Genomic DNA, 72,089 nt, shown 5'->3' with positions numbered 1-72,089 from the left:
CTCTTCTTATGACAAACTGCAAATCATATATGGTGCTGAATTACTTCATACAGTGCTGGGATTTATTGCTTTTGCCTAGGCTGTCTAAAGTTAACAAAACCTATACAGAAGATAACTAACTTATCACTTTGGACTTTCTCACATTAGGCATATGAAGCACTCTAGGCACCAAGACATCAACAGGACATGCTTTGACCTATTAGACTATTCTTAAATAGTCTTCCTATTCAAGAAGGACCTTCTTCCTACCCCCCTTTTGTATACCACAAGTTGTACCTTAATTCTAACATCCTTCAGATCTACAAGCTAGAGTTTTTCTTCACCTTTCTTGAAAACACAGCCCACAGCAATCCACTACTCAGCTTTGTTCTGAAGCATTTAAATAGTCAAAGATACAAAAGATCCCCTCCCAATATACAGACCCCACCTTTGAAACAAGAATGATTTTGGAGTTGAGGTAAATTTTAAGTAAATACTATCCTCTCCCCCAGGTACTCAGGGATATATGTTAAACAATTAAACCATAACTATGCAGAAAGTCAACCATAAAGTTTGTATTTCAGTTTACAATCAAGCGTTATCTTTTTCTATGTTCTCAATACTAGATGGTACTTTATTTTAGTGCCTCATCAGTTTAGCTGACCTGCTAACAGGTGTTAAACAACTAATCTGCTACCCCTCACATCAGCCAACCATAAAATACTAAAAAGGGAGTGAAATGGACTGGAAAGTGAAATAAATGACTCCAATCAAGTAAATAGTTTCTCAAATATTACATTCTACTGACTACATTAATGGCCCCTTTTCTACGTCATGTCAGACTGGTTATCTGTTCAGGCCCATCCACTTGTGCTAATTTCAGGGTCAAGCAATTAAGACATGAGAGTCTTCCACTATCTGGGTCACAGTTACTGAGGGCAATGACTGGTATTCAGCGGCCACATATAAAATGAACTGCATCACCTGCCAGACAGAGGCAGGCTCATCACTGAGAATGAAACAATTTGTTTCCAATATACTCACAGTTCATTATAAAAATATATTTAATAAGAGATAGGATTAAAGGTAAAGACATTATACTCTTCAGAGAAAATGATTTCAGTCCTTTAAACCAGTATGTCTTTAATATACATTTAAAATAGAGTTTCAGTCATTAGGAACTGCAGGAATCCAAAAGGGTTATATTGGCAGTACAGATTTACCTGGGATGACTGTCTCCAGTTCCCTATCAATCCCCTGGCACTAATTACATTCCCAGTGCACTGGCAAAGCTTGTCACCATCCACCACTTCCTCTTGCAAAGGGAAATCAGAGGATCTGTGCTGAATATTACAGCAAGATGCTGAATTCCTTACAGCTTTCAGGAGGCTGCCAGTTCCAACCTGGGGTAGCATGTTCACAATGGGGCTTCACCTCCCCTTGTCCAGAAAAGGTTTTCTGACATGCTTCTTATCCACATAGCCAAAGGGAAGGGCTAAAAGATTAAGTGATTAAAAAAAAAAAAAAAGCGCTTTGCTTTCTGTGGTATTTCCCATTGATTTGTTTTAGTATCAGTAACAACATTTCATGTGATGCTCTTACATCTACACCCAAAACATATTAGAAAGTGAGGCAATTTCTCATACCCATTCAAATTGATTCATGTTTTGCTAAGCCTTCATATGTTGTATTAAACAGCTTCCGCTATGGTTTATAAAAATTATAGGTCTGATTAATCCACGTATTTGACATTCTCGATAAGTAATAAATCTGTGTTGCTTCTCCAAGTTTGCTATCTTGATGCTTTTTGCAACTCTTCTCAGAGCTGTCTTTAGAGCATACTTAAAAGTTCTTTTATCCCCTATCCTAAATGAACACGGTACAATAATCTCACCATTGCCAAGTATAAAAATAATGTAACCATTCTTTTCTTACTTTCTACAACTATTAAAAAAATGAGCTATAGTTCTACAGATACTCTGCTCATTATTCTCACCTTTAATGAACATCAAATCATTCTGATGTACTGCACCTTCCTCTTGTCAAATGCATTGCTTTTCTTTCTGTTTTTGGTAGTTATCACTTCACAAAAACACCCTTGATTCTGCCATGCCAGCAGCTATAGAGAGTTATTTGTGCTCTAGAGACAGTCAACAATCCATTTCCACCCACTCAAGGGCTAACAGAACCAGTGTGGTGGCTCACACTTAAAACTTAGAGATCGTCTGAGTTTGAGAAAGAAGCAAATGTTTCTGTAGTCTTATTATTGGAGATGGGGGAGGGTTGTGCATACTGCCTCCCACCACCACCATTAAACTAGCTTACATAGCTCTATAACCAAAGGCAACTTGAAAGTAAAGAGGAGAAATCAGAGAGCATAAATTTAATTGCAATTACATTTTTTATGGAAAATACAGGTGGTCTGCCTTGTTCTAATATTGCAACAAAAAGTTGCTGTAAAAAAAAAAAAAAAAAAGAAAAAAAGGAAGTTAAGAAGACTTTTAATAAGGAAAGAAATCTCACAGTGGTGTAAGATATTGGCCCTGTATATCATTTAAAGATATTAGATGTTCAAGTAACATTAATATTTAATTTATAATTAGGAAGAGAAAATCCCTGTTCCATCAGATACCTGTCTATTACAAAAACTCATTCCAAATTTGTCATGGATTTTTTATTTTTTTTTTAATCTGCTTGAATCTAAAATTATATTGTCATTCTATTAACAAACAAGCAGTTGAAACATTGCCAAATTCACTTCAGGGATTTTTTTCAGGCATTTTTTTATGACTGGTCTATGGTCATCATGAAATGCACAAACTGTCTTCATGTGTTATTTCCTATATAAGTTTTAATCATCTTTTTTTATTCCAGTCTCACAGAACACTGTGACCAGCAAGCTCTGGTAGAACATATAGCTGGGGCAACTGTGGCATAAGTTTCTTGTAGCTTGTGATTAATAGACTGCGTGATAAGCCTTGCTCCTTATCCAGCTCATTGAATTTTGTGTTTTTTCCTTAGAGATGCAAGAAATGGGTGAGAGATCGGGATAGAAAACAGCTTTAAGCAAGCCACTTCTGAAAGGGTCCATCCTCTTAATCCTGTTGACAGCACCAGCAACACCTGGGCCCTCTCTGGCTTCTCCTTGTCAAACCTTTTCTTACCGACATCTCTAATTTGTGCAGGCAATCTGTTTTAGTGCACGATGTCTACATAGCTAAAGTGTTTTTCCAAAGGTCTAACCAAAATCTTGTTGTACTTCAGGACCCTACTGCTGCTGAACAGAACACTTAAACATCTCAGTATGTACCAGTGAATTGTATGTCCTTTGGAGTTGTTCACCTTTTCCACATCAACATAATACTGTTCATTGCCTTTCAGTTTGTGACCCCCCCAGATCATGCTGTGCAGCTGATCATTCCTTTTCCTACAAAGAAATTCCTCTCCTCGGAAAAGCATCTTATTTGTTATAGCCCATTTCTCAATTTTGTGGAGATCATTTTCAATTCTAACCTTGTCTTCTGACATTCTTGCAGTCCATCCAGTTTCAAATCTAATAAGCACACATGCTATTCCATCATCCAGGTCATTAATAAAAATGTTAAGCTATGCTAGAGCCGAGACAGGTCCCTGCAGAATCCCAGGCAGTTCTTTCTTTCATTTTGACAATGGATCACTGATAATGCTCTAAATACAGTTTTCAAAACAGCTTTGCAACCTATTAATTTCTTCCACATTATGTTTCCCCAGCCCGCCTATAAGACTGTCACATAGGACTGTGTAAAGAGCCTTCACAAAGTCAATGTACATTACACCTACCATCTCCTCTAACCACAAGGCCTGTTACCACAGGGAGGATTGGAGAAGGAAATTAGATTGGCTTGACTCCCTTGGTCTCAACAATTCCAAGCTGACTGTTGGTCTTTTTCCTGTATTCTTTTCAGTGCTGTTGAATTTAACACTCATGGCAAAAAATAAATAAATATAGTACAATGATAGTAAAAGTGGGATCCATCTTGCATTTAATAACAAACTTTGTCCTAAATTCCTTTATTAAAATTTTGTAGAATGTGAGACATGACATCACTCAGCTATTCGAGAACATAAACACGTAAATATTTAATTATCTGTAACTTTAAAATTAGACATTTATGAGGGCAATCAAATAATAAATCTCCAACATCTTAAAAGAGACATAATTGAATTATATCAATAATTTCAGCTGTCACAATTATAAAATTAGAGTATTTTAAAAAAAAGACATGGTATAAAAGCAAATTGTTAGTAGTGCTGAGTCACTCGTTGAAATGTGATTATGTGAAAAAGAAGTTTTATAACTGGACTGAACCAAGTGATGTGTGAACTACTTTTACTCACTGTGCACTGTTTAAACTATTACTGACAGCAGGTAGAACCCAGGCTTCAGATCATCAATGAAGCCACCTACAAATGTCTGTATCTATTTTGCTTTATAAGAAACACTCCTCAGAGTGTAGCCAACATATTCCACGCAGAATCCCATTTGGCCACCACAATTTCCTATGTGGCTCTTTGAAGAAGGTCCCCATTTTTTTCTACAGGGTGCATGCTCATGTTTTGGATCCAACCTTCGAAACAATTTTCTCAGATCCCTTCTCTCCTCTGTAGTCCTTGAGTTGTGAACAGTAGTTAGGCTAAATTTTTGCCTGCTGACCTGTTCCCCAAGAACCCTGGTTACCAGACAAAAACAAAGACATCATCTGGCATTGTAAGGATACATCAAGCCAGAATAGAGCAATACATATATATGGCAAGTCAAGTTATAGAATTAAATAGACACTGTCACTTCATGACTCTGCTCTTCAGGTTTCTGACGTTTATTTCAGTCATGGAATAAATCAGTCTCAGTAAAATAAGGTCAGCACCAAAGTACTTACCAAATGTTCTATTGCATTTCTAGCACAAAAAGCTGAGTATGTAAGTGAAAACTGAATGTGCTACTTCCAAAAATGTAATCTCAATGGAATCACCACACTACCAAGACAGCAAGCATTATGCAATAAAAGATTGGATTTAAAAGCCCACTGTCCAGCTCAATCTGATATCCCTCAACAGCTAAAGTTCTCTCCACTGACATTTTTAAACTTCTGCTTTCTCATCCAGAAGGATGCAGAATGACAAAAAACTGTCTCTAAGAACCTTGAAGCCCTAAAATAAAACCACCACTATGTAGAGAGGTAATCTCTGTCCTTGCCAAGAAGAGTTTTGATTGATTTGTATATATAAATAGGGAGACAAAACAGTTAAAAGATGCAATCTTAAAAAACTGACTTGACATAGACATTGTAAAAGAGGGCTGCAGGGCTTTGTTTGCATTCACATTCATAGGCGCTTTCATTCTACTTTTAAGCGTCTTATCAGAACAGTGTGTTCCTTTACCTCTGCAGCTTCAATTGTTTCCTCCAGCTGCTATTCTAAAAAAATCTCTTGTTTGAAATCTAATCAAGCCTGAAAGTATCCAGCACACAGCTTGTGTTTTTATTACTAATTGTCCTAAGAAATCAAACAAAAATAACTACAGCACTCCCTTAAGACAGTCTTCATCTTGGACAGCAATGAAGGATGTTGTAGGAAGAAGGAAGAAACATCACATAAGTCAACAAGGGCAATAAAGGATGTTAAGGATTAAGCTGAAATTAAGAACTGGGCTTTGAATTGCCCTCATTATGGAAGATTTGACTTTCAATAACCCTATGGTTAAGGGACATGACATTAAGCCTGGAAACAGTCTCTCAGACAGTCTTCTTTCAAAAAGAAGGTTGCAGTTGGTGATGGTAGTGTGCAGTGGGCAATGCTCCTTACAGTGACCCTCCATTTCCCACCTATGAAAGAGCCCAGCATGATGAATGCCCTGAATGATCAAACAGAATTTGAATTTAGTCATCATTAACTACTGCTGGCCTGCAAGTTTGTACGCCTAACTGGGCTTTGCAAAACTGTTTATTCCAAAATACGTGATGTCTGCTGAAATTAGTTAGGAAATTATGAGCAGAAAGCAGTCTCTCATAAATACAAATGGGGCAGCACTTGTTTACAAAACACAAGAACCTGCATACAACTCCACAGGATCCCACAGCAGATATTACCAAAGCTTTAAAAGCTTGCATATTGCACTTGGACCCATTGTGCAAAGCAGGTCTCCTTGTAGATCAACATCAGTCATACACAGTAAACACAGGCTTGAAGTGCAAATAGAATATGGGCCTCCTTGAAATATAAATTGAATTAAAAAAATAGTTCCTGTCTCCATCCCTACACATGCAAAATGTCAATATTTATTATAGATCTATAATTTTTAGTGTCGTGTTTCTTGAAAGGCCAACCCAGTCATTCTTAACAATGCTCAAAAGTCTGGAGATTGATACCTCGTTTCACTATTTGATTTTCATCTTTACAGCACCCAGATGCTACTGAATATAATCTGAAAGTTTGCACTAACCTGTGGGAACTGCACAGGTAAGACAGTATAATGCTAAGTACTAGTTTCCAGTGATCAAAGCAATTTTCTTAAATAACTCCATCATGAAAATTGGCAGAATCTCCCCCAGAGGAAAGACAAAAGCAAAGGGATAGGTACTGTTCTAACAGTCTATGATAGGAAAGGTCTTTGGCTGTGTCTTATTAAGTTTCCCAGAAAACTCTTTATTTCACAGCACAGACTTTTAAGGGTGTGTGTTTGTTTGTTTATGTGTGGGCATATTTTATTTTAAAGAAGTCATACATATTTTCTTAAAAAAAATTTTTTCAATATTTATCCCATTAGAGACCACTAATTATATTATAATTATATCAATATAATATACAAGTGTCTATTCAAGTTTCTTAATTCTGTTATTTTGTTCTCTTCATATATTAACAACAGAAAAACAACATCACTACTTACGTTAGTACTGCACCAGTTCAATACCTGGCTGTTTGCATACTCTTTCTTCAGTTTTCTGTCACTTTCAATCCTTCACATTAGTCACTCAGTTCAAAATCTCCCATACCTGAAGGCCACTACATGCAGACTATCTTTTTTGTAGATTTTCTGCCAATATGGTTCGAGCATCTCTGGAAATTAAAAAAAAAAAAAAAAAAAAGATTGGAAAAGGTGGGGTGACATGGGTTTGGGTGGGACAGAGTTATTTTCTTCATAGAGGATCATATATTGCTCTGTTTTGGATTTTTGATTTTTTTAAAAAGTGGTTATAGCACACCGACATTTGTAGCTGTTGCAGAGCAGTGCTTACAAAGAATCAAGAACTTTTCTGCTGCTTATGCAGCCCTGTGAGTGAGGAGGCTGGGGGTGTACAAGGAGCTGGAGGGGACACAGCCAGGACAGTGGAAACAAATGGACCAAAGGGATGTCCCATACCACGTGGCATCATGCTCAGATAAAAGATGGGGTAAAGAAGGAGGAAGGGTGGGATGTTTGGGGTGATGGTGTTTGTCTTCCCAAGAAACCATTATGCATGATGAGCCCTCCTGCCTGGGAGTGGCTGAACACCTGCCTGCTGATGGGAAACAGAGAACAAATTCTTTGTTCTGATTTGCTTGCATGCACAGCTTTTGCTTTACCTAGTGAACTGTCTTTATCTCAACCCACGAGTTTTCTCACTTTCACCTTTCTGATATTTTCCCCCATTGCACCCAGAAAGTGAGAGAACAGCTGTATGGTACTGGCTGTTAAACCACAACATGGGGGTTGTGAATTTTTTAATCCAGTAACACTTTCACTGGGTTGCTCAATGTTTGGAAGAAAAAATTTGAAAATTACTTTATCTGATGGAACAAGACAGTGATGCACATTATGTTTCAAGTGGGAGAAGATGTTATTGGAAGCCTCTAGATGGAAAAAGTATCCTTCATGTTTAACCATGCTTAGCTAATTTTTGCTATCATTTGGAAACTATGTACTTAAGAGGCAACACATTCACTTAAAATGTTTCTGACGAAAGGCCACCATCCAACAAGCTCTGAGCCAGTTATGGTCTACCAAAGAACTACTGTTATTGTACCCCCCAGATGGCCTGAATGCTATCCTTCCTTCCTGAAAAATTTCTGATGGTTGCATATACTTCCAGTCACAGGTTATAAAGGCTGCCTGGGTACCGGTCATGTAATGCATGCATATGAAGTTTTGCAAGAGGATGCATTCACGTGTACAAAATAATGTTGGAGAAAGAAATTTTATTAGGATTTCTTGCATTCTCAACACTTTCTTTTAAACACCAGAATAGAAATGGCAAAGAGGGAAAGAAAAACTTTTTTTTCCTTCTTTTTTTTTTTTCTTTTCCCCCAAGGGAATTAAATTAAGATCAAAGGAAGAATAGGCACAAGAATGCACGTTTGGCCAGGAAAACAATGAAACAGGGAGACTGGGACTGTGTAGTGAGTCAGAATGAAAATAAAGCTCAAAAATAAAGCTCATGGGGGAGGGAGGTTGATGGGAAGATTAGGGAAAGGAGCTGGGAGAATGATGTCCAACATGGGAGTAACAAATCCTGGCACATAAATATAGCTACTGAGTGATAACTCCAACTGCATCAAAAATTGAGCCCCAGGTTTGTCCATCTCAAGATATCTCTGCATGGTGGTCTCTTTTTCCTTGATTCCCTTTTATAGGTTGATCCATATAACAGTAGAAAGTTATCATCAGTGCACGAACTCTCCTAGCACAGTAAGGCTCAGTGATTATCCCAATCCTGCTGTTAATTTCTAAATTTTATAAAAAAGACAGTAACTGTCTTTCCTTTCTTGTAAAGAATTCCTTAGGAAATTGAGCCCTATTCTTTTACAACACATTTTTAAGATATCAAGAAACATAAAACATTACTTGCAAGTCTACAGTTGACCTATATGCATCTTCTTCATCCCTATGCAGTTGTTTATGCATATGTATATACATTTATGACCATCTTTCCACATCCTCATGCTATTCCTGCCTCAATTGCAACAGACTATGCCTTGTATTGCATGGGTATCTTCTCTCGTTCATTTCTTGTAAAATGAAGGGAGAACAAGGAGTGTGAAATGGGGAAAAAGCAGCTTTCAGTAGTGACTACTGAACTGAAAGCTTCTTAGGTTCTTGACAAAAAACTTGACATTCTGTTTTTCAAATTGCATTATGGCCACACACTCACAGCTACCTCTGACTTCACCAGGAGCAGTACTTTGAATCCATCCAAAGTCTTCTTTTCATTTAACAGGAGAACTGTCAGTGTTTAGTCATTAATATTTTAGAGTTCTAAAGGGATGAGAATCTATGAGGAAATGAGTTGCGCCAGTCTTTGGGACTTAAAATACAAGCAGTAAATAAGACAAAAAACATGCACTGATTGAGTGTGTGTGGGGTCTGGAACTTCTGATATTACAAAAGTGTTCCACAGCTGACATTTATATCTGAAAACAACAATACATGACCGGAGTAGCCCATAGCTGTATGCTTAACATGTTTGGCCAAATGGGCAATGGGAAAGAGAAATGAAAATCATAGTTGCAGTCCTACAAAGAAGTGATGAGAACCTGTCTCTTTTTCCTAGGGAGTTGCTCCCTTAGAGTCATGATCAGAGATGGATCTCTACCAGATCCTAGGTAGACACAAACGTCCTTAAATTCAGAACAAAAGTTAATATGATTCTTCCAAAAAGAATTTGGCCAACACAACTCTATACATCTTCATAGCTATGTTCTTGATTGTGTATGTTTTCCACTGAACAAGTTATAATCCCTTAATAATATATATATATTTGTGAAATTAAAGACCATCAAAACTGATTTTTTTTTTCTTATTTATAGAAAACATACCCTCCCGAAGTGCATAAGTATATGCACAAGCAATGCCCACTCATGTTAATTGAATTTGTTTCTACTGATGAGAGTATTAAAAAGATCCTTTTCACTTTTGCTATGATACAACAAAATTTACCCCAATTTCTATCATTACTGAAAATGGGAGGGATCAAAAGGAGTTTCTGAAAAGGTTTTAAAGAAAGTGATTGGAAGGTAGGCATATGGGCCATGTGATAGAAGAATAAGATCACAAGAATCCATTTTGGTAAACACTTGCTGACAGACCAAGGACAGTAAAGGCTAAGTAAATCAGCTTCAGAAATCTGAATGGAAAGATTAGACCTCACTAAAATCAGTTTTATTTGAAAGCAGGGGGGAGAAGAAGAGGTGTAAGAAAAAGTTGGAACTGAGGAGTTCTCTTTTTTCTCTCAAACTGATTAAAACCTTTTGTGATCCATATCACTTTGTGTGTAGTTACACAAACCTACTAATATTTAATATAAATGTTTTATGGTAAGATTAACAACTATGTTTAGAAACTTAAAATCCTGTTCCTGAGGGAAACGAGACCCAGAGGTTTATGCTGGGAAAAGGGAAAGCCCTTGGTGTCACTCACCACCCAGAGGCCCTGTTCCAGAAGACAACTTGCTCTCCGCTCTTTCCTGTCAGGCACTTTATGCCAAACTCTGTTTTCCTTTCCCAGACGCAAGGGACTTCTCGTAACCCTCCCTCCATATGTGCGGTCAGGAATGGCACAATGAGCCTGGCAAGCCTGATGGCATTTGCTTGCATGTAGGCAGTCATTACCACTCTCAGGCCTGCTTTGCTACCAGCGCTGTGCATGACGTGATGGATGCCTACCCACAGCCTTCCTGGGCCTACCACCCTGCAATGCAAGGAGGCTTCTCCCTCTGACAGCCATTGCCCCTGACCTCTTCTTCCCCAACTAGCTCCTGCCCAGGCTCAGCCTGAGCTTCTGGGTTTCTCTTCTCTTTAGTGGCTGAGAGTTTGGGGCAGGCCTCAGGAGACTACCAAGGCAAAATGACGGAGATGTCCCAGGGGAGGTCGGTCAGGGAAAATAAGGCCTGTGAGTGCCTCTGGGCCCAGCACATGCATCCAGTGTCAGTCTGGAAGGACAGTGCATCAAATGCAGTTCTTAATAAAGAGCCATAAGTTTAAAGATGTTTCACTTGCTGACTGAAGATAAAATAAATAAATAAATTAAAGCAAACACACTTGTAGCTTAAGTGCAATTAGGAACAGGATTACTACTACCATTCTGTAACAGGCTATATACATTTTTTCCTAAATTGACATTTCCACACAAATATAAGCAATTACATCATCATTATTCTACTAGACCTTAATTAGCTGCTCACATTAAAAACACCCTGAGAGTTCTCTCATTGTAAAGGTCTGTAATTAGTGCAATTAAGATAATATTTTGATTACACAGTTTCAATCTTTTAGGCCACATAATGGGAAAGTGAGCATATTTTCAAGCGACTGTCCTTTGGAAAGAAAAAAAATACACATACACAAAAATACAGTTTGATGGATTCGTTTATTCTGGATTATCACACTGGGCCCCCACACACCATATCACCATTGCCTGGCAGGCAGCCTCTGACTGCTACAGGAGAACAAAATTTGGGCCTTGCAGAAACTCCCATCTCTTGTGTGGAACAGTTGGCTTACAGCCAAAGCCTATTAGATCAGGAAAGTGAAGGTTTAGTTGATTTAGGGCCTTACCCTGCTAGTTAAAACTATTTTTATCATTAGCTTGCTGAAGATACTCTAGTGGGTGAAATAGACTCTAGCTACCTATGTTTTCATTCTCAACTATGCTATCACCTCCAAGTTTGATCCTTAACATAAAATGCTCACCATCAATCTTCTACTTTTATCTTTGGCTTTTATCCCCAGTTTTACTAAAAAACGCAGCCCACTTACAAAAACTGAAAGCCAAAGGAACCTCAGAGAAAGAGCATGTAACAAAAGGTGATATGTGGCATTCTGTACTTGAATCAATGTGCTTTTCCCTGACATAGTTTGAACAGCCCTTGTGGGAGTCATCAAAGCAAAAGTTTGAATTGCCATCTTTCTGTTTTACATTGCTGTCCATGTTTCTGGGTAAGCTGCAAAACTCTGAAACATGTATTGAGAGTGAGGCACTTTTCTCCTTCTGATCTGAGAAGTGTTCTCTTTTCCATAACTTCTTATTTTAAGACTGAATATTCAGCCTATTATATAAAATAGAATGCTTGACTAAAACACAAAGGCAAAGTGTAGTCAGTTCATTCTCAAGACTCAGACTGATAGCAATATGCATGTGGAGTTCAGCTGATGTCTTCCATACACTGAATGATAAGTCATCACTGCATTTGAAGACACAGGTCTTCGAAAGTTTACTTAGAGTTTTTAGTAGCACCAATAACAAATTTAAAAAAGTAATCCTCAAATCCCTCAATCTCTTAAAACTCAAATATTGCTCAAAAATGAAGGAATATTAGTGAGGAAGAAATGGTCTTTAATTCAAATGCTTGGAGACCTAAAGCTGGGGAAAGACAAATTTATCCCAAACTCTCTAAGAAAGCAGACAGCAGGACCTACTCTCTTGCCTGGTACAAACCTTAATATCACAAAAACGTTTCTGATGACTGGTTTCAACAACCCAGAGGATCAACAGTGCCCTAATATCCTCCTGCTGAATGAACTGGCTTGGGGGGTTTCTCTCTCATCTTCAGGTAAAAATGTCACAATTAAAACCAGAACAGCCAGAAAACTAATTCCCACTGCAAAGTTTCAGATGCATTTCACCTCCAGGTATATTTCTGTAACTATGTTTTCCTCTCCAGCCCATCGAGCTGGAGAAGTGACTACCAGAGTGGCTCTGGTCTGTAGAAAACTTTCTCTCATCTTACCATACTAAGGTCTAAACTAATAAGCATTTCTAGGCCTGAAACCTGCCTAAGAAGTTTAAACTTCAGATCCCATTCTCCTAATTTTCTCTATCCTGGTTCTCAGTACAGTTCTCCCAGCTCTCATCTCTAGCTTCATAAAGCTGCAAAATACCATTATGAGAAAATCAGCATAGAATTGTCAAGCACTCTTAAAGTTATTGATACATTAAAGCTATTTCTTCTTCAGAATTTATTTCTTTTAATACAGGAGAATTTGAAAGAGTTTTTATAACTCTAGAGCACAGCAGCAAAAAATGCCTCTGTCAAACTCCTATGCTTTAAATCACTTTCAAAAACAATTAATCGCATCAGGCACTCCTGTACTTGCTGGGTACCCCACAGTTCTAATTATATTCTCTTGTCAAATAAATACACTTCACACTCTTTTTATGTTCCTGGAGTGATTAATTAAATGCTATCACTACATACACAAAAAAAAAAAAAAAAAAAATCTGAATTATAATCCTGGATATCCCAATATGGAGAAAGGTGGGCAGGCTGAGGCTAGTTTGGTCCTTTGCAGAAACAAAGGCGAGCTTAATACTACGCTTTAACTCATCTACCATTCTGAAAAAAAAGAGAAAAAAAAAAAAAAAGAAAGGATGATTTGTGTTCCATTACCTCATCACATGATTAGTACCTGAATGAATTAGAGGCTTCCCAAAAAGCTCTCTCTCATAAGCTTAATAGGAAATGGTGATACATAATTCCTGAAGGGAGATCTGCTTCCTTTCTCAGCTCCTTTAATTAAGGGCAGGTTACCTGTAGGCATTTGAGTCTGCTTCTCCCACAGATCTGACATTTTTCCTAGCCAAGGATAATACATTCATCATAACATTGAATAGGAAAAAAAAAAAAAGAAAAAAAAGAGATCATTGTAGGTATCTGCCTTGAGCAACTTAGTATTGGCAGTCTGTCCAGCATTTCACAGGCAACTATTTAGTTCAGCTCTCCTTCCAGAAGTTGGCACAGAAATACTAAAAGGTGTCATATACTGGTGGCAAGTTCCCAGGCCTAAGCAAATCCTTCAAAATGAGTGCCAGTTAAACACCTAGAAACTCTGCAACACATATTTTCTCAGAAAAGCCTTCTGAAGAGACATATCTAACACAGATGACTCCCTCCTCATGAAGGCATTTATTATATATTATTCTACAACTGGGTTTCCTCAAGCCTCTGAAAACTCAGGAGGTTAGCACAAAAGTTAGAAAAGCAAATCAACCTGACACAATGTCAGAGAAGAAAGGTGTGATCACAAGGCAAACAAAAGGAATCCTAAATTCACCTGGATTTACCAACAACCCAGATTCTTCATACAGCTGTTACTTGGGAATCAGCTCTCAGATCCCAGAAGCAGCCTATTTGTGCATCACAGTTGAGCTGAAGTTGGCCAGCATCCTGGATAGCTCTCTTCCAGGTACTTTGACCATGTGTTTTTTACATAGAAAGAAAAGAAAAGCAAGGCTTTTCTTTCTTAGAAATGAGACACCACATGTTCTTTTCTGCAAGCATCAGACACTGATCTTTTTATGCCTGACTAGCGCATTTGCTGTAGTTCACTGATCTTTCCCAGACCATGCAGTGCTGTTCACTCCCTGACAGTCTGCAAAACATTTGGCTACATGAACAACCCATATACACCAGGTTAATAAGGATTCTCATTTATCTGTCAAGTATCCATTTACATATATACTTATATGTCCATATAGCAAGTCACTATATTCAGTCTACTTCCTTGTTTTCAGCCTAGCCTGTCATTAGCATTTCTCTTCAATACTGTGATCATGAACAGTAGGAGTTATTGCTTGACAGGTATTTAACACCTTCTCTGAATACAAAAGCACTTAATTACTGTTTCTCTAAGACTTCTAGTTCATACCATGCCTAAATACAGGCTAAAGCTTTCCTAAATATCTCCTAAACAGATAAATATTCGCCAGATGTATGAGAAGAACATCAAGAGAATTTTAATTTTCAGGAATTGTTGTGCCTAAATGGAGTTTTTTATAAGATGAGACGATTTTAAGTACTACTTAGATACAAACCATAATGTACAAGCAATATTACTGCTCTTATCACCTTCAATGTAATAGTAAGCTACAGTTAGCCATCAAGTAGTGCAAGTACCACCTTCCCTATACATATCTTCACAAAGCTTCTCTATCTTGTTATATGTCAAAGGTAAGAACACCAAGTTTGTTGTTTACTCCTACATTACTAGGAGTAGTAATGACACGTTAGAAGCCCCCATTATTATAAGGGTGCAGGTGTGCTGAGATGCTGCAAAGTGCACATGATGCATTTGCTCGGCAAAGCTAACCTTTTCGATAATAATAATAATAACAATAATAATAGAAACCTGCAGTTGGAGAAAAGTGAAATTGTCCTCATTTTATAAATGATGTAAGCATACACATAGCATTAGGTTGCCAGTTTGGATCCGTTTGTAACATCACGTGCAGAGGATAAAAATGCCCAGTTTCATTCACTTATGCATAGTATAGGTACTGACTCTGATTTATTAGCAAAATAGATCATAAGAATTGCAAAGAATATTTCCATGGGGGAATTTGCCTTTTAAGATCTCTCTCAAAGCATAATATTTTTAACAAAGCAATAGCACTTTCTTATATACATTCAGAAATAAAGAAGCAATGATTCATCTTCTTTTACCTTCCTTAAAACATGAACAATGCCTTAAAAAAATCAACAACAACAACAAAAAGATGAAGGTTTAATATCAAATGACATGATATTGTTCTCTATGTTATGACCTATGCAGTCTGTCTTAGCAAACAATATTTCAGGTTTAATGACATTGTACAGACCCAACAGAAATCAAATGTCTGTTCTGTCATCATTCACGAGGTGCCAATAGCTGTTGCAAGAGTAATAAAATGAAGCACAAAGACTGCCCAAGTCTACACAACCTCCAAAAGTCTTGTGTACTTTTTTTTATTATTATTATTGATAGATGAGTTATCAGGCATTGCCTCTTCATATAGAAACAAAAACAGCCAAGACATTTTTTCTCTTCTCTAAAGCATTTTAAAATAACCAAGACAAACACTTGTTTCTGGTCCACTCTTGACCCTATCACTCCTGCCAGAAATAAAAAGAAGGTAAGCTACCAGGTCAACTCTATTCACCCAAATTTCCAGCCGGGAAGTGGGCCTTTTTATTCTATGCCAGAAAAGAAACTTAATCAATTGATACTGTGCTATAGAAGATCAACACCTTTGGATTTACTATATGGATTGAGATGCACATCAGAAAACATTCCTATCGTTCCACCTCCTGGAAGTGGGCTAACAAATAACAACACCTAACTCATGTGTTGCAAATAGATTGTGGGTGGATGGACAGATATGAAGTGCTTCAGTACTGAATTATAGCACTGGAGACAAATTGATATAAAATGACCAACTTTCTATTTTACTTTCAAAACCATTTCAAAACTGAAAGGAATCCTTTCCCAGTGAGCATTTGTCATCCTATTATATTCACCTGGGACATGTTAATGAGTTTGGACTACTGCCTGTAGCCCTTACCTCACCTCCAAGTGGGTATTATGTGATGGCATGGCACATTTCATAAAGATGTATTGCTGATTATATTTTCATTAAAGACTCTAGCCAAGTCTGACTTCTAATTTTCCCCAGACTAATTTGCCACTAAGAGCTTTCCTGCACTGGTGAGTTCATTGCAGAGGAAGGATTCCTTTCCCCTCCTCTTGGAATTTGCCCAGAACATGAGAATAAGATAATTATGTTTGTTCACAATAATTAGAATAATGACATGACCTCTTCACTTTTGCAAAGTCCACTTCATTCAATTACTCTTCTTACTTCATAGAAGCTTACACACACACACACTCCCACTCCCCACGCATACACACCCCTTAGTAAAACATCTCAAAATAGGTGAAATTCTAGACCACGGGCTTGCATTTAAACAAGCCTATAAAAGACATCTAAGCATTACTACACAGACATTGCTGAAAAACTATGGGCTTCCACCTAGTCAAAAATTATGATCTGTATTGTAGATCCTTTCTATCAGTACTGAAATTATCACATAGAAAATATGCTAGGGAATGATTCCATTTTGAATGCACAAGCACTTCTCAATCAGACACTGAATTCAACCATGCAGACAGTGGCATTTGCACAAGGAACAAATTTCTGTATCCAAATGGTGTCTAGAAAGAGAAATGCACCTGCCTTTCAAAGCTGCTTCTCTATAAAATTGCCTCCAGTTTGGCTTTGAGGATGTTGGTTTGCTCTTCTTCATATTTATGCTCTTCCCTGATCTGAAATAATATTATTTGACTATTGACATTTATGAAGGGAAATCCACGTGTCCTATGTTTATTCCAAAAAATTAGTGGTATTCCTGTTGTTGGACTTGAATAGAAATAGCTAGGACATACTGGGATGTACAAGAGAGGGTATGCTTGAAACAGCAGACAATTCTGAACCACTCAGAACAAGCAAAACAAGGGGTGCTTCTTTCATGAGTCACACTGTCTACATATGGTGATACCTCCTGAGTTATATGCTAGTATTTGTTTTTAATTATTAATGTGCTTTGCCTTGTCTAGATTTATTTATTTATTTTCACAGATCCATAAAGCTCGTTTTACATTAGTGGCACAGGTTTCTTGTCAAAGCTGTTCTGCAACCCCTACTGTTTGGAACATTAACATTCAGGTAAAATATGTTTGTCCAATCCACTTTTATAGTTCTCTGAAAATGTAAATACATTACTGTGATTGCCTTCACCAAGTATCATTAAACTGAGTTACAGCAAAAAATAACATTTACATCATGAAATACAAAGCCAAAAGTATACAGTCCAAGAACAGCAGCATGGATAACATACCAATTTCCACAGGGAAAGATATGTTAAACATCACCTTGCAGTTTTTTTTTCCCCCTGCTTTTCTCAAATGCATTTGCATGCATTAATATTTGTCCAAAACTAGCAGAAAAAAATTAAAATCTCAATATACCCTAGCAAGTCCTAAAACGCGTTTTCTTCTAAACAAAGACAGTATGCAGCTTTCACACATAAACTATGCTTTAAGAGACCAGCTGAAGCCTAGCACAAACATATAGTTAAGTAAGTTAGCTAACCTGCTATGTTCTTCCTCAGCAGAGTTCCCAGACTGATCCACTACAGAGATCACTCACACGGGACTCTGGAAAAGTTGATTCTCTTTGTAGCTGTGCAAGTAGCCTGTTAACTGTTACTGGTCACTGCCATGCTTTATGCTTTAGTTTCATCATATGTAAGATGCTGCTCTTCTGTATACAGTGCTTTTAGTGTATTCCTCAACAAAAACAAACAAACGAACAAACAAAAACCTATATGAGAAGAATCTGCATGAAGTACAGAAACAGGGGAACTTTTCTTTTTTGTCTATAAAGCCATGAAAAGCAGTGCACTACCCTTTGCAGATTAAGTCTGACGCTTCAGCTGGAATTGTATCTTTGACTGGAGCCAAAGTAAAATATATAACAGATGTGCTCTTCATTTTCCAAGTTATGCATCATTACTAGGTGATTAAGTATGATTTTACTTTTCATTCCTATTAACATTGCAGGGCTATGTAAAAGAATCTCAGCTCTCCAATCGGTCAACAAAACTGTCCATCAAAAAAGACAAGAAACTGGAAGGTGTAAAGACTGAACATCCATCACAGCATCTAATAAATGGTACCAAGGAATAATAGCTGGTAAAAAGGGGTTTAGTGCTGGACTTGGCTATATCCCATTATTGCAGTTTTGAAGGAAGGAAGCAGGGGAAATGGTCTGGAACAGAGATACATCAATCCCATTAAAAAACACTCAGCTTTGTAAATAATTAAAAACTACCACATTAGGAACCAACCTTCCATTTCATTCTTCCTGGAATCATAGCATATACAATAAAGTCCATGGTCAAACTGAGCAGTGAAAGTTCTCTGCATGGTCCTATCTGTTTAAAAACTCTCCTTTAAAAGAAAACATCACATATTGCAGTGCTGAATTTAGTCTCAGGAAGGAGATTATTTGCCCTTTAGAGATTAAAGAATTTCTCAGCTACAGGAAAGACTAGACAGCGCAGTGAACCAAAAACCAGCATGGACTCACAAGTATCCAGTATAAGGGAATCAAGTTTTAAATTTTTTTTTTTTTTTAAATCTTCCTGATCAGGAGAGATCAGAAAGGAAGAGAGAGGAAAATCACATGACTACAAGTCAATATTAAAGAGAGGGCCATAAAATAGACTTTCCATAGATTGGATAATAAATTGAGTTTTAAGAACTGATTCTATTCTTTACAGAATGAAAACAGGTATAATAAACTAAAGGAATAATAATTTAAGGAGATTTTGTTAAAGGTTTCTGTAATAAAGCAAATCATGAAGTAGGATTTGTCCAAATATTTATAAGGAAACACACTGTAACACAACAGCTCCTGTAGCTTCTATTGACTACTCAAGTTTTTCCTAGGGTTCTCAAGTACGTAATGGTTATAATGGTTGCTTTATTTATTTATTTGCATTTAAGTCTAGATTTGGGAAAACACTAGCAACATGCTTAACTGAATATGATCTAGATTTTCCCCCATACAGAAACATGGCTGATAAAAAGGCAACTCATCCCTTTCAATGTTTAGACTGCAAAGCTAAAACCAGTTTGCTTAAGAACAGAACAGCATCTAGCATAACCAGGTCATTCTCTTTACATAAGCAGCTGCTTAACTTTAACGTTCATATTTCACTCATCCATCTAAATCTTGGGATTCACTTTAACTTCAGCAGGTTAGTAGTATGGACTGATTACAACATTTTCCTAGGACTACAATGCCAACAAAATATGACTTCACTAGTTACACAATGCATTAAAAGGATTAATCACTTTTTCTAGGCCTGTTTTTACAGACTGAAATACACAGTAGATCTCAGACAGACTTCTTGTATATATCATCATGAAACTCATGTTTAATCTGGTTATTTAAAATGTGTCCATCCATTTGTAAATAGAAGATACTTGAAAAGTGTTATTGAAATTTGAAAAGTTACAGTTTGCAGATCCTTAAATAAGGTTCACTCCTTTTAAGAACACACACACATATATATATTTTAAGTTTAAAAAAATCTTGCAAGTATCTCAGCGCTTTTTCATAATGGCTTAATGAAGAATTTATCAATAAATGAGAAGTTTGAGTATTTTATTTTTGGGGGAGAGAAGGAATGTAAAATGAAACACTATCGACAATTCACAGGAGCACCCTCTTTCAGCCAGGAGAAAGCCTGAACTTCCTGGAACTCTACAAGAAATAACCAGTAATTCAGATCTCAGCAGGCCCTTTAAAATTAGTATGTAATTCATTATTATTCAACACTAATGAATCATAACCCAAAAGCTAGCAAGTAAGACCTACCGGACAGCCTTTCCCTTTCCTACAATCATTAATGGCTGCATGCCTGAAGTTAGAGTTCTCTAATGCAATACCACCAGAAGCCCAGAAGTCACCTTTAGCTCTGTGTCCCTATCTTTCTGCTACTCTCTAAAATACCACCAATAAAACTGAACTGTTCTGAATTGTTCTTTCTCCAAACACAGATAGTGTCATTCTCATCCTGCTGTTCTTGATTCATAGCACTTTGCTGCTGATTATTAGAAGAGATGTGTACCACATTTTGGGAAAGTAACAGCAAGACCCTTGATGTCTCTTTTCCAATCAGCACTCTGAATTTTTAGGGTATTGACAAGGAGGTTACTAGACTCAGATCCTACAACCTACATGGTGAAGACATTACCATTTCATGCATCCTAGACAACAAAATAATACCTGCAGGTGTGTCATGTGGAAATTATGACAGCATTCCTATCAATTTCATGATGGAAATTATAACTATGAATATTAGCGATATAAAAGAGTTTCATAGTGAAGCTCTGCATCACATCTTTAGCAACCCATTGTTGCCAGAAATGTTTTTCTTTACCCCACCTCCTCCACAGACTGCAACCTCTAAGCCATCTGCCTGGGAGGCACTGTCAGTACCCCCAAGCAACCTTGCCACTGAGATTGCCCAGGTGTACCCTTACCACACAGACAACTTCCATCACCAGCACCTGAGCATGGCTGGAACACATCAGTGGTTTCTTAATGTTTTGGGCCCTTGCGTGGAACATCTTGAAGGATCACAGGCTTCCACCAGGTCCATCTTGCGATGATTGCTTGAGGGAAAAAAGCAGGCACCAGCCCCAATTACCCAAAGAGATTTTATTTTTCCTCATTGTCTGAATACAGGGTTGAGCTAACAGTTAAGTGACATCTTAGTTTATAGCTGGAAAACATCTCTGTAGGTTTCAACTATAGCCTCTGATAATTTCATCTTTCCTACTCTCAAGTAAGCTGTCTTTACAAGGTTTAGGCATCATAGGTTCACAGGCTCTTTAGTGAGCTAGGAAAACAAGAAGGACAGGCAGCACTGCTGGTATCCTACAGCCCCACGTGCTGGGGGGCTCCTGCTGTATCAAGATCCTGGGGGATGCTGAGAGCCTGTAGAAATATCACACAGAGCTCTTTCACCACAGCTCCGTGTGGCTGACAGCTCCTTGTCAGCTGAAAGCAGAAGCTTCCTTTTATTTGCCTTTTTGTAGCTTCAGTAGCAGTTAATTGGGGCTAAAATGTTACTGACACTCATTGTCTAGTGCACTTCAGGGCTTTTCAGAGCCTTCAGAAAAATCAACAAGATCAGGAGCATATCCAGCCCTCCAGCTCCTGCTTTTGATTCTCAAGCAGGTGCAACTCTTCTTTTCCCAGCTCAGGGAAATGATCCGTTTGGCTAGCTGAAATCAGTATAAATATGCTGGTACCCTAGGAAACAAGAAAACCTGCTCTGATCCACAGGATAATTGCTTCTGAATGTACCCAGTGTTTGACAATCAAATGCTTTGATCAATTTACACAAAAACATAGAAGCTAGCATTATTATTATTATTAGCTATGGCCATTCTATGGAACTCAGTATGCACTATGTCTCTACAGGAGACCAAAGTGATACAGCTCTCAACTGTCAGAAACTTTGCTAACTGCGTCACAGCAATATGGCTAATTAAGGAACACGAGGTGATCTTTATTTTCTGACACCTAGGTTTTTAAGTCTCTGAGTGAACAAGGTCTGTTCAGCTGAAGAAAACTAATTCTAACAAGGTTTATTTGCTTCTACTCCAGGCTTAATAGGTAACACAGACATCATAGCTTTTTCCTTCCAGTACACTGTTCACAATATGAATGTGTACCAAATAACTTTTAAGTTCACATTTTGTAAAATATTTAGAGAAAATTCAGTTCCATCAGAAACAATATTTAATCTAGAAAATGATACACTGATTTACAACTTTATTTATTTTTTATTTTTTTGTCATAAACAGTGCTGTGATGCCATCTTGAAATAAGCATTCAAATCTTTATTAGAAAGCTTTTGTTTCCCCTAGGCAGAATTCCAATAGTTCGTGCAAGTCAGCAGGAACAGTCCAAAGACAATGTGAATGTCCTAGCTCAGATATTTGTTAATGCAGTGGATATCTGTCCAACGAAATGATTAAAGCTATATCCTTTGCATGACTGATAATAAAAGTAAAGTCCATCTAGGTGAATTAAGTATCACAATAGAAAATACAGATCTATTAATAAAAATAAAAATAAAAATAAAATTGAAAGAATAAAAATAAAATTGAAAGAATAAAAAGAAAAAAGACTGACTAATGCTCTACACTAACCATATGCACAACAAGTTTTCAGCATAAAGCATTAAGTACTTATGGTAATAACTCTGGTGCTTTTAAAGAGTGGTTGATTTAGATGACCATTGCATCAATTCAGGCTGGGAACTGCAAAAAAAAACAACAACAACAAAAAAAAACACAACAAAACACTACGGGAATCAAAAAGGTCAGGTACACAGCATCTAAAAACTAGACTGAAATATCAACTAAGCTATTAGCAAATGTTAATATGTTATGTTAATTGTCCATGACAAAGGGCATTGGGTTTAGAAAAGGGCACATTTCTTTAAAAGCAAGTATACGTGGCCAGACCACCAATTCCTTCAAGAAGCTTTTGGGGTGACTGTGAATGTCACATACTTTAAACATAAGGCTTGTATTTAGTCAAAATAAATAAAACCAAAAATTTCCTCAAGTAGCGTCATTTGTTGCAAACAGTAACAAGAAGATTAGATTTTAGTGGCATAAAGTAGAAAGTGATGAACTTTAAAAATGTTATCTTTTATCATTCACACAATGTACAATCCAGAGTAATATGTAAATACCTATTTGCTTAGGATCAGTTTTTTAAAGAGAGAGTAGCTATTATTGCAAAACTTTTGCCAATGAGGATAAAGTGAGCCTTTGCAGGTTCTTTGAGCATACAGTTCAGGTTAATCTCAATGCTATTTGCATAAAAAAAATGTTATTTCCTCCTAAGGTAAGCTTAGATTCAGAACATGATCTTTAAAGTTTGTCCATGACTTTTCATTCAATAATAGTCCCTCACAGACACCATGTATAGGCAATATCCCAGTAATAAGGGACTTTTAAATCAGGGCTCTGCTCTAACTCATAAAGAAGAACCTAACTTATTTAGCAGGCGGCGATAATGCTCCACAGCTCAGAGGAAAAACTTGGCTGACTCAGGGTTGCAACTGAGCTTCCTTTGTCTATGTTCAGCCCTTTTTCCAAAGCTGCCTCATTAAGTGGGGGCAGAAATGATAACTGGGAAACTTAAAGGTGATACGAACTCTGTACTACCATTCCCAAACACAATGGAAACTAAAAGGAAGTTTTCTTCTTTGTTCCGGTAACAAATATCTGCCTCTGACAATTACATGCCTTTCTCCAAAGAGCTGGGCAGAGATGATCTGAAGGGCAGCTACCACATTAGACACACCACAGAAAATATCACTTAAAAACAAACCAATGTTTCTACGTTTTACGTGACAGCAAGAAGAACTATTTCAGTTCTGTTTTCACGAACTGAATATCTTGCCACTGAACCACAAAGCCTGCAACAGAGTAATTGAAAGGGAAGATACCAATAATTGATTCTTTCAAATAAGGAACATAAAATACTAGTTTTAACTCTTTTTATAGATGGACAGAGCCAGTTTTTAATCCATCTCTCTCAGCCATGTATTCATTTCTTGTTGTAACTCCTCAGACTACAAAACTGGATCACAGAGATAAGCTAGTTATTTCATTCAGAAACAACAGAAATATCAAAATCCAAAGAAAAGATAAACAGAGCATCAGATATGATCTCAGTCATATGATAATTGTTAACATGGAATAATAGAGTTAATTTTATATGAAGGCAAGGTCTAAAAAGAAAGCATAGCAAAATAATGATGCTAATTAGATGAAGAAAATTCATTATGCTCACAGACTAAAAAATCTGTGCAAACAGGGGCATCTCAGACTATATACCCTCTGCTGCCAAGCTTACTACTTGTTTCTGCCATAAAGAAATTCATTTTGGAAGTATTCATGATCATGGCTGAAATGTGAAAGACCTGAGTTCCCTTCAAACAAAACAGTGATTTTGAAGTGTAAGAAACCTTGCTCATGTCACAATGTTAGTCATGTCGACAGAGAGTAAGTTCAAGTGATACAGTATTTTTCAAGTCAGATGTAACAGGTTCACAAAAAATAACAGAGGTGAGAAAAAAACAACTCAATCAAAGCAGTCTGTGTTATATCCCTCTGATGGAGGTTCATTGCAACTAGTGTTTGGCTTCCTTACTGTTTTTTTTCCTACCAGATTTTCCTTGTCTATGACTGAAACAACCAAGTGATATTTACCTATGACAGGTAACATTCAACTATATACACCAAGCAACTCATCATTTTGATCATTGGAAAATGAGAAAAAAATAAAGGAACAGCAAGAAAAAACAAAAACAAACAAACAAAAAACTAGCACCAGCAGGAAAGTGATCTCAAGTGCGAGTGACGTTATACAGAAAGTAATAAAGTGAGTGGACTTTATAACTTCAGAGTCAGTTGTCAAAGTTCAGAGCTTTTTATATTGTTGCTACGCATTGCTGTCTCTTTTATGTGATAGCAGGTCTACAGTGAAAACTTTACTGAGCCAGCTCTTGATTTTGCTTCTGTATATAATGAGTTACATGAAAGCAGCCATTATATTTCAAATTATGGTCCCAAGCAAGGTCTTTTGTCTGTGGAATCTAATAGAAGGCAATTAATCCCTGGCAATATAAAGCTTTAATCATATGAAAAATGTCTAATCACTGTGTTTATAATCTTTTGGAACAGAAGCTAATGCAGAAATGCAATGCTCAAGCTCTGTCCTAACTTCCTAACTTTCCTTTTTAATGAATGTCAAACCCTGACTTCCTTTAAAGTTTAAGGCACATGTTAGTCTTAATGCACATGCTTCTGTGAAATACTTAGTTACTACTTTCACTGAGACAAATACTATAAAGTATTATCATTTCAAGTACAGGTTGTTGGCTAGGTCAACATACTGCCCTGCTGTGAGTCTTGAAAGAATTTGTGTATTGTTCCTAATAAGACTTTGAGCATTATGAGTTCATGGAAAGGATTTTTTTTTCTTTTTCCTGATTTTTTTTAATGTAATAACAAGATTTTTAACTAAAAAAATGAAAAATAATGCCCTAGAAATAATGTTGTAAAACTCACTACAGCTGCAGAGAGAGAGTGCTTAGGTTTGAAAATTTACTTTCAAATTTAACCATGAATCTCTGAGAACTTCAGATAAGATATAGATTCCCATGCTCATCAGCTGAAATAGTATTTCTTCACAGAAACAGCTTTGCTTCAGAAGTGACAAAATAAAACTTCCCTGATACCATGGCAGCCAGTCCCATATTTCCCTGCCATTCTAAGTAGCAAGAACAATTGTGCAGAGGAGAATTCAGCTTTATGTACATCTAATAACTTTTGCAGACAAAAACCTCTGAACATCAGTGTTTTTTGTCATGTGGACAACTGTTAATCAGCAACTGGACTGAAATAGCCAGTCTCAGTCTCAGTGCTACACATTGCACAACTGAACAGACAATGGCTGAACAATTTTCAGCTCTTATTGGGGTAATCTATTTGAAACAGATGGTTCATTAAATAAAGTCGCTCTCATCCATGCTCTTTTGGTTTTCTTTCACAAAGGAATCAGTTTCAGCATTTGGCTGACAATGGCAGCTGTTGATCATCAGTTCTGTCTAGTCACATCGCTGAAGGTAGAGGCCATTTGCACAACTGCGTTCATTGTCACTAATACATTCCTTTCCCTAACACCAAATACCCTTTTGTTATATTCAGAGCATCTTAAACACTTCTGGATTCAGCTGAAATAATAAGATGAATTGGAAAGAAAATATTTTCTGTCTTATACGTGTTCTTCTATTGAAAATAAATGAATTCTGCATTTGCTTGAGATCTCACTGTAAACAAACCTTCGTGATGGTCAGTAATGCAAACTTATAAGAATGATTTTTTACTAGACAGGAATTTTAGCATTTTGAGTGCAAACAGTCCAATCACAGGTACCTGTTTCAGATGTGTCTGTGTATATATATATATATATACACATCTGTCTATATATAAATATATATACTACAACATGGGAGTCTAGGGTCATATTTAGTCTGCCAGCTCTTAAGCAGCTAGAACTGAAAAGGAAGGCAAAAGGCATTTTTGTTTCTTCTACAGCTGACAGTTTTATGTCCTCTCTAGATTTTGAGAAACAGGAGAATTTCCCTTTTCCTTCCTTTTATCTCTATTCATATCAGCTTCTTGTAGTCAATGCTGAAGAATGTCACTTGTCATATCCAGACTCTAGTAATACTTTAATATTGACTTCAAGGCACTTACAGCAATGCTGTTTAAACATATATTGACTTAACTGTAACAAAGTCACGGCTTTCAGTTTCTCCATGGTTTTGCACATGCTGGTGATGCTATCCACTGCTTAGTCTTAAATCATCACTCAAAAGCTATAGTCCACCTATATGGCAGAGCTGAAGATGGATGTTTAGTACAAAAATCCCTTCAAATAATGTTCTTCATCTTCAGATCTGAAGCTGCTGTATCATATATTAGATGGATTAAGCAATAAGACACCCCCCCCCCTTTTTTTTTTTAAATAAAATCTTCAACATGCATCCTAATACTGAAAGGAAAACTACTTAACTCCTTGCCTCAGGGCAAACACTCATCATACATTTCATCATATGATCATAGCCTTTTCTGACTGAGAAGCATGTCTGCAAAAGAGCTGACATTCCATTCAACTCCCACTGCTACCGAATTATTGAGATTCCTGGAGGAGGTACCCTGCCTGTGAAATATCTGTGCTAACTTCCGTTCAGCTGCACTCATGCTGTCTTTTTTTTTTTTTTTTTTGACTTCCCATAAGTCACCTAGGAAAATTGCTTTTAACACTACCATTCAAGTTTTCTGTTCTCTAACAACAAAAGCAGAACACATCTTTTCATTTCCAATACTTTAGGATACTATAAAACACTCAGCCAGTGAAGTTCACAGTTGGGCTGGCAGCTGTATTATTATCTTTCTCACCATGTTAAGTCATCAGTTACAACTACAGCACAAAGTTTGAATTTGGTGGCAAGAAAATTTAGGACCAGTATCCAATATCAAAGATGTCTCATGGATAAGTTTGTAGAGGTGGCACGTCATGCCTTCATACAGAGGTTTATGCATGTTAGGATAGGACTACACTGCTTTACACTTTTCCCTTCTGATGCCGTCCTCACCATACCATTTCTTATCATTGTTTCTAATTCACAGAACTACAGAAGTTTCCAAATTCATACTGCTGAAAAATTTTGTGACAAGTCTGTAAAAAGCCCTTCGAGCCATATTTTGTTTGCACACAACTACATCCATAAAGGTGCCTTTTATTTTGATGTTTTAATCTGATACCCATTAGCATGCAAGATCAAATAAGAAATATTTCCACATAGAATATGCTTACATTGCAATACTACTAAATTCTGCCAGTCAGTAAGTTCCAATCAGTCAGAACTACCTTTAGTTAGTTAGTTAAATTGTCTCTGCTAGCTGGTCTTTTCATGACTCAGGTGATCACCAAACATCAAAAGACATTTCAAGACCACAGGTGATCCTCTCAGTGGACCATTCAACTTGGCCCTAAGTAATGTTATCACCAACACTTAGAAATTCCTTTCTAAAACTGAACATCATCTGCACCAACATTTGATAAGTGAAAAGTATGTTCAACTACATTCTCACCACATCACTAAGTGATGTGAGTATGGATTTCAAAAGTATTACGTAGATTACTTTTCTCCTTGACTAAAGCCAAAGAAAGCTCACTTTGCAAAAATGCATCCCACTTAATTGAGAATTATATTTGGTGTCCCAAGATGATGACTCTTTAGGTCATTGGGACCATTTACAGACAAATTGGCTTTGGATATATGTCGAATTTCCACCCTGCTCAGTCTCTAATTTTATAAAGAAACAAAATATTTTTGTCTTGTCTTATAAACCAATTTCTGGTATAACTTGAATATTTTCCTACAACCTGCTCAATTTCTGTATTTTTTTAAAGGCAGCAGCATATTTTGATTATAAAGAACCTTTAGGAAACTACAAGGTCATCTTGTGTAGACAGATTGAAACTGTAAATTACTCCCAAGTCAAATCCTCCGCATCTTACTTCTGTAAGATCTTTTGATTAACTTCAATGGGAATTTTTCACAGTTTGAGATTTCATTAGAAGAATTGTTTACATTGTTTAAAAAAAATCCATATGGCTTTCCAGCTAATTCAGTCCCGATCTTGGCACAAGAAAAATGGGCTAAAAGGGCTGCCCATGCTGCCATTACATCTGTGAATGGTCCTGAGATTTTGAGGAGACAACAGTCCCCATACTGACAATTACTAACGACATCTTGAAAAATTCTACAAATATTTCATTAGTGAAAATGTGGTATCAAACAACTGACAATTATTCCTCTATCTCCACAGTGCAAAGATGCCTGTCAGGGTGGATACATCTAGGTCTTTTATGGTCAGATGACAGGAGCTATTGTAGGGAAATCTTTATCAAGAAGAGAAAAAAGGAAACAAATTCTTACATCATATGACTATTTAAAATAGAGCTTCCTGGTTAAAGTTATTGGAAAATCTTAGAGTAAAAATAAAATGAACTGAAACAAACCCTCATTAACTGATGAATTATTAAACTATTTACATTCTTCAGAAGTCTATTTTTTTTTGGTTATTTATTCTATTCCTTTACAGCTTATACTGGCTTCTAAAAAGGAAAAACTAATAATTTTATTCATCCTTAACCATGCAAAATATAGATTACCATTTTCTTCCTCAAATCCAGTCTGTTAAAACCACTATGCAAACAAAGGATGTTATCTGACTTTCTACATAACTGGAGTTTGTTTTTTTTTTGCAGGTTTTCATCCATCTTCAAATTAACTCAGCCAAATTTTTGCAGAGTAGGGTAGTGCAGGAGAGCATCAAAACAAAATTAGTGTAACTACAGGGAAAGTACAAACGTGCAATTTTTCATGTTTTCATTTAAGAAATCAGGGTTAAACAATATGAAGTTTTATGGTTTCTTCCATGGCATTTCTAGGTATAGGGTGAATAATCAGGTTGCAAAGTAGAGTTCTGCCCAGAAATTCCAGTGCATCAGCAGTGTCCAAATTGCAGCTATACCAGGAAGGCTCAAGATTAGATCTTCTGTGATGATTTTCAGGATCATCGATTTTCTCCAGGAGGGATTTATTTATTTATTTTTTCTGTTGCTGTCAGCTCTGTCTAGCGAAAAGCAGTTTAGATTGTCCTTGGCTTTATTCCTCCCTCTCTTGCAGTTAGTTCTTGCTGCTATATCAACCAAGGTCACAGATACTGTTGGTAACATTGCTTTAATTGAAGGCCCAACATAAATTAAATGGAAGACATTACCTGCTTTCATTTCAGCTAAGATCACTTGAAGGTCCATATTTTTGATGTAGTTTTTTCTTAGACTAGTTTCTGACTAAGTTGCTGAGTGCGTTAAGAACACCAGTGATGCAGACACCCTGTACCTAGAAGTCACCTGATTTGCAGCACCTGAGGCCTGCAATCGATCCTCAGGATGAGAGCCACAATGGTCAGCTTTCAGTGAATGCCTGTGTCCTGGTTTCAGGTAGGACAGAGTTAATTTTCCTCCTAGTAGCTGGCAGGGTGCTATGTTTTGGATTAGGATGAGAAGAGCGCTGATAACATGCTGATGTTTTAATTGTTGTAGAGCAGTGCTTACACCAAGCCAAGGACTTTTCAGCTTCTCGCTCTGTCCTGCTAGCGAGCAGGCTGGGGGTGCAGCAGGAGCTGGGAGGGGACAGACCCAGGACAGCTGACCCAAACTGGCCAAAGGGGTATTCCATACCATCTGACGTCATGCTGAACAATATATAGGGGTGGCTAGCCGGGGTGGGGGGGCCGGCTGCTCGGGGATAGGCTGGGCATCGGTCAACGGGTGGTGAGCAATTGCATTGTGCATCACTTTGTACACATTATTACTATTATTATTATTATTATTATTATTATTGTTATTATTTTCCCTGTCTTAATAAACTGTCCTTATCTCAACTCACAGGCTTCACTTTCCCGTTTCTCTCCCCCATCCCGGAGAGGGAGGTGGGAGGGTGAGCGAACGGCTGTGTGGTGTTTGGCTGCCAGCCGGGCTAAACCACAACAGCCTGTTTACCAAGACCCTATAGAAAAAGTAAGCATAGCTTTTTCCTCCTCATTCCTATAGATTAATGGTACCCAAAAGCACATCAGCACAAGATACATAGATGTGGTGCGATAAATACTGACTGCACCAAGAGTTTGGACAGCTGTAGACATAGAACGGCCATAATATCATCTTCGTAACATGGCATAGTGTGCTTTAGCTTTTTCATTATGTTGTCACATGTGTAGAAAACCTAGAGTTAGTAATAAGCTTGAGAAAAAAATTGCAAATAATTCTGTTCTGTCTTTCAACAAAAGACTCAGTAAGTTGAACTAACTAAAGCTTTTAAATAATTAGGAACTAAAGATACAATTAGAGGTCTTTGATTTTCCAAAATAAGTTTTTTTCCTCCTTTGTCAAAGATAATGTGATTTATAAAATGATTTTCTGAAAGTAGAAACTTTCATGTGAAAAATACTTATGACTTCTCCCAGAGAGCTCTTCCATCAAAGAATAGATACCTTTCTACTTGGTTAAGCTAGACTCAAAATACTTCAAGTAGGTAATGTCATTTATTAAAGGTTTTGGTTTTTAATCTCTTAACCACTACATAGCAGTTTGGTGTAATGAAATAAATTGTAGAAAGGATTCTTTCCAGTTCCTTTCCATGGCTGACTTCTTTGGCCAGACTTCAGCTGCAGTTTAAATGATAGTATAGCGCATTCAGGGAGTCACATATACAGATTCATCATGGAATTTCTATGTTCATAAAGGAATTATGACCCAGCCCGGGAAGCCTCATCTTTAGTGAACAGCTGTATAAAAACACAATTATATTTTCAAAGAAGATAATGAGGCTTAATAAAGAGAATATATTTACTGCTGGACTAACTGAAGCTTAAAAAGAAGGAAGGATTAAATTTGATTTGTTTTCCCAGTTCCATAGTGTTGTTCCATTGCTCCAGAAGGCTTAGTATTTCATCTGAGGAAGCAGTTAGCTAGGGAATATTTGAGGCTTCAAAAAGAATACTGAGAAGGTAGTAAACTAAGATAGGCAAAGACCTTAGGTCAGTCTCAAATTCCTTACTGCTCTATTCATGGGACCAATTGTTTGTGCCTCCTTTTCTCCCAGAGATTTTAAATATCAACACAACAAGAAAAAGCGTTTAAGAGCTCCTCTAATGAAAGGCATAGAGCTCATACCCATGTGAAGAAAAGTGTAAGGGCTCAACTGCATTCTTGCTAGACCAAAACATACCAGTTTGATTTTCATGCTATTTTTAACTTGAATGATGCATGACAAAGCCCTTGCCTTTCCTGTATAGCAGTGGAGATCCTAACAATGACATTTGTGTGGACAGTAGTGATGCAGATAAGAGAACTGTGTCTCCATTCCATTACCAATGGGTGCCATTGCATGGTCAGGTCATTACATTAAAGTTTCAAGCTGGATACCTTAAAAAACAAATTAGTTTAAAGTTAACTGTATAAGATGATATCTTGAGAAACTATTTCATTAAAGGGTTCTGTGACTGAGCATCTTTAAGGCCATGATCACCTACCAGTCAGATTGAAAGTTCTGTGGTTTGTGTGTTTTGTTGTTGTTATTTTTCCTATTGCATTTGACAGTTTTATGTACAATGCAGAAGGAATCAAATGACTCAGACTTACAAAGCAGCTAAACAATGCATTTCAGATGATTTAATACAATTAGATGGAAAACAGTGTAAAGACTTGTATTATCTGATCCTGGTGATTCTCAGAACAAGACAGCCCACCTAGCAAGAGGCTGTATTCCCTGCTCTTGTCACACAGGTACCCAGAAAAAGAAATAAAAACCTGAAAAAGTTAAAATTTCAACAACAACAAACATAATTTACCATCATCAAAGCGCATTACCAAAATAGGAATACATAGGTAAAATATTAATTTCATCTTCATATTGATATATGAACAACCAAAAAGAAATGTTGTGTTCTACTGCTTTACTAGTGCACTTTTAATCTACTTTACCAAAAACATACCTTATTGAATAACACCGGTCCAAATTCAATGGTAAGGTTAAAAAAATAAAAGAAAAAATATTCTGCTCTAATATATCGACATTTGGTACTTCAGAGAAACTCATCTCTCATTTACTAGCTTCCATGTTTTACTTGGGCATTTAAGCCCTTTTTCAAAATGAAAAGATTACAAAAAAAAAAAAAAAGTTGGTTACAATTTCATACTGCTCTTTGCCATGGAATTAATCTGTGGAATAGAAAAATAATGGAAAAAAGCCTCTCAGTAGAAAGGACAAGCTTCAAAAAGGTGAAATGTTCCACTTGTAAACAGACTGTCAGCACAAGCACTCCCTCCACCCCACTCTAGCTTTGACAGTACAATAGCATATTGTACTGCCCATTGATATTCTCCCAGCTGTCACCTACTTGGAACTCTTCTATGCAAGGCAGGCAAGTTTTCATCAAAAGACTTTTCTTTAGTGAAGGATTCAAAATTTTAAGAGGAAGGGAAAAATAAAAAATAATAATAATAAAAAAGTGCGCTTGCAACCTTACCCCTGACAAAACAGAAAATACCCTACCACATACTGAAAAAAACATAGTTCTTAGGCAAACAGACTTCTCAGGAAAGCTTGATTTCCCCATAAAAATTATCCTGGAGTTTACTATTTTTTTCCCCTAAATTGCAGTGTTTGTGCTTCTTCAACATTTCCTAATTCCTTTAAAACTGGTACTTCGTGAGTATTTCAGAAAAGCTTAAAGGGGATGCTGCGTAAGAAAGAGAGAAGTGAGAGTGAAGATGTGACAGCTGTGAAACCAGATATACCACAGCTATAGAAACCGTGTCTAGCTCTAGGCACACACACAGGAATACTGCTTTCCCAGAGCCTGCTGTACGTCATACAGCTTTGATTCCATTTATTTTTACATAGCATCTTTAAGTTCCTGAGGAGGGCTGTGTACACCGACAGCACCTCTATTCTTCTGGGTGTATGCCTACAACTCTAGCATGGCGTAGGCATCCTTAGCTCAGCTTTCAGGCACTTAATTCATGAAACAGCAGTAGGCTGTGTAGAGCTGCATGGGATTCAGTAGCCACTGAGAAACGCTCTCCAGCAGCAAGGTGACACAAGTGCCATTTACACCTGTGCTGAGATCTTGTTAATATAACCACGCTGCTGCAAGTTCTGCAGGCTATTGTATTCTCTGCTCATGGAGACATCATTGTAGTTGATTTTTCTTTACAACTTTAAATTGAAAACTAGTCATGGTCTTAAAACATCTGAGAGAGTATACATGTCACCTATGTGTACTGACAAGTAATTTTGAGTTCTTCTGAAAATACCCGTCAACGTTTGAACATAGCAAGCTGGGGCTTGAATACTTTTTATTATAAAACTCAAAAGTCAGCAGAAGTGAGTGTGGCCACTCCTTTCAAGCTGCTTTTTTTCTGGTTTATTCTTCCTGTCATTTCTAGTCTGATTTCAGAGAAGCATCAAGAAAAATAGAAACATGATTAAAGGCATTAAGCCAAAAAAAGACCTTTCCAACCCAAACCATTCTATGATTCTATGATTCATAAGCACGGGAAGTGTTATACTTCATAACCTCTGTCTACCACAACTGTAGAAGTTCACAAGTGGCATCCTGATCAAGATTCAGCAATTTTTCCAACCTAGAAGAACCTTTGAAGACAATGGAGCAAAGTGTGTCTTCTCTAACACTTTGGATCCCTGGATGCCACTCTAACCTGTTACAAAGACCCACTGTGTTGCTGTAGGCTGGCTAATGCATAAATAATAAAACTTGCATCAACAAGTGTTAACTGATTTCTCTTCTTTCAGTAAGGATTACCAAGTTTTGTCAAGATACACTATCTTAAGGCATTAAATGAAGTAAATTCGGCTTGTCTCTATTTAAGTTGGTGCACTTAATCTTAACATCGCTGCAAAGTATTCAGTAACTGGAACTTGCCATGCAGAAAGACTTTGGCAAGGTGTTTGCTCTTTGGAAGGGGCCAGTGCCAAGAGAGATCTTGGGCTGGAAGGAACTCAGGGCCTTGACAGAGAAAGATGGTTTGACACAATATGAAGAGCAGATGTGGCCTTGAGAGAAACATGCTGAGAGCTGTTGAGGGTTTCTTGGGTGGAAAAAGAGAGAAAAGAAAAGCTAGGGAGTGATGAGGGTGGGAAGCAGGGAGTAAACTCATCTAATGTATGAAGCATTTTCAGCTGTGATCAGGTGGAATAGTGCAGGAGAATTCATTTTTAGATAACCATGCAGAGGACAAGAGCCACCAGTTAGCTCAAACTCCTGGTATCAGAACTCATCCTCATTAACTTGTCTTCACTTTGTGTAGAAACATCTGCTTTGGAGGAATGTTTTAGAACTAAAACAATGAACATGCACACAATGATTTTTCTTTGGCAAGTCCCTTTCCAGCTCCAAACTCTTAATCTAAATGCAGAGTCTGTAGCACAGACAATTAAGTATCTTTTTAAAAGCAAAACAAAAATCTTAAGCTGTAGCTGGGCACATTCTGTATTCAAAAGCTTTTTAAGAGTTTACTGTTAGCTGGATAGTCTAACAATGCCTGTTAGCAACAGGATACCCAAGTACAGTATCAAATAGATCAAGTTCTTCTTGAGTTATTAATTCATTTCAGTTCATTGACATAGATGACCCATCTAGTATTTGTTTATGTATAAGAACAAATATAAACTCTTAACTGACCTTTAATCTTTTACTTTTGCTAGTGTTATATAGATTTAATGAGCTGGGCTCACAAAGCACTTCGGGAACTTCATGGCATATTGATATTCATTATTTAGTAAGACATTAACTTCCCATCCAGGCTTCAGAATGTCTTTTAGCCTTTATGTCTCCATTGTACTATTTGTTTGTTAGGAGGGGAAAAACAAAAAGTATCTCAACGATAAGGGGATTTTGTTTTAAAACAATCCGTAACCAAAATGAAGCAAACAAATGATCACTGTTAAAATGTTTGTCCTCTTTCATCTTGGATGTTGGCATTTTGCACATACCCAATCCAGATATGCTGCTTGAGCTATTTACCAAGAGTAACTTCTGATCCCTCAGTAGGTCAGTTCATTTGTCTCTTTCCTTTTGCTCTTTACCAGTTTTGGAATTCCAGTCTGGGGTTACGGAAAAGCTACAGTGAAATCTTTACTGTGTGCTTAGCAATTACACATTAGTAGCAGCACACAAACTGCTTGCTTATCTGCCACCGCAGTATTTCAGCTGGTGCTTTGCTAATATGCCAGGATATTCATGGAATGAGCTGCCACAGATGTCTCTGCTGAACCTTCAGCGTTATTGACTCTGCTAAGATGGTATCTCTCAATAACAACTCATGCCAGAACCAAACATTTCTATGAATTCCCTCTTCCCGAGGCTCTGTGGCTCAATGCTGCTCGGATGAGGATAAATTGTTTTTGCAAGAAGAAAGGACTAGATATTACCACCAGTGATTTCCATATATTTTATCAGCTGTAGGATTTTCTAAAACTTCCTCTCTGTAGTTCTAGTGGTATGGAAAGACATTGTAATGTAGGCATTTTCCTCCACATCCATAGCTTTCTGAAACTCCTGGACTGGGAGCAGGTTTTCACTAACAATTAGTTCCATCCTTCAAATCTGAGTGAAAAAAAAGGTTTTAAGAAAAGTCTATCATACTAAGCCTCATATTCTGCATATACTGGAGTCCCCATGTGTTATGTGTTATCCAAAAAAAATTGGAAAACACCATGTGAAACAACTGTATTGTTCATTGAGATAGTCTGTTGGACAGAGGCCAAGATGAGGGAAGGCAGAATAGATGTGGAAAGATAAAATGACTTTAAACCAAGGTCACTCAGCAGATCAGTGGAAGATCCAGGAACGAGGTGAATGGAGACTCTCTCCTCATCAGGCAGTGCCAACAGAAAAACAAAAATAAAAACAAACAAACAAATAAACAAACAACAACAACAAAAACTAGAAAACTGTGTGCATGCATTAAACAATTCTCAGCAAATTCCTCATGCGCTTTAACATTTTTCTATACTAAACGTGTCAATGTTTCATGTTGAATTCATATTTCCATATGGCAAACCTTTTCCTCATCTTAATCTAGTGTAATCTTTTACCATTTATTCTAGTGTAGCTTTGCTGAAGTCCTAGCAATTTGTTCCACTACAACACAACATAACAAGCAAGTACTACAGAACAACAGTGTGATCATTCTCCAGGTATAGCATCATAAATTTGGCTGTTGAATTAAAATTCATCAATTTTCTATCATGTTTAAACTGCTTTAATCCCAATTCTTAATAACTCATGATAATATTTAACATGGTGGTGTATTTTAAACACATTATTGCACGGTTCATTTAATGTTGATCATCTCATACTGGTATGGATGAGAGCATAAGTATGGATAAGCATGGCATAAGTTTTTCTAATATACACATTTCACCTTTTGTATTGGATTTGTGATTCATCAGAACACCAATCCAGAATTCACATTACAATTAATTTTTCATTTTATCTTAATGGCCTTTCTGCAAAACAACTCACTAGCGTTTGTTTTTTATTATTATGATAAACTTTCATTGCATGGCTACCCCAATCAAAACACATTACAAAGAAAATGTTTTCTCTTACCTTGTTTTTTAATGACAATAAATCAAACAATACATTATGAGAGCAACCCATTTCAATAAATAGATGAAATTCCTAGAAACGTGGAGCCAGAAAGCATTTTCAACTCTGTTGCTTTAATAGATCAGCAGCACTCACACAAGGTCCCAGTTCCATAAAGTAAATTGTGGCGCACATTAAAGAGATTCAATATAAATACCTAAGTGGGATAGCAATCTTGTGAGCACGGAACTGAAGAATCAGAATTACTCTATATCCTGCTCTCATTAGCTTACCAGTCGTTATTTAGGAATGAAAGATTCCCTCCCAAAAGGTGTCAACATACCAATACAGAATTGCGATAGAGAGGAAAAAAAAAAAAAGCGATCTCCAAATAGACTTTTAAGTCTTTAACAAACCTCCACCAACAAAAGCTCCTTTTGCCTATCAAGCATAAGTGCTATCTATTTAGAAATGATCTATTGCAATGCAAAGACAAGCCTAAAGTACAATTTCCACAATTTAAAAATCCACAGCATGGGAATGTTCAGAATCCAGTCTGACCCCATACAGTTTGAGGACCTCCTGAATCTGAATGCAGCATATGCATGCGTATTTACTTACAGAACAACTACAAAAAAAAAAAAAAAAAAAAAAAAAAAAACACCCTACTTTAAAGCATCTGAAGTTAGTTGCTATCGATGACTATTAATCACTTTGGTTGGGTTCATGGAGTCAGTAATATTTGGCTTGCACTGCAGCAATATGATATCTAGTATCCAGTATGACTAGACTAAGAAAAGACAGGCATCTGTAGGTCAAGCAGCTCTCAGACAAGACAGTGAAGAGCTGCAGTCCAGTCCCTCTTGACAAGGTTGCTTGGTGAATACAAAGTACTCTGTACGTTTGCTGTCTTCTAAAAGACATCAAGAACACTTTTACTAAGTAATACATGTACAAGTACAACAGCAGTCTAGCCCTTTCCAAACCACATTATCCTTATGAAGGCTCCAATATCAGACAAAAATAGTTAAATCAAAAAATGATTGAATGGGAGAGCTCGTGTGGTATGATCTATATGGATATGCATATACAAACCAGTGATTTTGATAGACGCCTGAAGTCAATTAACTAAAAAGGCAGTCCAATAAAATTGTCTCTAACATGATTGATGGAATTGGCAAAGATCACTGTGCCCTGAAGAAAGAGGCACTGAAAAGCCACTTAAAGCATACTTGTATATGGATGTATGTAATAATTTTAATGAAAAGGCAGCATCTCACTGCTAGCACTGAGATGTTTTCTGCCTTTAGGAGAGACTATGTTGTAGTCTTCTCTGCCCAGGCAGAGAAAGAGGTCAATGCAAAGCATCTTCCTTTCCTTTCCCACCTTAATACTCTCTTTAGAGTGCAATGTGCTCTAGAGTAACTTGACAGATGAACTTAATACGCAGGAAAACTTAACATTTGTAGCAGCAGCTTGTATTTGGAAAGCAGAACAGGTCTTGATCATTTACAGGCCCTAGGACAGCCAGGCTTTTGTCACAGGCAGCATGGGAACCTAAACTGGGGAAACCTCCTCCACAACCACCAGCATACCAAGCAGGTGACCAGCCCTTCACCTTTCTCCTGGTGTGCCTCTCTCATACCTCACCTATTCCACTTGTCTTCTCCAGGTCAAACCAAGAGGATCCAAGTGTTATCTAGTACTGCTGATAAGGCCGTTATATCACCAGGTGTTAATTTGTTCAGAATAAAGATTATCAAACTATCAGAATATCTCAACTTGCTTTCAGTAGAGTTCTCAACCATGGAGAACAGTTAAATCTCAGTTCTACAATTTTCCTCTTAAGCTCCTGCTACACAAGTTTTCACCTACATATTGCCCCTCATAAATTTGATATTCTATTGGAGTGAATGAGCCAGAAAACAAAGCTGCGAAGGGATTTAACTGCAGCTACAGGGTCAGCACAATTTTACACACACCCAACATTTTAAACCTCTCAGTTAAGCATGAACCTGAGGAGGTAAAATATAATAGCCCAGAGTAATTTCCATGCACAGACGCAAGGGAAGAAAATTCTATGCAGATGAAACTCTCACAGTTGTTCATCCCTAGATTCAACTCTGGATTCTGTTTATCCATGCATCAAGTATCATAGCAAGTTCAAACATTAAATTTGCTTTTTACTATCAGTCCCTAGGCACCAAACGTCATGGAGTGATCAGACTTTGGTTTCCTGTATCTGCATAAAATACCTCTTTAGTTACTTATATAGTGCTTTACCCCGTACCCCAAGTGTGATGATGATATATTCCCCCTGCCCCCCAACTCTCACCTGGCAAATACTCTTGGTTTGGTGGTTTTGTTAAAGCCTTAGGAATTACGTATCAATATATTGTGCTTGTGATAAATGTGAGGGTTAATTATATAAACAGGTTAAGAAGGTATGTTTTGATCAATTTGCAACAAAGGATTGTATGTTGAGAGAATTTTCCAGCTTTATCAGCGTTAACACACAAATCAATATACTTTTCTACTTGCTTTTCTCTCATGTCACTTCCAATCATTATCTGGGATAATAGATTTTAAACATGAAGAGCTTTGTTCCTTTTGAACCTATCCTTCTTCCCAAATCTGATTTTTCCATGAAGCCACAATGATGGGTTCAATTCTTATAACAAGGTGTATTGAGGTTAAAACACGGCATTGCAATTTCACTGTACTTTAAAATATAAATAAAAGAACATACGTTAAGGGAATGAAGTCTTCAGAGATGCATTTTGCTTGTTAAAAATGAATAAAACTAAATAGAAAAGTACAGTATATTGCTCTGTGTATAAAGTTGCTCCCTGGAAGTAATGATCTAATAGGTTTTTCATAAGGTCTACACAGTGAATACCTATGAATAAACAGAAATGCTGTAAAAATGACATTTACATAGAGGAACTAGAAAGTACTTTGGTATTCCTGGCATTTAAGAAACTCTGATGGAAGTGATATGATGATCAATGTGGACAATTCTCCTACTGACAATTGCATGTTTTCTTATACAGACATTTGGGAGGCTGAGTGTTTGATGAGCATACCTACTATCCCACTTAGGCTATGCTGGTATAACATCAAATTTGTAGTTTGAGAAAAAGATACTAGAAGGTAAAACAGGGCATAATTGCTACTGGCATATTTAAATCTGTGAAATAAGATTGCCAATATTAGCCAGAATCTTCATTTTGGATCACTGGAGAGAGCAAAGGCCACATTCATTCTGAGTAAATAGCACAGTCAGTACTATGTTAAGTGTCTTCATTCATTAAAAATAAAATAAAAATTAAAAAATGAAAACAAGAAATGCCTGATTGTTCTTGACCAGATCCATTTTATTTGTTTTAAAAGAGAAAAAATCCTTTTTGTAAAGGACGAAAGTGAAACCTAAATGAAAATCAAAGTTATTAATTTGGGAAAAATCATGCAAGGGTACTTAGAAATAAGTAGATGATTTCTTATCATCGGGATTCTAAAACATGCTATGAAAGGATTTCTTTCCACTTGTGATACTTTCGTGTTATTTTGTACCTAGGTGTTAAAAAGAAAGGTTAGCATCTAATGCTACTCAAGAAGACTCCTCAGAATGTTACTTGCTTTTTAACATTTAGTTTGCTGGCTTTTATGCTTCCACAATATTCCAAGAACTCTGAATTTAATAGAGTACTACCCTCCAACAAAAGCATTTTTCTTACTGGAAAGCATCACCAAGAAAAATTAGTGATTTTTGTTGGAAAGGTTGATTAAAATTTCACTTTTACCTGGAGCAACTTTACTCTACTCTGTACTTATGGTGACAAACAAAAGCAACTGTATGGCATTGTCATTAAGCAAGTTACTAAGGATAAGAATCAGTTTTACTTCCACCTATATAAAAATACATTTGTAAAAGAAGAGCATAAAGGAAAAACAAACATGAAAACCACTGCAACAAAGAGTCAACTGCCTTCCAAATGTGACAGATTTATCTACTCTTATCAGGCACACAGATGCTATGTTAATAATTACATTAACATATGTACAAAACACAGTGCTACTAAAACACTATTCATTTTGCTTGTTCACTGTAAATGACTAAGACTGAGTAGCTCTCTCCATCACTTTACCAAAAAGAATTTTAATTACTTTTCTGGAAATAATCACTTAAAATCAGCATCTCTTCCTTGTTGCCACTGTCTAATGAGGGACTCCAAGACAATATCCTACTTGTGTCTCCAGAACTTACTTCCCAAAGAAATGAGTGGACCATATTAAACACTTGAGATGACAGCTCCAGAGCAATCCTGGGTTGGAAATAAGAACTCAAAGAGGACTAGCACCAAACTGTGTCATGATGTGAAATACTACCCCATAATTAGCATAGAAAATGATATGACAGTTATTCAGCTCTGTATAAAATAATGCCTCCAGGAATGACATAACTGCCAGTAAGGTATCTTCACAGGTTTTTTGCTTTCAAATATATCCAATTTCAGAACCTGTTGCAGAAATATGATCAATAAATTATTTTATTCTTCTTTATCTGCGCTGAAGGACTTCTTTCTTATTTAAATCCAATTAAACTCAGAATCTAAATCAACCATTTTAGAAGTAATTATTAGAGAATGTAAATGCCAAATTTCAAACAGACATGGGCTTTGCGTTACACTACACAGAAAAAAATACACTCTGCTGATAATCTCTCTTTTAATAACCTTCGGTCTATATATTCAGTGCTCGAGGCAATCACTCAAGGAACTTGGGAGAGCAATGAAAACAGAAAAAGGTGAATTTCATTCAAAGCTAAGTAAGTTTAGCTAACTTGACAAAAACAACAGGCACCCCTTCCCAGAGGGGTGAGAAAGCGAGGATTCCTAGCACAATTTCTGAAGCTGTACCCACACTCTGCAGGTTAAAACTTTTATTCCTGGTGACCCCACTTATGTAACAAGATTATTACTTCGTGATATGTACATAAATTATATAAAGTAACACAAAAGCAAGAACAGCTTCACACTGGTAACAATAAACTCCTGTTCTTCAGGCTTCAGAAATATAAAGAAATTCATCATATACCTGCTATTACGTTTAACACAGTTGAAAGTATATTACCCAATTAGTAAAAACTCATTTCTGCTGAATAGAAATAAATAATACAAGCTACTAACAAACAGAGTAAAGTAATTCTAACAAGTAGTAGTCCCATTTAAGCACTGAAAAAACCCTTGATAAATTGGAGTGAGGAGAGGGAGAAGTAAATGCCCAAAATTTTAATATGCAACTATGGGAAAAAAGCACAAGCCAAATGCCATGAAAATCCATTAAGATTACTCCATCTGCCCTGGTTCAATATTTCTTTACATGTGAACAGCTTTTATTGGCTGTTGAGCCATAATACTGGCTGCTGAACTTAATTCAAATATTTGTATGGAGGAAGCACATCTATTAATAGCATCATTCAACTGCTGTTTCTTTCATTGGAGCAGAAAGAGTGATACCAGCTCCTAGAGGCCAGGAATCTTTCAGTTCTGCTACAAAGCAGTTAAATTCATCATCACTCGGAAGGAGGGAAAAAAAAAAGGCAAAAAATGAAGAGAACTATTGTCTTCCTAGTGACAGAGCTGCCCTGACCTTCTCAAAAACTGGTATTAGGGTGGCCTAAGAAAGGAAAAAAAATATCACATTCTGTCTCCCTGCAAGAATATCTTGTACCATGGGAGAAATTCTCAACTCCTGTTTGTCGAATGAGTCCAGTAAAATCTGAACTTATATAGCCACAGGAATAAAGCGCAAGGGCAAATGACAGAACTGTCCTAGTCTGCACCTCCCTTTGAAAGGGTAGTTTTAAGGCACCAATTCCAACCAGCCAACTGTTGGTCTGTCAGCATCTATATCCTTTTTGCTAGATGTACATCAAAGAATGTTGGCTCCCTTTAGATCCATGTAGGCATGGGCTGCCCATTTTTTCCGTCTTATTCTTACATTTCCCTTCTGATTGGTCAGAATAGTTGAGGAAAATTTGGCTCAAATCCATCAAAAAGTAAATTCAGCAAATCGGATGTAAGGTTAAGTTACAAGCACTACAATAGTCATGATATATCCATTTGCACTAGTTAAATTCAAATTGATTTGTATCTACTGTTGCAACTGCTTTGTTATCCATGTAGTCATCTTGAGAAGAAAAAGGGTAATTTTTAATCATTTAAGCTTTACTACATCATTGTACCAGGAAGACATACTGAGTTTGATTAACAAACACAACAACACTTGGATCAAAACTCCAATGGTTATTAAATTTCCAAAACATCGGTCTTTGGGTACTCTGACAGTTTCCTTATCCTTCTATCAATCACATGGAATTCTAGTGTTCCCGCTGTGAGGACCTGACACTAACTTTTGAATTCCCTTTCCTGTAATCTTCCCTTTTCTGTTGAATCTGAATCTCACCTTCTTACAAAATATATGATAACACCTGTTCTAGACACAAATTATCTTCAATGCCAAATGGTTGTCCTTCAGACAGGATAAGGGAGGCATAGTTGTGGCCCTGACTTTAATAGAAGATAAGGAATAACAAGCTCAGCAGGACCTGATCTTAAATTCAAACAGACTATGGGTGACTGGGGAACTAGTGTGATGCAAGTAGGAAACAATATTGCAAGGCAACATATGAAACGAGCTAATTAGCATTTAGAAAGATATGCAAAGAACTGTCTGAAAGAATCTTCTCTTTGAAATCAAGAGATATAGAAAAAATATATTAACTCCTAAATCCTGCAAAAATTGGCCCAGAATACTAGAGAATGGCAAGCCTTTTTTTTTTTTTTTTTTAATGCTCCAAGTGATATTCAATTGTTCAGGAATGACTCAGAACCATAGACCAGTTAAGAAGGCTGGTTTTAGTTAAATTGCCTTTATTTGAAAAGTGATGTAAGTTTAAACATACAAATCCAATGTTCCTTCTGATGTTCCAAGACTTTGCAATGTTTGTGATATGTGACTTCACAAAATGAGGGCAGCAGAAAACCCTGCTCTCACACACAATCAAGTTGTCAATGAACTGTACGGAAGTAAATCTTTATTGGTAATACTAGCATACAGTATTTCAGCTTCTCACAAAGTCTATGGCAGATAAACATGAAGAGCTGAAGCATTAGATAAACAGTTTTCTACTGACAGGAAAGTAATACGAATAAACATTCAAACTTGTGGAGAGTAATCATCACAGACTGGACTGGTGAGAAAAGAGCAGAATTTATTGCACAATGGAACAGTGCTGGGAGCAATGGATAAGAAACAAAGAACTAGATATTCAACTGTTCAGGAGAAAAAAATAGGACATGAATTAAGCTCTCAAGAAGCTAATTACTAATAAAATATATTTTGGGGGTTTCCCTCTCCAGTAAGACAAATTAACGTTTTTAATGGGATACTACACAATTGTTTGCATGGTGGCAATACTGGAATGTCATCACTGCTGTACATCAAGAGACGTATAAATCATAGTCCTAAAGCTCTCTAGTAAGTATTTAAGCCAAGAAAACAAGTTCAGATTCCTAAGAACAGGGGAACACCTTAATTTAAGATTCCAGAAGCTGCAAGTCTGAAAAATGTGATTTCTGAACAATTTAATTTCTTCTAATCCTTCTTGCAGGACTTGTGTTGGTTTAATTATTACACGTTATTTCTCACCCCACCAGCATATCTTATCTTTACTTAAATCTTAATGTACTTGGAGTGCATGAAGATCAGTTGTGGTTACAATCAGCTTGTTCTTCCATCCTCAAGTCTGTTAAGATTCTTCTGCAAGTTCCCACTTTTAAATAATCAGATTTGCATACATTTGACTCTAAACCAACAAATTAGCATGCAGACCAGAAAGACAATAAGCTAGGGAAAAAAAAAAAAAAAGGAAAAAAAAACACTCCTGATCCATTAAAATCCATTCCTCTTTCATGTCCTTCGTTTTTGTTTGTTTGATTGTTTTCCCAGGCAAATCAAGCAAAAAGGTAGAATTCAGAGACATGTAAAAAGTGCTAGTCAACAGCACGGTATGGTTGACAAGCAAAAAATTGTGCTGGAGTTTAAAAGGCTGATATTGAATAATAAATGAAGAGGAATCAAACAACAGAAAATTCAAAGCATATATAAAATAATATACTATGAAGCATTTATGAATGCACTCTTCAAGTGCAAGATAGACAGGAAGGTACCCAAATGAAGTTCCAAAATCAGGATTTCAAGCACATTGATATCCAGTAGTTCTATTTGGACTCAACTCAATATGACTCCAGCAAAAAGTTTCTCCTAATGTTAACAATTAGCTAGCATCAATAATCTTACCCTCAGCTGACTTTGGAGAAGATTCACCAGGGATCAGTTTGGCCCCAGGACTTTGGTAATGAGCCCATGAAATCACCACACACAAGGAACAAAACAAAAGCCCTGGAAACAAGACCAAACAATGAATCATTAAAGCTCTTTGAAAAATGTGTTAGAAATATCTACCATGAGAGCTTTTAGCAGATGTCACAATGATGAACAGAAAAATCACAGGATGAAACCAATCTACAAATTTCATAATTTCCAGCACAGAGTTTCAATAGGCAGCTGTTCAGGTTGTCACTTTTCTTTACCCTCTGCATAATTTCCGTGGCTCAAAACCAGAGAGCATATACAAATAAAAATTACCAGTCACATTTATACTAGCTGATGTGCAACTACCATTAATTTTCCTTATCGTGTTATTTCTCAGCACACAGTGTTAAAGCTGTCAAGATATATTTCCCTGGCTCTTGTCCTGTTAACATACTAATTCAAACACATGACAGAGCAGCTTTCATGGCTCTGGCAGAGGTACTGATACTGTATTTCTAAAAAATATATTTCTGGCGAAACAAGTGGTGGCCCTAGAAGTTACGGATAAAACTCACTGTAAATAAACAATAGCTAGGAAAGAAAAACAATAGTTGAAAACAATGAAGAAAAGTATATCATTCTCTTACTAGGGTTTGTTACATCCTTAAAGCTACATTCAAACCCCACCCAATTTGCGTCCATAGTTGAGCACATGCATGAAGTGATTTTTGTAGACAGTTTATACACAGGTTTTGTCCCAGTGCTCAAACCTCCAGATCATAAAAGAAAAGCAAAATATCAAAAATATTTCAATTTTGATGGCTCTACTAAAATTCCTTCAGCTTTCTAAGAAAATCTCTGTTAAGACATAAAATTGGAGCAGTGTTTTGGATACAAGATACCTTTTATGTAGCTTTGTAAATTTCAGCTTTATTTCATCCTCCTTAATTGTTTACCGAAATGACCCCTTAGCCATTTCTTAATCTACTTTGAGCACTCTATTTTAGCCAAGTTCCAGGAACAGCATCATGGAAGTCTCTTTTTCTTTATTTTTTTTTCTCTTAAATCAGCATAAACAGAAGTGAAGGCAGAACTCCTAAAAAGAAACAGAATCCCATGAAGTCCCTCAAATCTCTAGATAACTCCTTAACAACATCTGCCCATGGACTTCAGTCAGTGCCATGTAACTCAATAATTTGTTCAATTTCTCCAGTTATGTTTAAACTATGCCAGTGTGGCAGTTCCCTCCATTTGTTTCCTCTGCCATCTACAATCAGGGCCTGCCACTTCCTGTCATTTTTTTTTTCCCTGTCATGTGTCATCCCCCCCCCCTTTTTTTTTTTTTTTGTCTTGTCCTGTCAGCTCCACAGCACAGTTTGGACAGTCTAAAAGAAAGATATCAAAAAACATTACATTCAACTGCACTTTAAGGAGGAAAACCTCCCAGAACAATCCTTCCATAATCTAATACCTCTGTTAAGACTATTTTTGGATGACTGGTTATATTGCTTACTCTTAGGTCAGAAATATTACATTATCCACTAGAAAACCACTTTAGATTATGCTTAAACTATTGCCAAATAAAATGCCTCTGAAGAGGACTTCAAGCAGTAATCACATTTATTTTATTTGCTCCAACCTTCTGTATGTAATTTTATTTGCTGCAAAAGCAGCACTGCAGTTATTGTTGGTAATACACGACTTGCACAGTAACTTATTTAAAAAAAAAAAGTGTATGTAAGCTTTACCACATATCACTGATTTTCCTATTTTTGCCTTCAATCTTTTTTAATGTCACCTTCCCATCTGTCATCATCGGGTATCTCTTTACCATCCCTTTTCAAATCACTTTTATACTTCAATACCTTTCAGAGATACAAACAATCTTTATATTTTTGGGACTGATAGACAGCACTTCCATCAAACCCCAGAATTTCAGCGATCCACAACTTTGTCAGGAGCCAAGCAACCCCTCCTCCCGAAAGCTGCTTGTGCTACTGGAACAGTCCAATGTTTTTTTTTCCACTTCTTTTGAGATCCCATCAGGGAAGAAGCAAATGAATACCAAGGCTTTTAGGCCGTTCATTGATCACGTTAATTATGTCTTAGAGACAGGTTAATTTTACCAACCTAGTTGTACGTGTCTCTCTAAGAACTGGGCTACTACAGCTGCCAGAGAAGGGAAACAGACACTTGCCAGGCTAGCACTGAGAGAGCAAAGACCCCCCAAACTCTTCTAGCCAAGGGCTGAAGCTGGCTTGACTACTGATTTCTGCACTGCCAGCTGCTAAGAAGTCACAGTTTAAACATCCAGGTTCTTGGTTACTTGCTGGTTAGCTTTCACACATGACCTGGTAAATCTGGTTCCCAAAGAACTAGATTTATTTCTACATACTGGGTCTCTACATTGGCCAGGATTTCAAGTATTCCTGAAAAACTCACACTTTCAGGAAATAAAGTGACATTTCCCTGCATTCTCTGCTCACTGACTTGGACTGACGTTGAGATACTCAGGCAAAGTACTTAAGAACAAAACCAAAATAATATGGTGACATTAAAAAGTCCTGTTGAATTAATTTTTCCTCATTTCTGTACATTCAGCTTCTAATGTTTTGGTGGAAGCAAAGAGTAATTGAACAATTATTAGAACAATTTGTGGAAATGTTATGACAACATACTATAAGTATTATTTATAACTGAAGAGTAACACTGTTCTCCAATTGCAATACTGTTTTCTTTTGAAGAGTCCCCAAAACCTGTCAGAAAGGTACTGGTGCAGCATCTGCAGCCATGTTATAGTTTACACAGACTGATACGCATTCAGCAGCTACATCATCTGAGACTGAAACATGGGATCATAAAAATGTAAAATTGCATCTATCGCTATTTTTTAACATTAAAAATAGACTTTTCCGCTCTGTCTCCAGAGTAAATTACGGACCATTCATTTCTACAGCCTGCTGAAAAATAGGGGGATCAAATACATAGGAAATTATTTCAAAACAACACATCCTCTGGAAAATATTAGCGCCTGTTACACTGATGCAGAACATGAGCTCAGTTACTGTGAAACTGTGCTGCTTGCAAGCTATTTGCACTGGCTGGCTGTACCAGTCCCTGGCTGGAGGAGAGACACCAGAGAGCTGTTCAAAAGCAGTTCACCTCCCTGCTCTTGGGACACATGAAAGCCACAGCTGTTAGCCTATCTTACTTGAGCAGGAAACAAACAGGAGATGCCCCTTCTTGGTTTGCAGCTCTGCCTGTATGCTTGCACGGTGCTCTGAGGAGTCCAGGGACTCTGCACTTGACATGCCCCAAATGCCAGAGCTAAAGCACTGACCTCAGGCAGAGACTTGAGAAGCAGATACAAGACAGCCTAAGGTTCTCTGAGAAGTTCAGTGCTAGAAATACTGTCAGGACAGGCCTATTTTCATTAAAAAAAAAAAATAGAAATCACTAAATTACAGATATAAATGGTCCTGTTCACCTATTTCACTTCAAATTTTAAATACTTTATTTTGTACATGAACTTTAAAGTGTTGATAAATAGCCCTATTTAAATAATTATTCTCTCAAGAGCTTGGCGTAAGTGTCCCCATTGATCAATGTGTGTTTTAAGTTTGCACTAAACTTGCTGTCCATTGCCAATGTTACTGCTGTTAAGATGTGCCCATCTCCCCCTCTAAATGTCACATCTGGCCCAATGTCTGTGCACAAAGAGATGGTTCAGTGGACAACAGGGCTACATCTGCACAGCATCAATGTTTTGTTGCAAGAACAGATGGATTTGATCTTGCTTTGTTCTTCCGCACAATTTCAGGAGATGAACCAAGGGTTCAAATAGAAAACTATGTTAGCCGTATGCTAGTTTTAGCACTCACCTCCTGTGGTTTTGTCTTAAGTTTTCAGTTCTTGCTCACAAGCCAACGTATCCTATCAATGCAATAGTTACTGCACCACACAAGTTATTTCAGTAACAGAAAAAGAGACAGCATTATATGAATGAGTAAAGATCAGTCATGTTAATAAAAAGTGATGAAAAGAGAGCATTCCACTCTTTTGTTAGACTAGAAATTTATTAAATTATCCAACTAGCTGCATTCATTACATTCTCATAATCCTTGCTTAATTCTTGTTGCTTTTTTTTTTTTTCCCCAATACATTTGTAAGTTTCTTGGAATAAATCCAACAATTTCTTTTAGTTCTCTTTTATTTTACTTCTGCAGTTCCAACACATGAATAACAGATTTATTTGGGGCAAGTATTTTCAGCTAAATACTAGGAACATTCTGTAAATTTGTCTTACCAAAAGAAAATAAACCCTACTTATTAAACACATACAGGCTTATCTCAGATGTCAGTTTCATTTTTATGGGGTACATTCTGAATCAGTTAGTATCTGAACATCAAAACTGAGCTTTAGCTCATATCCCATTCAAAATTTTTAAGACCCAGGCTAAAAAAAAAAAAAAAGCCCCACCACCCTGCAATGAAGACTTTGACACCTCCCAGCCAAAAGCCTCTGCTACATAATTTAGAGGGGAAAAAAAAAAAAAAAAAAAAAAAAACATTAATCTCTGGGTTGCTGCTGCCACTGCTTCGTGGAGCCTATTAACTTTTCTAGATGCATCAAAAAATTATTTTCAAAATGTATGCACAATCACAAAATGATACAGAAAACAATGAGAGGGAAGACAACAAAGTAAAATGTATTGGTTTAATCACCAGTATCTGGGTTAGCTTAAATAACTAATAATTCAATTATAATTTTATTTGTAATATTACTTGAAAAGATTTTTCAATAATTCCACTAGAAGGTTGTATTCATAGCACTGCCTTAATGGGAAGCCTTGAGCACAACCGGATTTATAGTAAAAAGCAAACAAACAAGCCTCATGAACCCTCTGGGGAGTTTTTCAAAGTAAAATGCATTTATGGTACTGATGCAGATAAGCATCATAACCAAAAGCCAGTTCTTTTTTTTTTTCTTTTTTTTTTTTTCAGTCAATGAGTCCTTTATTTTCTGCAGCTGAATACAAATGTTTTATACTTTCAAGTGCAATTCTCACTCAGCTGTTTTAGTAGGTTGGCATCCTATAATTATGCTTTAATTGAATAATTGCACAAGGTAATATGCAGTACACAACAGAGTAATGTATGAATGAATTATTATCTGACAATACCTAGAGCAATGTTTTAATAGGAAGTGAGTGAAAGAGAAAAATTAGAAACTAGTACCAAAACCAGACTAAATAACATCAACTAGAAAGCCCAAAGTAAAATTTAAAAAAATGCACAAGATTTATTGGCAGTCCTATTAGTGAATCTTTTCATAGCCCTCTGGAAGGAAGATACAGCAAAACCAAGACTGCCCAAATAAAAGGAGAGCCTCCAAATAAAAGGAGAGTGAACAGATAAGTTCACTGCTATTAACAGATTCATATAATTAAATCATGCTGACAGACCAAAAACTTTGCACATAGTTGCATGGACTAAATTCTAACTTGAAATTCCAATCTCCCAATTTGGGCATTCAATATCTTTTTTTTTTTCCTAATACTTTTGAAGGATGTTGGACTGTAAAGCACTAAAAGGTGACGGTCCTGTAAAGCCTAAAGGCTGTTCTCACAAACTTTCTCACAAAATGAGCACTGTATCTACTTAGTTAGGTAGGTCAGATAGTTTTCCAAACTGAACTATTTCTGAGAAACCTGTCGTCTCCCCATTATACATATAAAAAGGATGTGAGACATCTATTATATCTAGGTAGTTACTCACTATATGGTGATCCAACAATCTGGGAGAAGGGGCTCTGCCATACTATTTCCATTTTGGCCTTCTATTTACCAAAAACTAAAATTACTTCATACTGACCAGTTGTGACCTGATTTTCAACCGGGTGGTTAGAGTTTAATTAACCAGAGCCCCTCATTACAGCTGCTTCTTTGTTATATCTCATCAAACTCCAGTGAAATTGGTGAGTGCCCACTCCAGTATTTTAGCCACCAGCTGTTATAATAAGGCCCAACATCTTCTGTGTTAGCACCGTGACTCTGGTGGTGATTATGTTTCAACCATGCAAGCACAGAAAGACTATTCTAATACTGAAAATACGCCCATGTAAGATAAAAGCTTCTCAGTGCATGCAGAGAATACTACTTTAGTCATAGTAATTTTCTCTCTGGACAAATTTACTTTCAAGTCTTAAAGTTAAATGGACGAGTTTTGACCAAAGGAAAAATAATAACATGGACATAATTTCAACAGTTGTTCAACTTAGTCCTCCAATATGTAGTTATGTATGAAGAAATAAATACACCAAACACTTGAAATCCAAAGGCACACAGTTGTACCTTTGCACATTTTCCAGCCCTGGCAAATTTCTTTGCTCTGTGTTTTGCACTTGTGTGTTCAAACTGGTACTGGGGGGCTTGACTGTGGATTACAAAGAGGTCAGGTTCTTTTAAACTTCCGTTTACACAGTGAGCTCTTCGGCAGAAAAAAATAAAAATAAAATAAAATTAAATAAAATCATCATCAGAAAAAAATAAAATAAAATAAAATCATCATCTGCCCAAATCAAGTCAGGCGTGGAGGTCTTATTATAGACACAACCAGCCATATATTGTGCTGTGGGAGGGTGATTGTCTCCTTGTGGCATCTAAGAACCTATCTGCTATTTAAGGCATATTATCAACAAAGAATTTGCATCATAATGGAAGTGAAACAAGAGCAGTGAAGTAAAAGCATATTTTAAAAACGCTTAATACTGTTGGAAAGCTTGTCCAGTCTGATGATTTACATTCTTAATGCTACACAGGTATGTCAGACTACTTATTGTCATATTGAAATACAAAAATTAGGCCTTGGGAAGTTTGACATGAATACATAAAGCAAAAATTTAGGCAGCAACATCCCAAATTCAGTGTACGGAGACAGCCAAACAATTACTTCCTACCAATCTTTACAGTTGCTAATCATCAACTTAGTCACCATACCTGCTCATATGTATGCCTTCACACAAAAGTAACAAGGACTTGATAAAACCTAAAAAATAGGTAGGAAATAATAGCGTAATTTTTAATTTATTTTTCTACTGACTTTTTCACTGAGACTGGTAATGTATTTCAGTTTGCAACCATGCTGGGCTACGGGAATGCACACAGTTATAGTGTCAGCTGGCAGATGGTAACTTGGGAAACAGTTTAAGAGTCATGTTCTGCCACATATCTGTGTAAGTGCGAGAATAATCAAAGCAAACAGTAGGGTAACCATTCTATGAATGACAATACTCAAATGTGCCAACTCCCAAAAAAATTGAGATAATATATAATGAAAGAAAAGTAAGAATGCTCACACATTTTACACCTTTGTAATTTATGCAAAACTCAACAGTTTCTTTGCATATTATTTTGAATTTAGGCATTTTCAGGTCTATAGTAAAATAGGGCTGCAAGTAGATATTTAGTCTGCGAAATCTGAGAGCCACCACCCACTATGACACATTAATTCTTCCATTCATTTTATGTAAAAGCATCTCTTGATTTGGAATGTTGTGAGGAAACTTCAAAAATCCTTCCTGTTACTGGTCAGATAGTAGATAAAACTACAAGCACTTACTAAAATGTGGGTTACATCTAGATTAAAAAAAGCAGCAGAAATACAAATTTCTCCGGTTTGCAGAACCATAGACAGAACCACAGAAAAAAATGTTGCTTTGACATCGTTCAAAGCAACTCATGCTTTTATAAATTAGTATTACATTTGATGTTTCCTGGAATCCTACTTCAATTATCTGAAGCAATATCCAAAGAGCTTTCTCAATTTCTCTAATGTCTGTAAGAAATTTCCACCCTCATTTTCTCTCTCTCTTTTCTTATGTTTCCAGTCTAGCACCTCCAAGCTGGGCTGGTTTCTACAGACCATCTCCTTGTCCTGTTGGAATTTGTCTCCCTCAAGAGCAGCAATGTGCCATTAACTCAGTGCCTATGGACAGCTTCCAAAATTCACTCACATTTTCTGTTCTCTTTGCAAAATGCACCTAGATTTTCCTTTTTTTTTTTCCTTTTTTTTTGTGACTAATCCATAAACTTAACGTTTGTCTTTTCTTTCCCTGCAAATCTATGAAAAGTGGCAACGTTCATTAGAAAATGCTTTGTTGAGTTATAATGTGTGCATCTTGAATTATCTGAGCAACTTCTAATTCAAAGCATGACAAAGTGCATAGAAGAGCAAAAAATCTGTTTATCTGACAATTGACTTCCTCAATAGAGATAACTAACAGTACCTGAAATATATCAGATCTTAGTTAAAGAAAAAAAAAAAAAGCACAAAAAAAAAAGAAAAAAGAAAATAGGAAAAGGTTGGAGGGCCAACCATCAGAAACCTTTTGTCTTTGGGGAAAGAGAAGTCTAAAAGGGCATTGTCTTTCTTTCAGTGATTTTGATGTGATTTCAAGAAACAAGAGTAGAAGATCAGCCTGTGTTACTGAATGCCAAATGCATTGATGAATGTCATAGCTGTGTTGGGAGTGGTAATGAAGCTTCAGTTAAAAAGTAACTAAAATTTAAAATGAACAGTCTTCAAATGCTGCTCATCTTAAGCCATTTGCCCAAACAGACAACTTGGAGTGTACAGAGAATACGATATTGAGGTTTGCTCTCTCCCCATAAGAGTCAACATACAACTCTCATCTTTGGACAAAAAACATACCACCTTCTCAGCAGCTCTCAGGGCTGTTTAATGGAAATATATAACATGAATGGAATTGTTCACTTGCTGCAGTTAATAACTCATTCCTTGACTAAAATCCATTTCCCACACAACAGAGGAAAGTAAACAGCGAAGCAGTGGTTTTACTTCATATCTTTTCATGTACTCAAAACTACATCTGTCATGGTGAAATGGTAGCTATCAACAATTAAGAAGTTCAGCCCTCCTCCCTTCCTATTTTCTTAGTTGTTATATTCTGGGATCATTCAACTGCCTAAAAAAATATTCTAGGCTTGATTTCAATCCAATTCCATACAATTATCAAGATCTTCCTCTGTCATACACAGACAGCTTCCATTACTTTAACGGTTGAAGTTCAGGGAAAGAACTAAATGAAATAGTGGTTCTAACTCAGATAATTGAATTTATGAAGTGTTAGAGTATAATCCAGGTACCATCTAATCACTTGGTAATGCAGAAATCCTAAATCAAAAGCCTCTGCATAGAAGTCTAGATTTTTTTTTTTTTTTTTTGAAACTGGAATAATCTTTCCAAAACTAGAAAGTGTTCAGTTCTCAGAATTACTTAGTTTATCTACCACATGGAATATCAGCTGCCAGCATTTACTGGCATAAGCAATGTAAAATTTGCGAGACATTTAGCATCCTGTTTTTCTACCCTTAGGACAATATCCTTGTCCTTGGATTATTAGAGGAATGAAGGAAACCTCAAGGTGATTTACTCTCCATCTTCTACAGTATGGTTTGTTTTGGTTTTGTTGTTTTGCTTTCACAATCTCATGTACAGCATAACTCCAAATTTAAGCTTTTAGTTATGGCAGGCAAAGTTAGGGTGCCATTTTCCAACTTACACAACCCATGAAGACTCACCAGTCAGACATAAACCTTTTACCTTGTCTTCAGCCATAATAAAATACTAGCTATTCCCACATGCAGTGGTTTAAACACAAAGAAAAGCTAAAACTGTTATGAACTGTTTTCTATTTTTTACGAAATGTTTAGATTATTTTTCCTTAAACATATTAAGAGTGTAAATACAGAAATACATGCTAACTCAAGACAAGAAATTTTGAAACATGACTGGTCTTTCTGATGAGAAGTTTTTTAATCAGTACCAAGGTGATTTTGTTTTTATTTCATAATATTATTTTTTACTTATATAGCTACTCTATTATGTATTCCATGCCCTCTTCAGGAACTAAGATGACAATCCTAAGAGATAAAAAAAACAAACAAACAAAAGACATAATTATTTATTTGCAATGTTACAGTACAAACAGTTATCCCTGGGAGATCACAGAAATTTGACTGGATACATAATGGTTGGAGCCATTTTAAATACAACATGCATCAGCTTGGTCTGAAAAGTTTTTATCTGCAATGTGTCAGTGACAGGCATTCTTTCTTGTCCCAGCTTGTTTTAATGTAGCAGGAAATACTCAAAAATGGATTTAACATCGTGTTTTCTTACCTAACTCAGTCTGTCTTTACAAATTTGCCTTTATGCTTGCAATCACAATAACTTTACTTCAACTCTAATCTGTAAGACTTTGACTGTATAAACTAGAATAATATGAACAGGTAATTAAAAAAAAAAAAAGTATGCAAAAACAAACAAAAACAGTTGCCACTGGGAAATATGCAAGTACAAGCATACACACACAAAAATATGCTGTTGATGTGTCCCTGAGCAGGCATTCAAATACATTTGTTTTATTCTAAATCAAGACTATGTATTCTTAGTCACTACTATTTTTCATGTACTAAAACCAGTCCTCAATTCATACGGAAAGCACTATCTACAGTCTTTTGTGTTTCTAAACAGACCAACAAATTGATGTGAGAAACTGAGTGACAAATTACACTTCACCTCCTACTTGTGTTACTCTGTTTCTCTGTTCATTCCTTCCTCCCACTCACAGAAAAAGGTTACACAGCTATCAAGTTATAGCAAACCTTTAAAAGCAGGTACCTCAGATACATGAAGCACTGTCAACACTTGCACTCTCTCTAGAGTAACATATTAATTAATGTAAGAATTTTGAGACCACAAGAAATGTCTGAATTTTAAAAGGAAGCCTAACACAGACAATTAGCAAAATGATTTTCATATTTTGATTATTTTTCATTTCTTGTTGACGTCTATTATTGACTCATTTTAATTAAAAAAAAAAAAAAAAAAGGACAAACTAGTCAACCACATGAATTAGGGAAAACAGAACAGCTGCAACATTGCACCCTGCACCTTGAAAAACTATTGAAGAACCAACTTTTCTTTCTGGTTTCATTTGTTCTGTTTCCACAAGTGTCCCTTCATTTCTCTCTGTTGCAAAACCTAGCTTTATTTTGCTAGGAATCATCCCCTGTGATCAGCAAAACTCAGAACCCAAATCAGGCTGAGAGAACAACTACAATATTACAGCAACTGAGGCACTTCTCCCTGTAGCTTTACTATTACATATGCAAATGCCTGCAGACTATTGGTAGCAGTTGCATCATCTGGTTGCTGATAATCATACAGCACAGCAGGTCACTAGAGACTGCACTGAGCAAAGAGCCTGAGCCAAGCTGCACTAGAGTGAGCAGTGCCCCTTCACTGCAGAAAACAAAGTTTTTCTGTGTGCAGTAAGACTTGAGATTAGTTCTGGAGTTTTGATGGAGAACCCAAGCGCTTAACATACTCTGCTGACTTGATATATGAAATAACTCTCTATAAGAACATATGGCTATCACACATGGGTGACTGGGTCAGCTACCTGGTGCATATGTTTAGGCCAGCCATTCATACAACACTATACAAAAATGCATGTTGATATTTATAGGTTACTGAGTCAACACTATCTTGTCCATAGAAAATCGAATCAGGCATAGAATTTTGTATTATTTCATATTGAAGTTTGTCATTTCAGTAGTTCTAGTAAAGCCTATCAGCACACTGACAGAACCCATGGCTGGCTGTTACTTCCATCTCACAATTATTTCACCTTAAAAATATTAAAATGAAGTGTGTTTCAGAGATCCTATAAATAGATGTTAATATCATATATTTAATATCAGCTGTATATCATCCAAATATAAAAATTACTAAATGCAAAATAATTATCTTCGGAAGATGAGAAAAAAGTATATTCTGTAAAGAAAGGTGTATTTATTTTTGCTTTCCGCCCCCCTTTAAAAAAAAAAAAAAGTTTCCAGAATAGTCCAGAGATACTTCACTTTCACCAAAAACTGCTTTCCATATAGAACTTAAGTGTGTTATGGAGTGTCAGGATTGTGTATTTTATTAAGTTATCCCTCAATCTATTAGAGACAATTAAATTTCAATAAAGCCATCAAATCAAGCTGCTTTTCTTGAAGTGTGGCAAACAATATAAAAATAAAAAGTAGTCATTAAAATATGTCAATCCAGATTCACATAGATTTGTTTCTAAATGAAAAGAATATTGAAAAATTTAAAAGAATCAATATAAAAAAATCCCAAGCTCCTGCAAATAAATAAATTTTATATTGAATCGCCCTTATTTAATTTCATCCCTCCTTTGATCTCCTTAAAGTTGCAACTTAAAATCCCCAAATCTACCCAAAGAGATATCTGTTAAGAAAACATCACCAACGAAGAAAAAAGCATTACTGCTTGCAAAGCAGAGCAAAAGAAGCAGCAAAATACCAACTAATCACTAGACAGTATTGAAATTCATAAGTAAGGAACAGTGAATAGTTGGAGATATTAACTCGGGAATTTATGAAGTAGTAGCCTGCAGCAGAAACCTGCTTACATCTTACACTCAATTGATGATGAAATAGATCTGTAAGGGAATGTGTTACCCTGTATTCTCCATAGATGTCAATACTCCACAGAAAAGCATTAACCAATTTGCTTGAAGATACTCACCATTTGCACTGAAAGTTTACAGCATCTCTGTTATGCTCACAGAGCAACTTAATCATCTTCAGCTAATGAAAATGATTATACCCTTCCATGCTAGAAGAGGGCACAGCTCCACATAGCCAAAACCTTCACTGCAATAATGTTGTTTCAGTAGGTGATCTATATGATAAACTTTACTAATTATGCTGTAGAATGAAAATCATTGAAGTAATTTCAATCATATCAATATGAACTTGCTTATTAAAACAAACAAACAAAATTCCTAGATGCATTGTTTTTAAGTATTTTTTTAAGTGTATTTTTCAACAATCAGCAATGAAATTGCTCAGAGAGAGCAGTGTCTCAGAGACAGGGTAGCTTATTTGCATGAGCAAAATACTGTATATAACACCAGGCAGAACTGTACCCACATTACCAAGGGAAATGTCAAATTTAAAGCCAGCTTTGTTTACCTTCTTTTCCCACTACATTTCTACCAATTTCAGTCACCTTAAAGCCTGTGTAGGTGTAACTATCTTTTCTATGTTAATACAGAAGTGAAGAGCATCTCTGAAAAAATATTTTTAAAAATGAGTTTCACACAATGAGTTTCAACTAGCCTTTTTATGATACTCACACAATGCTAAATAACAGCTCAACAAAGGAAACAACCTAGCAGAGCAAGTAAATGGTTTAACAAGCAATCTGAAATACAGGTGGGAAACAATTTCTTGTTTGCCAGTGATAATAATTCACCTAGACTGCAAAATTCTGGTTCTGTATTATATTGTGCTGTGAATAAATAACACATATAGTTCATCATGAATATTCACTCAGAACAATGATTTTATTTTTTCATATCTATATTGCTTATGTTTTCTTTCTACAGTTGTAAAAGCATGTCAAGCATCTCCCCAGAAGGTGGTTCATGAAAATGAACCTGCGCTTGAGCTCCTAGGGAAGCTATCATTTTTTCCAAAAGAGTATGTAGCTCATTCCTGTAGACTTTTGGACAACCTTTTTCCTTTGTAGGAGGCAGGCACAGTAAAGAAACCTCACCTGAGTTTATCACAGATAGGTAATCACAACTTGAATAAGAACATATCTGTGAAGTCTGTTTTGCAGATTTTTTTACTCAGTAAACTCAATCAGCTGAGGACAGCGAGAGTTGTTTGTATATGGCTCCAACAGTACAATATGAAGAGCACATTTTTCTGCCAGCTATATTGTTTTCTAAAATGAAAGAGAAAATCTTGTTGTAGTGTTAATCCTTAAGTGAAATGAGACCAACATAGCTGAGTTTTCTAAGACTCAAAAATAAGACGACTTTTATGATTTATGACAACTCCCCAGTAGACTGAGAACTTGACACAAAGTAAGGTGCAAGTAAAACTCCTCACAAATCTTGATTTGTTCATCAGCATTTCTTATCTGTAGAAGTGCCTTTACCTTTTACCATTCCTATTTCTCCAAGCTGTAGTAGTTTTACAAGTTGTGTTAAACCAAGGGCTGTGACTGTGGAGCTGAGGTCCTAGTGCAAGTACCGATAAAAGCGCAGTGCTGATCAGGATCACCGCAAGGTATCTAGCTACTTCCCTCTGTGAACATGCCACAACTGGCTTTGGACTTGAACAAGTACAGGACTAGTTCACCAGCACTCTACAGTACTGCTCTGTGGAGCCCCAGAGAACACACAGCTGGACCACAAACTGTGAACTCAAGCATGGTACTGCATTGTGCAGCTCTAGAAGTAAAAGAAAAAAAAGGACTCAAAGTAAAGGAGAAAAAAAAAGTAACAAAAAGTAAAAGAAAAAAAGACCCCAAAATAAGTCTGTGAATTTTTGATGCTGAAAATCAAGAGCAAAATGTGAAGAAGAATAGTTTATAAGTGTTTCAGAGACAAAAAGAGGAAAACTGCTTATGGCTGGAAATAAGCACAGAGAAATGCAAGAAAAGAAAGTCAGAAATCCTTTCTGTTTGTTTCCTGACTAATGCTGAGCTTAGGCTGGCTGCTGAATAACTTGGAGGAAACACCACCATCTTCTCTTCTGTTCATGCGCTGTGGATGACCAGAAAAACATTCCTTTTAGTAGCAGTCACTGGATGCAACTCTCCCATATAAGGACCCAATCCAGAGACTTTGCAGAGAGCATATTAACACACAGCTGTACATCATTATTTCCAAACGTATTCTTTTCACTTCTGTTTTGTTCTAAGGCAATAGAAATGCTAATTTGAGCCAATAATCCATTTACGCTGGGGCAAAGTCCCAATACACCAAAGTGTACCAAACGTACACGTTCATGTTACTAGTGTGATACCACTGTTGTAACATGTATCCATTTCCTTTCAACTCCTTCAGTTTTTGTTGGTGGTGTTTTTTCCCTTTTTTTTTTTTAAATTTATTTATTATTATTCTTTATTTATTTATTTTTTTTTTACAATGTCAGCATTTAAAAACTTCATGAACTGCACTTTATCTAGCTATATTTGATTTCCAAACGAAGTTACTTGCAGCCACAAACCATTTCAGGATGAACTGAAAAAGGAAAACACCAACTGGTTTATTTAAAGCTTTTCTTAAACCTGAACTGACTTTCTTAAACCTGACTTTCATCTGATAAAATGTGCAAGTACATCATAGTGCAAGGTACAACAATCTTTCCAGAAGGATCCTTATTACAGCGTATGTCTAACAACAATGAGGTAATGAACAAGAGAAGTATTCTGCACTCCATAGGTGCCCTTTCCACATGCTGCTTTCCACGTTTCCAATAAGCTGCTGTTGAAGGAGACAGCACAACTACATCCCTGACTGTAAGATCACACAGAAACTGCTCCTTCCTCCCCCAGGAGATTGTCGCTTAATGGTGTTGTAAGCCATGTAGCTCTGAGAAGCTTCAAGTTCTGAATTGGAAGGGTTAGTTTTATCTCATGGATAAAAAACATACACACAGCTAAGACTATGCACTGAACACCTTTACCTGCTGCTTCGAGCATGTGCCACAAAAGCCATGGGAGCCCTCAGTGATGTGATTCATACCATCTCAGGAGCAGAGCTATGAGCAGCAAACCTCAGTTTCAGCTGGCCAAACCACAGCTCTGGGCTACTCTTTTCCTAAAGGTTTTCTGCATGTCCAGACCATGTGACACTACAATTGGATTGATTTTTCAAGTGGAAAAACAAGCTTAAGTTCTAAATGAGTAAAGTAGAAAATTAGGAAAAGTTGTAAATCATGTTTTATCTTGTGTCTGGGCTACAGGAAAAGAAAGAAGAAAAAAACAGCAACAATACCTAAGACGGTGCTGGATTTGGACTGCTGGATAAAAGGTAAATGATTTGGGCGTGCTTTTGAACATCACCAAGCCAAGGTCAGACAATCACACTTTTCCTTTCTCTCATGTGTAAGACTTGTTCTCTGTATGCACTTGAAAGCATTTAGGAGTGTTGCTTTTGACATATGACAGAGGACACCTCAGTATGCGTTGGACTCTTGTTCTCGTTTCCTGGCAACTGGGCTTTTTCTCTTAGCAACAGAAAGAGAAGAGCAAAGCTTTTCCACAGAGAAATGAGTACAGACGTGAAAAGTGAAAACAGCATATTAAGCTTCAGGAGATCCTTTACTTCGGATGATGAAAAAAAAATAAACAAAAAATGTAAGTTTAATAGTACTGCTCGTTGTAGAAAAGATGGGTGCTTTACATCTCTAAAATATCGGTGATCTTTACATCCCTACAATATTGGTGATGTAGTGGCCCTAGCCTAGTCAGTTTGTGGACATCAACATAAAAAGAATATTAAAATAAGCTTACAAATAACCATTTAATTAGTGGATCTTGTCTGCAGCTTTAATGAGCCATTGATTTCAGGAAGGATTGCGTTATGTCATAAATATTTATTCTGGGCACTTGAAACATCTGTGTGTGGGGGGGAAGTTATGACTTTTCCTGTTTCTCTATCTCCCAAAGTTGTAGTATTGAGTCCACTCATCTACATAACAGCACTGAAAAAGTCACTTCCTAGAATGGCACAAAACAATTCAGAAAACAGTATTCAGCTATCTAGTTATCAAATGAAGAATTTTAGATTTTTTAATGAAACATTATAATAAATGAAAGAAAAATTGATGCATTTTTCCCCACTTTCCCCTGTTCATTCACTCCTTCATTACATTTTGCCTCATCTTGTAACACTCTCCGGCCAGGAGTAACCTGGCTGCTCTCAGGGAGCAAATTTTGCCTGCAGCAAATGCCTAAGAAGTTGGTGCCAGCAGAACAGCACAACCCTTCACTTCAACTTCCCACTTTGGGTTTAGTTTCAACCTCATCTGCTGAGATTAATTTTTGTGTTAATTGAATGCGCTCCTGCAGTGTTATCAACTTTATAGCTTTGTTTAAGTGGCAAGGGGGTCCTCAAGGTCTATCAAAGGGCTTTTTATTCAGTCATCTTTTGGTCCTGTCCTGGAGATCATTAGAACAACCTGCTTAGAACAACCCTGCGAGGCCTTTCCAAGGAAAAGAAGGGGGTTCAGGAACTGCCCAGGGCACAGAGGTTACAGGAGCAGGTAGTGAGAAGGAGCAAGCAGCCCACTCCTCCTTTACTGCATCAGACACTGCAAAGCTAGTGACACAGCTGCAACAGAGAATTAAGAAGAGTCAAATCTTTTTAACCTGGCCTATTAGAAACTAATGCCTAGGCAGTCAGACCGGCTATGTTTCTCTCCCAAGATGTTCTATTCTCATTGCTAAATTTCATTAAAATTGGCCATACGACTCATAAGAGAAATAAACCGTTATGTTTCAACAACTTTTAACAAAATAGTTATCTAAGCAGTAGAAAGTGACTTCACTGACTACAGCACAAGTCCAACTTTTCTGTAGTACCAGAAATATTTCTTGAAAGTCAGAGGAAAATTCTTTAGTCAGAGAAAGTGCCTTCTCAGACAACAGAAAATGTGTCCACAAGAAACAAATACATAGGAAAAGAAGTTACATTGATCTAAAGGTTTTTAAAAATAATTTCTGCTTCACAGACTGGTCACAAATATTTTGCAAAAGTGGAGAAAAAGTACAGTTTGCATATGAGTGCTGAAGGAGGGATATCTAGAAGAAAAAAAAAATATATACACAAAGGATAATTTCACTTCAAAAAAATCAGAGGCAAAAGACCTCTAAGATGATGAGAAAGGAAAATCTCTCAGAAACTCTTCTTTGAAAATGGGATGAAGTTGTTGGTTGGCACTGTGAAGTTGGCCATGGTATTTTCTCTTTTGTCCAGGGAATAATGGTTCTCACATATTCTGAAAGAGTAAACATAATTACAAGCTAAAAAATGTTCTTCATTACTGATACCTGTGAGTAGATAATCAAGCGTGGACACTATAAAGCTCAAATTTTTAGTAAGACTGATTTTTTTTTTGGTTCAAGGTTTTGAAAAGTTAACTTTCCTACGTATTCTGTCAATGTAATTTGGACAATTGGATCCCATTGCCAACCCAAATGGCTAAAATGTTTGGAAGCACATTGTACTTCATCTTACTGGAACCTATGTTAGATTTACCATTGTCATTTGTATTCTCCAGAACTGTGTTTTCTTTAGTGATCCAGCCTCCCTCCTGCACAGCAGATGAGGGAAAGCCAGCAGTAGACAACCAGCTGATACCAGGCTGCAGTCTGTTAACACAGAAAACCAAGAGAGGGAAGAGAGACAAGCAAACAAACAAACAAACAAAATCTGTTTATAACCAAGTTCACAGTTGCAGAGATATGCTGTTCAGGAAGCAAGAAGCACCTGGAGGTAGAAGTTAGGAAATGTTGGATTTTGTTGATGGCAGGAAAAATGTCATGTTAGCTGAAATTAAATGAGGCATGAAACAACAAGCAGCCCCCTAACTTCCTGATGTTCTGAACCTGAATGCATGACCGGCCTGTTTAGGTTTCTTTCTTACTTATCTTGCCCCCATCCCCTCTACTGCCTTAATATTATCTCGGGATCCGATATTGGAATAAACAGGGATCACGGGCATAGGTTACAGATCACAAGCTCAACCTGTCTTATACATTAAGGCTTACCATCTTTCCTCCTGCAAGAACAAGTGAAAAAGATAGAAAAAGTTATTCAGAAATAAGCTATGGAAGTAGAAGTATGAATACAAATTTGCATCTTAATAACTTTGTGATACAGAGCTCAGCATAACTTGCATTATTTGCTCTGTATACCTCTCTGTTTAATGTCCTTTACCCAGTTGTTTAAAATACATTGTCAGATGTGGAAAGGTTACTTGGGAAATATGGTTTGAGGACTTAAAAGTAAAAATAACTAACTAATTAAATCACACGACATTTCACTATTTTATATATATGGAGTGATATGACAACAAACAAAAAACCTTGTGACCTTGTGACAACAGATTTAGTTATATAAGTAGTAACTCAGTTGCTTTCACAGAGAATATATACCAAACATTTATCCTGTATATTTATATTTATTATATATGTATCCAGATGTGCACAAAATCCATTACAAGGTCTCTATCAAAAAGAGAAATTACCTAAAATTAAAATGACAAGTAATTTGAAAGCAAAAGACAACCTGCTTGAGCAGGGAGTAGAAACAAATTAGAAAAAAACAACTTGACTAAAGAGGGTGAATTCATATACTCGGAACAGAGTTACTCAGTCAGAAGATAAAATGTTTAAAGCAACACTAAGAATCCAGTATTCCTTAAATTTGCCATTTGTTTTTGAAGAAATGAAAATTTTGAATGAGAGACATCAGTCCACAGGTAGAAAATATACTTTGTATACTATTCCACACCCTACTGCCAATAAAAACCTTCTTTTTACTAGGTTTTATCATACGTTTTTCACAATGAGAGAGAACATTGCCTAGTACACAGAGTATAATCTTATTTTCAAATAAATGAAAAGAGCTATCTCTGGCCTTCAAAACGAACTTTAGCAAATAGGTCCACCTTTGCTCCAGTTATCTCATCTGCAAAATAAGGATAATGATACTTATCTCTTTTGAGCAGCACTAGGATATGTAGGTGATATATAAGAACTTCATATCCATCTGAGATCTGGGTAATATTACTGTTACGGTAATCTCATATTTTGCCTGAAGAAGTGCAGAAGAGGGAACCTGATGCTTTTGGGGAAGAAAGAAAAAAAAAAAAAAAGCTAAAAAGCAGCAATTCTAAAGGCATCTTCTGGCACTCTTTTTTACCTTATTGAAGTGCTACAAAGAGACCGGAAAGATGATCTTATCTGTTTTCATTCTGCTGCTTCTCATCAAATCTGTTTGCTTTATCAGGCTGGCAAACCACAGGACATTTTCTATCCTATCTCTCATGATAAAGATTAGAGACATGGTATGAATTAATATCAGCCTAAAAATTGTCCAACTTTTACGTAAGTAATGTCATAGCTCTGTAAATGAGCTCTTTTTTCCATTTTTTAAATTTTTTTTAATTACAGAAAAGCATTTAATCTACATTTTATTTATAAACATTATGCAGTTATATGTCTTGATATACGCATTTTCGAAGTCAGGTCTTGGTCAATAAATAAACACCACTTAGAGAATACCTTAAGAAATCACCCATTTCACCCATTTAATGTAGGAAACCATAATTTGTGACTTTAAAGTTACATTTTGAAAGTTTCGATCTTGTAGAGCAGTATGTATATTTACATTAATGAGGTACTATGAATTTTATGGATTTAACATCATTTTTCATTTTTATAAATTGAAAAAAAAAAGGGGAAAAAAAAAGTACTTATGCCCACTTTAAAATAGAAACAACTTGAAATCTCATTGATTTTTTCCCTTTTTTAAATTCATGTGGAGAAATTTCCTAGTAGTCTAGCTGCCTTATAGGATTAAAAACAAAAGCAAAACAGAATCAAACACTTTTTCTTCATGAAACACGACAATTTAATCTATCATGAAAATGGATGGTAGCTATCAGATGCAGAACACAATCTGCACTGTATTTTCATTTGCAATAAAAAGCAAGCTTTTGTAATGTTTGCCAGAGCAACGTCTGGTAAACCACTGTTTAAACTGATAAAGTAAAAAGCATCTATCCAGCCTTTTATGTCCAACAGTTGAAAATAGAAAACAAAACCAAGAATCAGCATCAAGAAAGTTTAATAAACAAACAAACAAAAATAAATAAAAACCACCTTCTTATATTCCCAGTAATCCTTTGAAATCTCATCATGTTATTGGGTGTTTTCTTAAAGGTATTTTTGTGTTATACTAAATCAATTGAGACTCAGACATTACCTGTCATAGCATATGCAAAGCTCATGAAAATGCAGAGTAAAACACAAAGGGGATGATTTTTATATGCAAATGACTGATAGATATTATATGCTGATGCCAATTAATCAACATTTTAGCAATGCCCCCACCTGGTGGCCAGGTGGGGTATTTTGCTCACCTAGGCAAGAAATGTAAAAGGACAGTACCCATCTCTACAGAGCTGCTCTTATTCCTCCTTTTCCTATCTAGAAGCTTTGCTAAAAAGATGATTCTGCAAAGAGGTAGGTTCGTACTACTCAACCTATCTGTAAGACCACCCATTGCTTCCTGAAACGCCCACTCACCAGCCTGCTCCAGGTATTAAGAGGAGATGGATATCTCATTGTGAGGTAATTGCCAAAACCCGTCAGAGGGAGGCAACTGGATTGACCTAGGCCAAGAATGTGTTCATCTTTCCAGCATCAGCAGGGAAGAAACCCTTCCAGAACATCAGTATCTCTGCTGTATCATGGTTTAGAGGACAACCACCAGGCAGAGATCCTTGTGATCTGACAGCCAACACATTGGACTGCCAACAACAAGACGCTGTGTCAATTAGAATACTCTCAATTAGAATAAAGCATAATCCAGGTTGGAGAACCTTAATTTTTAGGCCTAGCAGACTAGGTCTCAGGTCTTCACTCCAAACAGACTAAAATAGGTTGCTGACATCCAAATGTTGACTGAAGAGTCCCAGTAAAGTAAGGATCACAGTTTTTTGTTTTATCAGCTAAGTAAACAAGGCCTGTGTGATCTTCTCCTGAATCTGAGAGAGTCATCATGGAACCAACAACAACACAGCAATTCCAAATTCTTTTAAAAATTAGATTTATTTCTACTCATTTCACCAAGATTTATTTGAAAACATTTGTACAAGGTAATTTTAGGGTCAAATGTCAGCCAGCTCTGAAAAATCTAAGGATCGATATAACTACAATTTATCATTGAAAAGACACAACTATGACAATGGCAACATTTCCTAAATTGCCGGTATTGGATATGCAACTAGAAAGACTTACAACTTGCCTGTTCCCTTGATCTTCCATCATCTTTTTTTTCTTGATTCATTTCTTTTGATGGTCATCTTAAAAACCTCACAAACAGGGTTTACTTATTTTTGGCATTCAATTAAGGAGCCTGGATTAGTGGCAGCCTTTCCAAATGGCAAGGACCTCTTGCAAAATTGTTTTTGCAATTGTTCCCAGCTCACTTCTTTTTCAAGACTTGCAAAGTTCTATCTGAGATAAGATGTCTTTGAACACTGTAAATAAAAAGTACCTCTAGGCAGAGTCTGACTATGGATTAAATGTTTATTATACTAAAATAAATAAAATTACCTAGATTGCAAGGCTTCCAGCAAAAAAAATGTTTCACCCATTCTGACTCTCTACTGAAGATGTTACCCCCCTGTCAAACTAAATAAATGGATGGAATCAAAGCTGTTTTAATGTAGGAAATGAGCATGAAAACAAATGCCATTGAGAGGTTACAATTACTCAGTCTGTTTACTGGCATTGGAAACAAACTTCAGCAAGGAAAAGGGACCCAGCAAGCAGAGAAGTACAGATGTATACAGCACTATATCCTCTTTTTCAATTACTTAAGCTAATCTCTGCATTGTTTTTAATACTAAAGGATAATAAGGAATAGAAGCAACTGTAATAAAATGTCAAGAAGGAATTAGTTATACTTAGCTGCATCTGACTTGCACAGGTTCTGTGGAATTTTCAGGGCTGTTCTGTTGTTAATCTGCAGTTAGTTAAGCATAAAAAGCAATGGGAAATCTGTCTCCCATCCCTTACCCATACAAATTTGAAGTAACATTCCAAAAAGAAACAGAACAACAAGTTTCAAATACTGCTGCTGACCTTCACAGGTGTTTGATTACAAAAATTCCCATAAGGTTTTTCTTGTTGCTATTTTGTTTTTAAGAATATATTTCATCTGCAATAATGTCAGGTTATCAGATGTTATTGGCAGATATATATCTTTCTAGTCTAGAGTGAGTAATCCTGAGTTTCACATTTGAGAAATATTCCAACTTTAAAGTTGACATTTCGCCAGTTGGAATATTAATAAAACTCCAGTTCTCAACTTCACAGAAGATGAAAACAGGATTATCTACATAGTAATGACAAATTACTAATTCAATTAATTTCTTCAGGAAAAAAAAATTAAATGAAATACAAATTTACAAGTTACTCTGAAAAGTCCTCAGACTGAATGAGGACTGGGAAAATAAATTTATTGCAAGATTAAGATCATTTGCCAACCCTTGTAATCCTTGCCGGAATCAAAGCAAAACCAGCTGTAAAAGTATAGAAAAAAACTAGTGAATATCTCTCAATAGATAACTGACTAGCTTTGTAAGATACAAAATACTTTCTGTTATCACTGATTCTTGCCAGGATTGGTACCAGTTTAAGATATGCTATCGTTTAGAAATTTTAGCTCAATTTCAAAAAAAAATCATTATTACATTAAAGAAAAATCACATTCGTGGAAGCTTTGTAACTCTGCACAGAAAGTTCTTTTCATTAGTTGCTTCAAAATACATAACTATGCCAAAAGTTGCAATTCTGTAAATAAATCCAGGGACCGCCCCGCCCAGATCAACTACGCAACACGACACCACATTGCCATGATTGATACCCCAGTCTCAGCTATTAACTCCAAGCTCCCAATGCTCTCAGGCCCACATTTCTGCAGAGGAGTCCAGACCAACTTCTTGGGCTTGGGATGCTGGTGGCAGTCACTTCTGATAAAGTACCACTTTTCCAGCAGCCATATTCCAATAATTGATATTATATACGTTATTAATTATAATATTATATATATATAGCTCAACTGTGTCTCCTCAGCATGCCCTCTAACGTGTTTGATGAACCAAGAATACTTTATGTGCTGAACTTAGACATAAATGACAAATCCTGACCCAGTTACTACCAAAACCATATTACAGGTCTCTGCTCTATCCAAATTGTACAATGTATGCATAGACACCAGAGCCAAACAGAACATATGAGCCCAGTTTTCTAACAGTATTTCCAAACTTTAATATGTAAAGAAGACACACAGAGCAAACTGGCCTCAAAGTCCAAAATACTGAGCTTTCAAAACTGATCAGTTATAGTGGTTACTACAGAAGATCAGTACATGAGAAAAAGGCCAGACCTAATATTTACACATTTGCCATTGTAATTACGAGTTGTTTTAGGTTTATAGATAACACATTGATCTTCTGGATCTACAAGCTATTCTGAAGCTACAAGACTGAAAAAATGAAATACTGCCTTTCAAAACCTCAAAAACAACAAAGCCAAGGAAACGTGCTTACCCTCCTATGCCAGTTACATGTGCTTAAGAAATACAACAGGAAATGCAAGAGGAAAAAACCCGCCTTACTGTAAGATTATAGACACACCAAGAGATTGAAAATTATAGTTTAGAAAATAGTGTTCTCATAACATATATACAAGCTAAAGCCTGTTTTTCTTTAGAAGAAGTAACAAAATCATCAGTTACAATAACATTCATACTCTTCAGTCTATTAAGGGCACATTTTGCACTGTATAAAGCTGAATTAAATCTCAGTGTTGTTTCACTTTTGACCTCCAAATCTCCCCCCACCAGCTTTAAGATCCTCCAATTTTCAGGGTTATATAGTCATTCAAGCACTCTGTATTGCAGACTCATACTCTTGCCAGGAACAGATGACAGGTTTGCAAATATTCTGATGTCAATGTTTCTTTTTTTGTTTCAGATCAGTATTCCTTTGCCCAGAGAAACAAGCAGCATGGATTCCTTCAAGATCCACAAGTATTTAGACAACTTGAATATGGAAGAACTGAAATAATGTGTAAATTTAAAACAGCATTCTCAATCTGGAATTTAAAAAAAAAAATCTACAATAAATAATACTCTTCCTTTAAAAAGGACAATGGCATTCTTTTGGAACTGAGCAGCTGCCTCTGTTGATGTCATTGTCATTCATGAATAAATTCAAAAATCTGTCATTCATGAATAAATTCGAAAACCAGGCACCACATTGTTCAGGTTATACAGGAGACTACTTCATCAAACACACACAGACTTATTAAAATCCTAGCAAGTTTTACATTTAAAAATAAACTTCTACATTGCTGTATATTTTTTCACCTGCCCACAGTAAGTGGTTAAAAGGCCAGAATCTTAAGACCTATTTTTTCCCCCTAAACACGCAGTGATGAATATCAGTCTGCTTCTACACAACTTGAAACCTCAGCTGCATAGCCATGCTCATCACGAATAAAACTGTATAAGCAATTCTCAGCAGTATACAGACACCCAGTGGCTATATGTGACCAAAATGTCACCAATTGTCAAGATAAGTATTTTCTCTAAACTTTGACAACTGATTTCAGTAGTATCAGAATTTTATCAACATGCTGACAGACTCACTATGCTTGGTCGTCTCTGGGCAAGGTGGTTTACTGGCTTGTATGCAAAACTCTTTCTAAATACTCAGTGACTAGTTGCCACACTTTAGGATGTGAGCTTTATTGACCACGTATGAAATTCTCACATATTGTTCAAAGGTCTTTCCTTACTATTCAACTCACAATTATTTTGACCATGCTTTTCACACAGAACTATAAAAGTAACATGAACCCCTGCAAACCATAAAATACAGGATTCCGTCCTACTCAAATGAGTGGAGAACTGGGAAAAGATTAGGAATGTGATAGTAGGGTAGATCAGAGACCAATGCAGCGAAGTTTATTCCCTTTGATATTCAACACCACACTATTTCAAAGGAGATTGACAAGTCAAGTTTTAAAGGTTCCCCAAAGGAAACGGATATCAGTGCAGATGAATGACAAAGCTGCTACCTCTAGAAATGAGCAACATGAATGAAAGATTTGGCTTCCTAGAGAAAGTTACTTTTATTGGTTTCTCTAGGTGCTTATTTTCCAGTCTTCTTCACAGCCTCAATAAAAGCATTTGGTTATTTCTTTACATCCTTATTGCTCTATTAACTTATAGTTTTAGTGTTATTCATACCACCCAGTGATGCTCATCTAGTCAATGTTTTATGTTTTTAGTAGTGTTTTCACATACCTTAGGAATAAACCAAATCATCAGAAATAATGAAGATCATGACACTCTTCACTTAATTACTCTGCTACAAGAAATACTGTGCTAATGCACCACTCTATTTTTTAATAGTTTTTACGTGCAGATTCTTGGCCTCACTTTCCAGACTACACTATGCCTAATAATACATCAGGTAGTTTGCCCATTCTTTTAGCTCTCAGTAGCAAACATGGTATTGTATCTAATGTCCCAAACCATTAAAAGATTTTTTTTTGTCTCTATTTTCAGAATAAAATGTCCCCAAAATGTAGTTTTTTTCCCTTGGAAAGAGTGAGACCCAGCATGTTTCACATGGACTACCACTTACGTTAAAGTTATTGGAGGGTGCATTACTCTCATATGTGTGTCTGTAGGAGACAGTTTTCTAGTTATGACCTTAAGAATTAGTCATGTATTCCACAGTATGGAATACTATAAAACACCACAAATTTGTCACCAAAATAGATTCCAACATTTGACACTAAGAAAACTGTTTGAGCTTTCAGATGGATATTGT

Source organism: Cygnus atratus, chromosome 1, assembly GCF_013377495.2.
Source record: "Cygnus atratus isolate AKBS03 ecotype Queensland, Australia chromosome 1, CAtr_DNAZoo_HiC_assembly, whole genome shotgun sequence".
Lineage (NCBI taxonomy): Eukaryota > Metazoa > Chordata > Aves > Anseriformes > Anatidae > Cygnus > Cygnus atratus.
The sequence above is the reverse complement of the archived record's forward strand: the minus strand, read 5'-3'. Positions refer to the sequence as shown.